The sequence below is a fragment of the Notamacropus eugenii genome, chromosome 2 (genome assembly GCF_028372415.1).
Source record: "Notamacropus eugenii isolate mMacEug1 chromosome 2, mMacEug1.pri_v2, whole genome shotgun sequence".
NCBI lineage: Eukaryota > Metazoa > Chordata > Mammalia > Diprotodontia > Macropodidae > Notamacropus > Notamacropus eugenii.
This window is the reverse complement of record NC_092873.1, coordinates 201,820,288-201,892,376: the sequence shown is the minus strand read 5'-3', so window position 1 is coordinate 201,892,376 and position 72,089 is coordinate 201,820,288. Positions and strand designations below refer to the sequence as shown.

The 72,089-nt window shown below is 36.2% G+C and overlaps 1 long non-coding RNA gene across 2 annotated transcripts; it reads right to left on the bottom strand.

Annotated features, from left to right (window-relative positions):
• Positions 1–15,978: 15,978 nt before the first annotated feature.
• Positions 15,979–64,263, bottom strand: LOC140523789 (uncharacterized). 2 transcript variants are annotated; one of them, XR_011973472.1, is made up of 3 exons: positions 64,214–64,263; positions 16,396–16,546; positions 15,979–16,233 (listed from the first exon to the last, which is right to left on the bottom strand). It is a non-coding gene; the product is annotated as an uncharacterized lncRNA (long non-coding RNA). The 2 variants fall into 2 exon arrangements; XR_011973473.1 differs by lacking the exon at positions 64,214–64,263 and adding an exon at positions 35,408–35,630.
• Positions 64,264–72,089: the final 7,826 nt, after the last annotated feature.

Here is a 72,089-nt window from a genome sequence, read left to right as displayed (position 1 = left end):
ACTCTGCGTAAGACTGGTATCCGCTTATATTTCCGTGATCTATTTTATTAGTATTCATGAGGTCTGAGTTATTTTAATTCACCTTTTATATCTTCCTCTACTCCAAACACCTTGTATATGGATCCCTCAAAAAACTATTAATTATGTCACCTCCAGTGCAGTTCTCCTTCATACATGCATGTCAATCAGTTACAAGGGCCAGAACACTGAAGCAGCGGTAAGGGGAACTCCCAAGAACATAGTTAAAGGTATGGACAACTTTAAAATAGGGTATTGGGACTGGGGAAGTTGGAGTGAGAGAGGGGAGAATAAGGCAGTAGACAGTGGAGTTTTTCATTTTTCACTGCCATTTCTACCTCCTCCATAATCCCTCCTTAGACTGTGATGACAGAGTTGAAACATAGTAGTTCTAGTATTCTTTACAGTCAAAATTTTGTTATAATATCCTATACATATTTTCCCATTTTTCTTCTTTTTGTTTAATCTATTTTCATCCTTATATGTGCTTTATATGATGTTGAATCTCTTGCCAAGCTTTCTTTAATCTGGTTTTATCCTCCATTGCTTCTCTTTGTTTTATGATGTGACAGTGTTCATAACTATCTGTTGTTCACAATTTTACAAATGATTTCATATTTTAATTTGCTTTTGTCTTTGCCTACCACCTCATTTTGCTTGGCAAGCAAACCAGAAGTTTACTCATTAAGGTGCTTTTTGAGATCTTTTTGTTTTTTTCTTGTGCCAATAAATTTACATTGCTTAAGCTTCTATATAAAATGATCCATAAACATTGTCCATGATATCTGTTATCCATTTCCCATTTGTTCATTGTCAATTATTCATTTAAATGGTTCAGTACTAAGCTGTCCAAATGAACACCTTATCTTTTTCTAATTATTAACGTTTTTCCTTGCTTTTTACTAAATTTAATTGGACAGAGGAAAGAACAGAATGAATAAAAATCAAAAAGGGTAGAAAAAATGTGATTGGATCAGTAATAAAGAATCTTGATCTAATTTACTGCTTTGCTCTTAGAAAGATTGTGTCTATGTGTTTTTAATTGCAAGAGCTTGAGGAAAGTAGAGTTTCATTTAGTTAAGTATACATTATTTCTGTAATAAAGAATAGAAACAATTCAAATTCAAATCCATTTATTCAAGTATCACATATTCTGGGCTTATTATGGGCAATTCTTTTTTATAGGTATCGTGTATGTCACAAAGGTAATGATGTGAACCCTGCCCTCCTGGAGCTTATGTCAAGAAGAATAATCATTATATTATTATGATAATTCATGTTTACATAATGATTTAAGGTTTGCAAAGTTCCTACACACTATCTCCATCCTTTGAAGTAGGTAGGCATTGTCAGTTTCATTTTAGAGATAGAGAAAATGAATCTCAGAGTGATGACTCAATTTGCCCAGATCATGGAGCTAAAAAGGACTTGAGGTAACAGTGAAACTGTAACCTTTCGGATTCCAGCTCCAAACTTCTTTGCCTGCACGTTGCTGCCTCTTTAGGTACCAATATTACACACACATATAAACATAAATACATACTTGTAAGCATAAACGTTCACAGCAAAAAACAATAAGATTACTAGAGTATAGAATGCAATGAGAAATTTAAAAAGAAAAATTCATTATGTCCAGAAAGATCCATGAAGATTATTGGGGAAGTGACATTGAATCATGGGTAAGATATCAAAGGGCAAAAGTTATAGATGATTGGGAAGAGCATTCCAAGGGGGGAAATGGAATTTTTAAAAAGCTACAGAAGCAAGAGTATGCAGGAACCTATAATCTGTTCATTGATTGTTGTAGTGTTTGCCCTTAATTCTTGAAGAGGACCATGACATCATGATGAGGACTTGAGTTGCAGGTGACTTTGGTTTGAATGAGGGAAGGCTATGCAAAGTCACCAGCCTCACTTCTCCTCCTGAGCCATCTGGGTCCAGTGGCCTGATATTCATCAGGATGACTGAAGATAGCCCAGGATGCAATGTGGGACCCTGGCCATTTTAGGCTAAAGTTTTATCAGATTCTCACTTTGTGTGAGATACACCCTTTCAATGAATAGGTCTCTTTAAGTAGTTACTTAAGGGAAGGTTCTTTTAATTAAAAAAAAATAAAATAAAACTGGGAAGGGAAGACCCTCAGGGTTCCTGGGTAAAAGAGAAATGGTTACTATTTAGTATTTGCATTCACTCTGTGCTAGATGGACAGGGACCTGTTGTCCCATCTACGAGCTCCAGAGTGAATTGGGCTTAAGGCTTGGTCTTTGAGGAAGAGGAGAGGAGAGAGGAGGGGAAGGAAGTGGAGGGGAGGGGAAAGGAGGGCAGGAAAAGGAGGGGAGGAGAGGGGAGGAGATAATAGGAGAAAGAGCTGCTACTCACTCACAGGTTATGTTTGTCCTTAGTTCTTGAATAGAACCATGACATCAAGATGATGATATAACTTGTTCATTGATTAATACCATTATTAATATATACAGGCTAACTTCTAGTAGACATGTTGCTGCACAAAGAGATGAAACTGAGCTAATTAAAGTCCATCACCAGATACTAAATATGAGGATTTCATTATACTGTACCAGTAAAAAAAAAAAATGAAGACTTCAACCTTGTTGAACTAGACAAAGAAATGTATTATAATCATAGAATTTCACTGAACTAAGAACAATTATCAATTTCTAGTCACAGAAGGTGCCAATGAGATAGAATAAAGATGTAACTTGGAAGTATATAGGGAAACAAAGCTTTTAAAAACTATCTAAAAATGATACTGGAAAACACTCTCCTCCTAAATAGACATAAAATGAATCCACACAGTATATGTTGCCAGCTGTATATGAATCAAATGCAATTCTCAGGGTCATTCACACTGCAGAAGTGGCTAACAATTACACAGAGATCCAGGAGGAAGCCAGTTAATTAAGTTAAAGTCTACATTTTCCATTTTCTGTAAGAAGAAGCAATCTTGCTATCATTCTATACTTCAGAAAAATTCTCATCAAAATTCATATTCTCTTGGACAGTCTTAGCTTTCCTCCAAAACTATCTGATGCTCATTTCTAAGAGCCACAACTTTGTTTCTAGAAAATCCTTCAAAAATTCTCAAATATGTGTGGCCTGGTCCTAGTCATCAAATATTGATTGAATACCCACTATATACCAGAGACTAACCTGGCCATTAGAGCTTCTAGATTGTGTTGACTAACATGGGTTTAACAGAGCATATATATAGTTGACCTTTCTGTTTCTGACCTACCATATGTACCTGCTTCAACTTTGGGATGAAGACGCAGGCTTTTTACTGGCCACTGAGTAACCAGAGCTCATGTCTCAGTGGATATTTAAAAGGGAGTGACAAATCCCTTAGTGTTCTCTTCCCTACCAGCTGTGGATCTATTTGGAACCAGTTCTTCCAAAGTGGGGAAGGGGAAGTGGCAACTTGACCCATCCCCTCCCTAATTACCATGTAGCTGTGAGCCCATGATATCTAAAAGATATGCCTTTTGGTGGTTTGCTCAATGTGTTATGAGTCTTTTGTGTCTATCAGCATTTTGTTTATGTGGTGGGGAGGAGTGAAAATGGGTTTCCCATACTTGATTTGCATTGTATGTTAAGTATCTTTTTATACCCCTGACTATGAAAGAGAATGAGAATATGAGCCAAAATCTAGGTTATAAGTAGTTTTTCCCTGGAACACTGACTGGAGCAGGGTAGGGAAGGAAGAGGGGGGCCAAAATAGCCCGCCCAAAACCATGAGAGAAGGGAGTCTAATGCCTCTCGTTAGAGGGGAGGACAAGTTCTATCAGAACTGAAAGAAATGTGGATCAAGAACATAGGGGTCCCTTATGGTGAGGGGCTCTTAGGCCCAGCATTGTGGTTAATCTTAGACTGCATTGACTAAATAAAGTGACCACATGCTGGTTGTAGCTTGGGCCTACATTATGTATGATGTTGCATTATTCTTCTGAGGTTTTTTTTCCTTTATCTTGACAGAGACAGAGAGATGTATGGATTAAGGAATGGAAGCAGGAAAGGAAGAAAAGATTAAAATATTGAGAATTTGTTAGTACTTATTCTGCACTAGATGCTGGGGGTACAAGGATTAAAGTAAATATATAATATGAATATTATATGGGGTGGGGGAAGAATTTAGGTGGTTTAGTGGATAGAACACTGGGTCTAGAATCAGGAAGATTCGTCTTCCTGAGTTCAAATTTGGCTTCAGCTATGTCACTAACTCTGGGCAAGCCTCTAGCTTGTTTGCCTCAGTTTCTTCATCAGTAAAATGAGTTGAAGGAGTAAATGTCAAACCACTCCAGTGTCTTAGTCAAGAAAACCCCAAATGGGTTTGTGAAAGTCAGACACAACTGAAGTGACTGAAGTATGTATGTGTGTGTGTGTGTGTGTGTGTATGCGCATGTGCTTGCGTGCCTCTGCACACACTTTAAAAGAATCATTTATAATTATGTGGAGGATATGGAGTGGACAGAAGGAAGGAGGGAAGAGGAACTGGTAGGGGCAGAAGGAAAAAAGAGGAGGGAAAAGAGGAGGAAGGAGCTGGGAGGGAGGGGAAGGATAAAGAGGGGGTAGCTGAGATTAATTTCCCAATCTATAAAATTGGGATAATACTTGTACTATCTATTTCACAAGGTTGTTATAAAGAAAATACTACTTTATCAAGGTATATTCCACTATATTCCATTGCTGCCAATAAAACACTATGTAACTATTTATCCTTTGTCTTAAAAGAAGGGCAAAGACCTGTTTTTTGGAAAGGAGACAACAGGTAAATCAAAATATCCCTTGGAAAAACTTTATTTATTCACTTTAAAAAAGATATCTCATTGTCTTTCCCTGTGACTGGTAGCAGTGGTCCAAATCATACAGAAAGTATTCCCTAGTGCATGAGATGGGCCAAATCATGGATTTTTAATGTTTGCTACTCTTCTCATTGTTGATCTTTGAATTGTCCCCTTTAAAAAATTTATTAAAAAGCTCTTTAAAATTTAAAGTGGTCTTAACAGGTCTGCTAATCTAATCAACCATGGGTTCCTGAGCTACAAGACTTTTTCATTGTATCTTTCTCCTCCTACCACAAAAACTGGTCCATGTCCACATTTGATTTAATGAATAACATATAATTACTAAGGAGTCCTATAGTGTGCAATGCATCCAGGAATAATAAATATTTTGCTGACCATGCATTTTCCCATTTCTACCTAATTCAATTTAATTCAACATTTAGTAAGTGACTAAGATAAACAAAACAGTTTGCTAGGAATTAGGGAAAGCAAAGATAAAAAATTATATCATCCATATTTATCAATGGTTCAGATCTCTCCACTAGACTATAAGACACATATGGGTAAGAATTGTATCTAATCTATTCTGTGTTTCTACAACAGTCTCTGGCATAGCTTTGGGTACATGTGAACGGAATTTAATATATACGATGTACAATTTAAGGGACTATTATGCACTGGAAGTAATGCAATCACACAAAGAGAAAGTATTAAACATAGCCCTTGCCTTCAAGGGGGCTTACAATTGACCATGTATGGTGAGAACACTGAATTGGGAGTTAGGACACCAGGTTTCTAGGCCCAGGTCTGCTATTAACTGTGTGATTTTGGGCAAGACACTAACTCTCTGGGGCTAATTTTTCCTCAACTGTCAAATGAAAGGTTTGGATTAGGTGATGTCAAAGATTCCTACCAGCTTTAATATTTTATGATTCTAAATAGATGGTAAGATATCCACAGGTTAAAACATACACACTAAAAATGCAAGGCAGCATGTGATAGTGGTATAATCAATAGTACTTTGTGAGTTTAAAGAGAGAAGATATAGCAGTAAGACTTTCCTCAAACAATGCATTTATATTTCATGAGATGCTTTCTAATTACACTCCCTTGTCTTTATTTTTCTGTTCAGAAGGTTGTGAAGAGTCACAGATTGTCACTAAAGCAGCATGGTCAAGAAAATTTATATCAACATTTCCTGGCATTCAAAAGCTCTAACAGATGGCCCAACTGATCTGCATGTGCATTCATGTGTACTGACATATACGCATAGGAAACCAGCTTTATGAATTAATATACCTATAGGTGGCCTACAAGTGTTGTACCAATTACTTAGCTTCCCATCTTCTTAATAACCTAAGCATATGTTTGCATGCAGAGCCTTTTTGTTTATTTGAAGTGACAGAAGCTTTTTCATAGAGGTTAAAATAAAGGTCTGGCAAGTTTGTGACACTAAAAATTCTAAATTGCTTTGGCAAAGGGTACCAACATATTCCGGTTTTGTTTTGTGGTTTTTTCATTCCCCAAGTATTCCCAATAAAAAGTCTGCATTTTCCTGGCTGATTGTCTCCCAAAGAAAGAGCTCCCTTCCCAAAAACCTGTTTGACATTTCTGCTCATATCTGTTCATCTCCCTAAAGGAGCAGGCTCTGTTTACAGGCATCTCATTCTAGTAGCGTCAGGATGGGATGTGGAAGGAATTAGGAATGAAGAAAATTGATCTGATCTAATTTGATGTAACATAAGCCAAGTGGTTTATCATAAGCAAATTCTTTCAACTGCGGGTTGTTATTGCCCACCAAAAGAAGGCTGTTACAAATGGTTACACAAATGGGGCAATGTACAAGTCTTATAGACATAGACCCTACAATATTAATTTTTGCTATTTATTAAGCTAAATGTCACATAACAAACACATCTGAAGAAGAGGGATAGCTGGCATTTTTTTTCTTGTATTTTAAGGTTCACAAAGGACTATATATATATATATATATATATATATATACATATATATATATATATATATATTATCCCATTCAACTCACAACAACCTCAGATAAGGATAATATATTAATATAATATAATATATAATAGTATAATATTATTATTATTATTCCTATTATGCAGATGAGGAAAATGAAGCTAAAAGAGATTTGCTCAGGGTCAAAGAACTAGTAATTATCAGAGACTAGATATAAACTAAAATCTTCTTAACTCAAAGCCTAGAGATCTATGCTCTGTGCTAATCCTTTGGTCTGTTTCCATTTCTGTTCTTTAACCCCACACAGTTATTTGAGAGTCACACAGTTACTGCAAAAGGCAGGATTTGAATTTAGCTCTTCCTGAGATATCTAAGTATTAACAGTAGATAAAGGGCTGGACCTGGAAACAGGAAAATCTGAGCTCAAATCAAGTCTCAGACATTCTGCATGACCCTGGACAGGTCATTTATCCTGTCTGCCTCACTTTCCTTATTTATAAAGTAGGAATAATAATAGTACCTGCCTCTAAGAGTTGTTTTGAGAATAAAGTGAGATAATGTTTATAAAGCACTTTGTAAAATTTAAAGTGCCATGCAATTGCTAGCTACTATTATTCATAACTCCAAGTCTAATACTACCTACTGTGCCATAAAGTTTGACCCCAAGAAATATTATATTGGGGCCGTAGCTACATTAATGACTTTGTAGAACCTTCCCTATGACACTCAATCAGTCACAACAGGACGTATCCTCCAGTGCCCAGTCACTTACAAGGGAATAAGAAAGATATGAAGCAAAAGTAGTGCCCATGGTGTTTCTGTGGTATTCCCAAAGGAGAAGCGCACACTCGTTGATCAGAGATAAAGAGAAGAATGAGCCTAGTATCCTTCCATATCCCTGGAAACCCCATCGTTGACTAGGGCAGTATTATAGCAACCCAAATTGTTCAGTCATTTTTCAGTCATATCTGGGTCTTTGTGACCCCATTTGGAGGTTTCTTGACAAGGATACTGGAGTGGTTTGCCATTTCTTTCTCCAGCTTACTTTACCAATGAGGGAACTGAGGCAAACAGGGTTAAATGACTTGCCCAAGGTCACACATAGCTAGTAAGTGTCTGAGGCCAGATTTGAACTCAGAAAGATGAGTCTTCTCAATTCACTGTACTCTATTCACTGTACCACCTAGCTGGCCCAAGTAGCATACTAATTAATTAAAAATCACCACCGCAGGTCTGATGCTAAGTCATCCACAGAAATTACCAGAACAAATCATATGTATCGGTGAATGAGATGGTCACTTCCATGGTATGACTTGTAAGGCTTCACTTACCTAACTCTATCCTCCCATGTCTTTTTATGGTTCTGTCTTCTACATGAAATCCTTGTAATTAGATTCAATGTCCTTAGTTAGAAAGTTAAAATATGGAATTATCTCAGCTCATTATTACTTAAATGCACTTATCATTCATTCTCTCCAGCATTTGTGCCATACAAATACCTTTTAGCTCATCTCTCTTGTTTGTAGCCTACCTCCAGTCTCTAATGCCTTTTCCTATAGCCACCCCCAAGTTAAAATACAACTGGTTCCCAGGCATGTCTACTAAATTGCACTATACCTCTTAAGTCAGTTACATAGGATTTTAAAACTGGAAAAGTCTTTAGAGATCATTTAAGCAGTATCGTCGTTTTCCAGCTGAGGTCGAGAGATGCCCAATGACTTCTCCAAAATCACCCAAACTGTAGATAGCAAAGTTAGGATATGAATCCATGACTCACTTCTGAACATGGATCATGCAAATTTTCCATATGTTTTTCTGGTCATGTTTTTCAGCAGAGTCTCAGAGTGGTAACAGCTGACAATAGATGAAACATCTCCAAATGGAAAGGAAAAGATAATCCCCTCAGAATGATAGTAGTTTTAGGGAATCTGACCTCTTGTGGCAGAGAAAATCCTGGTTAAAGACTTTAGAAGAAGGCCAAACCTTAGAGTCCAGAAGAGAGTTACTCCTAGGGGGAACTTCATGAGAACTCAACAAAAGGATAAAAAATGTTAAGGCCTAGGAATCAGAAAATACCCTTTGATCACATGTCTTCTTTAGGTGCTTCACTCCCACTATCCTTTCAGTTCAAGTCCATTCTCCCGAGGGCTGCAGTGTGTGCAAAGGGAAAGAAAGACTTCAGATTGGAGAATTGTCTTATAATTTTAGTTCTTTCTACATCTTATTGTGTTAACCAATTTTACTGGGTGATTAATAATTTGAAAGTACATTGGATAGGGGCTTGTGAATGATAGTATTAGAAATCTCAGAGATATTCAAGGTTATCCCCAGAACCCTGAAAGGAAAACTAGAAAACTTCCTTCTAAACATTAAAGAAGAATTCTCAGGAGTGTAACAAAGATAATATTTTCCTCAGCTAAATCCAGAGGTGTTTTTTTAACCAACAAATAATAAGCACAGTGAAATCTCGTATTCTTTTCACCTTTCAGGCATTGTGTGACTATAAAGATGCAGTTTTCTATAGAATTTATCTTGCAAAGGCCTACCTGTTCTCTTCTGAGACCTTCATCATGGATATCTTGAAAACATATTCACATTTGGTATCTTTCTATCTTTCAAACATCTTGAGAATTTATCCCTTGATTCTTTCAACATTATGTCACCTCTCACATAGACCTTAACTATATGTACTTGATTGGGTTCAAATATTCTTTTTTTCTCTAGTGCTATTGCCACTACCTCATGAAAGCACATCTGAAACTGTGATACGAAATTCCAAATGTAGTAGCTCTAATTCTAATGGTGAACAGAATCTCATATGAAAATTTTTGGAGAAATTTTCTATTTTCTAAACGAGTGTTACCCTTGGCTGCCATTTTACATCATGTCAAAGAGATCAAGTGTTTACTAACTAGACTAGTATAAAGGCCTACTCCTTGTTGTAACTGAATTATGTCAGTTACACTTCCTTATGAAATCATGATGATCATGTCTCAATATCTGTTCTCTTATCCATTTCCCATTTTAAGGGTCAATAATTGGCTTAAATAGATCAGGTACAGTTATTTTTAACTTCATAACAGAAAGTCTTTTCGTTTTTATTCTTATTTAGTATGAATATCAATCCATATGCTAACAAGCTGCTGATCCAAATGTGTACCAATAGCTGAAAATCTTCTCACACTGGTAACTAATTATTTTTCTGTTCAGAAATCAACTTCACTTTTTTTTTAAATGTTATTCAGTGCTAACTATATTCAGTACTTTTCTTTAAGAAAGTATTAATGACATTTCTGTGTAACCCACTATCTGTATCTCCTTTTCTTTTTCTTGAAACATATTTTCCAACATATCTTTGAACTATTTTCCCTATGATAGCTTTGAATTGAAGCCTAAGCATGAAAGTGGGACTAATCAATTTGTGAGTTCCCTTCACTGATTGACATTGCAACCCCTTAACATCTGTTAATCTTATGTAAATCTTTTCAATGTTCTCTTAAAGTTGGCCCCTGTGTTCCATTCATCATGCAGGAAGCCTTCTTCACTTTCTCTTGACATGATAAGGGTACTAGTAGATCTCTGGCTACCCATCTGACATTCCTTGCTCTTGGCATGTATTCAGTCCATCATCTCTTCCTATAATACACTCTTCAATGATGTCATTTACTCCTATTCCTCTTCATTGGTATATGTTACAACCTGTTCATACCCACTACATATACTTTTCCATTATTATTTGTGATATACATCTTTAGTTCTTCAGAAAATGGTGTTCTACATCTTGCTGCTGTAAAAAAAAATCTTGTTTTTACTTATCTACATGTAACAGGGCATGTGAAGATTTGTCCTGCCTGCTTCCTGCAAATTGCATTATTATCTCAGTATTTGGTACTTGGGGAATGACAAAGGCCCCTGGCTGTTTCCAGCTAAAAATGGAAGACTCAGCATTAAAGGACTCAGGTGTTTGGGGATGATGGGAAGGGTCCTTATTGACCATTGAGCTGGAAGCATCAATGACTCGGTGGACTTTTGTAATGAACAACTTCTATTCAGTTGCTTTATTCACTTCTCATCTGCAGATCATGTCAGAACACTTTAATTCTGTCCCTGGAGAAGTAGAGGAAGAGCACTGGTGTCCTTTTTTCTCATTCTAGGAAAAACAAAATGGTGACCTGCTAGAATAGAGCATCTAAAGCAGGAACTCTGCTGGGAAAGATGAGCTTGGGTTTTGTGGCACTGGTTGCCTTTTTTCTTCCCTGAATATAAGTGACTGGATAGTGATTCCAAAATAGATAGGTCTCTCTCGACAGAAACTTTATGAATTCCAGAGATCTGGAAATGTTGCTGAATGGCAACAGGGAAAGTTTCTGCTCTTGGAGAACAACAGTAATAATAGTAAATGTTTATATAGGTTTTTTTTAAGGTTTGCAAAGTACTTTTCTTGTGTTATTGCTTTTGAACTTTACAACGACACTGTAAGATAGGTACTTTTATTACCCTTCCATTTTGCAGATGAAGAAACTCAGGGAGAAGTTAAGTAACTTGTCCAGGATCACATAGCTTATAAGTGTCAAATTCAGGATTTGAACTCAGGTTGTCATGATTCCAAATACAGTTCTCTATGCACTGTACCACCTGAAGAGAATAATAACGATGGTGGTAGTGATGATTAAATAATAATATTTAGCAGGTATGCAATCCTTTAAGTTTTGCAAAGAACTTTACTTATATAATCTGATTTAATCCTTACAACAACCCTATGTGGTAGGTACTATTATTACTCTCATTTTATATTTGAAGTACCTTCAACCAAGAGAGGTTAAGTGAATTACCCAGGGTCATACAACCTAATAGATAACTGAGAAAGCTTTCAAACATGAAACACCTGACATGAAATCTAGCACTTGACCCACTATACCACCTCATGGCCTTAGTCTGTGTTCATTCTTGCCAAAAGTCATCTATCTTCAGGGGGATAGTGAAGAGCAAGGTAAAGTATTAAAATGCCCACAAACTTCTTCATGTTATATGTGTCTTAACCTTATTGAAAAAAAGTGTATTTTTTATTATTATGACTTGTAAAACTATTTTGTCAGTGTACATTTATGAGAGCTTTTGGTATTAGGCCTTTCTTTTGTGAGTAAAAAAACAAATAGCTGTCCTATACCTAATCTCTATTAAACATTAAGCACCATTCTACCAACCACTTTGGGGAGACCCTTGACATAAACCAACCCTAAGCTATATGTGATTTTTCCCAGAGTGTCATGCTAAGATTTGTGACAAGCCTAAGAGCATAAGGAAAGGAGTCTGCCTTTGAGATAGTTGGGCTCCCCTAGAGATAAACCACATGTAGATTACTACATGTGGGTTCAAGCAGATAAATCTCTTAGCACTAGTGCCCAACTCAGACAGAAACAGAAACCCCTAAACCATACACAAGGATACCTGTGGGCCACACGTTGTCCAAGAAAATTATATAATCATATCTCTTATGCTTTGTTGTATTTTTATATTATTGTTGTTGCTAAACATTTCCTAGCTACATTTTAATCTAGTTCAGGCAGCACTTGGGAGTGTTATGGGTTACATGGCATCTACATGCTTCACACCTCTGCCTTAGAAAGAGGAAGGTCACAATGACTCAGTCCCTTGGTTTTGACAATTTGTATGTTGTCAACAAGGGAGCAAAAGGTAGTAGATGGGGGAAGGATGAGCACAAGTTGAAACAAGTGAGATTGTTTGGCAACATTCAACAAGCATTTTTTTAGTGTTTGCTCTGTTCAGAGTACTATGCTGTATGCTCTATGGGGAGCTATAATACTTAAATAAAGCATCACCCTTGTGTCAGTGGAGCTTAGAGCTTGGCAGATATAAAGGGGATATACTGCAAACAAGTACATATATGTGCAATATTAATGATCAGTGTAATGTAGGAGTATGAGATAAAATGCTTTCTTAAGTTCTAGGAAGAAGGTCATTGTTGACTAGTCAACATGAGTATATTTTATTAGCATTAATAATATTAGTAACCAGATAATCCAGTGGCAAGCTAGAATGCCAAATTTGAGAGAGTGGACTCTACTAGGTCTCAGAGTAATAGCTAGGTCGAAATAAAATGATACACCACAAAGATACACATAAAAAGAACAGGACATTAACAAAAATCAGAGAAATAGGAGTTAGTTAAGAGTGTACAAAATTTGATTATGAGAAAGAAAGGTTGTTAAAGGACATAAAATAACTTTTTTTGACAGTGGGGCACAATTTAAAGAAAAGAGATTATAGGAATCCAGGGAGTTAACACTCATTCATCTCTAAAACCCACACCCACAGCTGGGACTATTTTGTACTTTTTCACTTAAATAGAAAATTGACATACCTTCCCAAATGTTCTGAAAAACATAATATAAATGTATTCTGTAATTATTGCATGGTAGAAAATTTAATGTACACAATCTAAACAGAAAGTTAGGTTATCAAAGTGGGATTCAAAAATATCCAGAGAGACTTCATCTCCTTGTCACACTGTTCCCAAAAGAAAAAATAAGTTAACTGCTAGGGTTTTCCCTACTTTCATTTATACTCTATGTATATTGTATAACACAGTTATGTACATTTTGTTTCCATTAGAATATGAGTTCCTTACAGACAGGGATTGTTTTTGCCTTTCCCAGAGCTTAGCATAATGTCTGGTCCACAGTAAATGTTCAACAAACGCTTGTTCATTGACTGGATTACAATGCTGTCAAGGATGACAGTGCGTATGGGCAATAAAATGTGCTTACGAAAAGAGATGCAATCTGAAGCATTGAGATGAGTGTGAGGTGGGGGGAAAATGGGTTTGGGTTCAAATTCAATTGTTTGTTGTTGTTGTTACGTATGTGTGACCTTGGACAAGTGCTTTAAATGCTCGGATCCTCAGTTTTTTTATCTGTAAAATAAGCATTTCAAAAGTCTCCATAAGAAAACTCTCTTGATCCCTCTTTCCTCTTCCCCCACATCATAGACAGTTGCTAGTGCTCTGCCAAAGAAAGTTATTGTGTATACATCTTGTATTTAATTTTCTATGTACCTATTATTCTTCTACCTCAACAGAATGTATGCTGCTTGAGGGCAATGGCTGAGCTGATTTGCCTTGCTATCCCCAGAACAGCATCAAGTGTGTAGCAGACACATAACTACCTGGAATTGAATTGCATTAATGATGCCTGATCCTATCACCCTGAGAAGAGCTACTGTCAGGCACAGTTGTGTGTTGGCATTACTGAATGGCTTTTATTTCCTTTCTTAAACCTTTGTTAAAAGGACTAGCTTCTGTGTAAAGGAATTTGGAAGGATATATTCAAAAATTAATGGGAAATAAAAATTTAAGTCATCACCAAGTATGGTGGTACACACCTATAATCCCTACTACTGGGGAGGTGGATCACTTGAGTTCAGGAATTCTGAGATGCAGTAGACAGAATTAAAGTCAATCGGGTGTTAGCACTCATTCCAGAGCCAATATTGTGAGCCTCTAGAAGCAGGGAACCACCAAGCTGACAAAGGAAAGGCAAATTGGCCCAGGTCAGAAACAGAACAGGTCAAAGTGGGATCAAGCCAATCAGTGACAGAAACAGGCCTATGAGAGGCCAGTACACTTCCAGTCTGGGCAAGATAAGGAAAATCAGTATAAAAACAACAGTATCGATAAAAATTAGATACTTCTAACAAGGAAGAAAAGAAGGAGGGGAAAAAGAAGGAAGGAAGGAAGGAGGGAAGGAAGGAAGGAAAGAAGGAAGGAAGGAGGGAAGGAAGGAAGGAAGGAAGGAAGGAAGGAAGGAAGGAAGGAAGGAAGGAAGGAAGGAAGGAAGGAAGCAAGGAAGCAAGGAAGGAAGGAAGGAAGGAAGGAAGGAAGGAAGGAAGGAAGGAAGGAAGGAAGGAAGGAAGCAAGGAAGCAAGGAAGGAAGGAAGGAAGGAAGGAAGGAAGGAAGGAAGGAAGGAAGGAAGGAAGAAAGAAAGCAAGGAAGGAAGGAAGCAAGGAAGGAAGAGAGAAAAGAAAAAAAGAAAGAAAAGTCATGCGGCATCAGCCTCTACTACCTCTTTGAAATTCACTCCTGGAAGTTTTCTCTAGATGGGCATTGACTCTCCATGTCTAAAAAAGTGTGGCATATGAAAGTCCAAGAGGTCTTATTTTAGCCAACAACACTCAAATTCTAAGCAATCTTTGTGAGTAGAGCTAAATCTAAGAATGAAACATTGAAATTATACTTTACCACTCTGTTTTCTTTCATTTCATTTAAAATCCTATCACGCGAGGGAAAAAATAGAAAAGTTCCCTTCTAAAGTACAGTATAATTGCCTCTGGGAAGGCTCCCTGACTTCCTGCACACTTTCAGTAGCAATTCAATAAATTTTCTGTCTCTGCAAAGGAGAAGAATATTGTAGAATTTCCTTCTAGTCAATAATGAGTATTCACTGGGGATCCAGTTATTTCTTAGACCTCACAGCTTTTGAGCAATTCTAGGATTTTCTTCTTAGCTAGCTACATTTTCCAGGACTTGAATCTTGATCCTAAATATCATATTTCAATTAGTTACAGATATAGTCGTAATTTTTCTGATTTCTAATTTATGTTCAGTCATTTTTCAGTCATATCTGACTTTGTGACTCAATTTGGGGTTTTCTTGGCAAAGATACTGGAGTGGTACACCATTTCCTGCTCCAACTCATATTCCTGATAAGGACACTGAAGCAAACAGGGTTAAGTGTCTTGCCCAGAGTCACATAGTTAGTAAGTGTCTGAGGCAAGATTTGAACTCAGGAAGATGACTCTTCCTGACTCCAGGCCTGGCACTCTATTCACTGTGCCACCTAGCTGCCCAAATTTTTAAGTATCTCTTACTTGAAATGGGGATAAAATCTTATTTTTCAGGCTTTGAAATAGCCTGGAGTATCCAGTTTGTTTCCAAATGCATTTCCTCAATGAAAGAGGGATAAGAAAGGTCCTTTTTGAGCCCAGTGGGGGAAAAAAAGATCATAGTTGAGTTCAAGAGCTAAATTATCACTTTTGCTACATTCAGAGAACCACAAGTATGAATTAGCTTAGAAAAACCTACACTCAGAGCCTTTCCACACTGACCAGACTGCCAAACATGCATCTAAGATAACTTGAAAAAACAGAGCAGGCTGAATCAGCTTTAGATATAGCTTACTCCAAAGAGATTATTTTATTTAAACCAATCATTATCTAGTTATCTTGCCAGACCATCCAATTCATGTTTAGAAAAGCCTCTAACATGATGATTTTTAAAACACCGAAAGCAAGCAAAATAAATCTTTCCATTTTGATAGAGTAGTTTAGTTTTAATTCAGGGGTGAAAAACAGAATCCAGTGTTTGCTCTTCATCTTGACCATGTCTCAACATTCCCGGGCATACTTTTATTCCCTTTCCTGGAAAGAATAATTGAAATGACCACTCAGGAGCTACATAGACAAAGAAATGTATCTGCTCATTTTATAACTTGCTTAATTTTCCTTATATTTTAAAATTATTGATATATTTTATTCTAACACTAACTACATTTCCCAGCTAGTAGGACCAGTACAACATACCCAACAAACTTTAATCCAGCAGCCAGACTTTGTTTGTAGACCTTGAGTGAAACAGAAACCATTCAGTCATCCTGTTGGGTAGCTTCAATCATCAGGAAGTTGTTTGTTTTCCTTTTTAATCTTTGACATGTAAAATCCCATTATGTCTTTCCTAGAAATACAAGAAAATGTAAATTAGGTCACTTTTCCCTCAAATGATAGAAATCATTTTTTGCAAGTGAATAGTACTCTATAATCATCAAATTACAGGATCTGAATTGGAAGGAACCTCTAGTCCAAACAACACCTGAAACAAGATGCCACCCTTAAAATATCCCTGAAAAATAGTTACCCAGCCTCCATTTGAATACCTCTAAGGATGTCTGCAGGCATCCGATTCTGCTTTTGGATAACTTTAATCATCATGAAGTTGCTCCTTATATCTAGTTGAAATCTGGTTCTACAGTTCCTACTCCATCCTAATTATGATCTCTGGAACTATGTTTCTCCTACTACCACCGTCACTAGTAATAAAAACGGGACTTGTCAGGCCCTGCACACTATCTATTGTGCTACCTAGCTTCTCCCCTCTTCCACATGACAACCTGCCAAAGAAGTACTGAAATTTCTTTACCCCTAATTCTCTCAACTGATCTTCACATATCCTGCCCTCTCACAAACCATCCATTCCTCTTTTGAGGCTCATTCTATCCATCTACATCACCCTATCCATATTTTATTATCACTCTCAGAATGCAAATCTTACTCCCTACTGCTTCAAGAACTTCAGTATCTGACTGTCTTCCCCTCCATGCTAACCCCTGCTTTAATGGTGAACTCAGCATTGACATTCATCCATTTCATCAACTCCTATTTCCTCTTTACCACACTTACTCCTGGGGTGGTTACAGCTTAGACCACACTGTCAATCCAAACTTTTCTATCTTTGTAATCAGGACCTCTGAACCTTCCTTTCTCAACAAAATCTACCATTCTTCCATTGCTCTTCTTCTCAAAATTAGTTTTTATCATCATTGATGTCTAGTCCTTTAATAATTATATGACGTGTTTGATTTTTCTCATATCTATTTTTAAATTATTGATATATTTTATTTTAATACTGCCTACATTTACCAGCTAGTCCAACCAGTACAACATATCCAACAAACTTTAAACCAGCAACCAGGCTTTGTTTGTAAACCTTTAGTGAAACAATTATTTCTTTGCCAGTTTAACAATTCTACTCTGGCCTCACATTCCTTACTTCACATTCTCAAACATATAGTTGTTCAATTTAATTATATACTGTCTCTGTCCTTGTATCTTCTCAACCTACCACCTTGCCAACCATCAAACCTGGGACACCACTAACACAAAACTCGTTTAATCCTGCCTATGCCTTCAAATTATAGTCTGACATATCTTCCCTTTTCCCTTCCAGAAAAAATAGTATGCTGTGCATTCACTGTCTCCATTTTCTTATCCTCTGTTTATTTCTCGGTCCTTTGCAACTTGCATTACAACTTTACTACTTAACTAGATTTGTTCTTTCAAGGCTAACTTTAAGAAGAAAGTCATATGTTTATTGACTTCATTCATCAACCAAACCCAGCAACTCTTTAAATGTGTCCAGTAACATGTACGATATTCTAAACCCCTGATCCTCCAGTTCTGCAAGAAGGAAAGAATGGTGCATTTTATCAACTCATCACCACAGACAAGCTTCTTGGTTATAATTACATAGTGTTCATTTTCATTTTTTTCTTGTAGTAATTGTGTATATTGTCTTGCTAGTTCTGCTAACTTCATTCTTCTTCGGTTTCCCGTATATCTCAGAACTTATCCTATCCATCTCTTGGAGCTATGAAAAAGTTGATATGAATAATAGTAGTAGTGCATATAGAAAATTGCTCAAAACTTACTTTTAACTGATAATTTCTATGGCTTTTTTTATCATCCTCATTTTCATTTTCTTAGCTTTTAATAGCATTGACCATCCTCTTGGATAATCAATCACTTCTCCCTCAATTTCTGTGGCATTACTCTATCCTATCTATTGCCTCTTCCTAATGACTCTTTTTTCAGTCTACTTTTCTAACTCATAATCCATTTCCTGTCTGTTAAGCATGGGTGTCCCTTGAGGTTCTGTCTTGCAGAGATTTTTTTTTCTTTCTCTATTTTCATTCTCTATCTCTCTGTCTTTCTCAGTCTCTGTCTCTATCCATCTCTCTATTTCTGTCACTATCTCTGTCTCTCTTTGTATGTCTCTATGTGTCTGTCTCTCTTTATCATCTCACCCACTCTCATGAATTCAAATATCATCTGTATTGAAGATGACTTCCGAATCTATAATCTAGACCTAATTTTTCTTATGGTCTAGTTCTGTGTCTCTATTTGTCAGCTAGAAATAGCTGCATATTAACATTTAGAATTTAAGTCATCCAAACCATAACTAATCATCTTCCTTCCTATGCCTGATCCTCATCCAAACATCTTTATTTTTATTTAGAACCACCATCTTCAGATGCAACTTTGATTTTTTCCTCTCTTTCACAACTCCTATCCAATTAGCTGCCTGTTGATCCTTTCAAAATATTTATAGCATCTATTTCTTTCTCTTTTGTCACAAGGTTGGCTGCCCTAGTTCATTCCCTCATCACCTTTCACCTTGAACTATTTTAAAAGCCTTCTATTTGGTGTCCCTGGGGCAGCTAGGTGATTCAGTCAATAGAGTTCCAGGTCTGGAGTCAGGAAAACTCATCTTTATGAGTTCAAATCTAGCCTCAGAAACTTACTAGCTGAGTGACCCTTGACAAGTCACTTAACCCAATTCACCTCAGTTTCCTCATCTATAAAATGAGCTGGAGAAGGAAATGGCAAACCACTCCAGGATCTTTGCCAAGAAAACTCCAAATGGGGTCACAAAGAGTTGGACATGACAAGACAACTCAGCAACAACAGTTGGCATCCCTGACTCTATTTACTCCCTTATCCAATTCATCTTTCACACAGATGCCAAAATAATCTTCCTATGACACATCTCATGAAATCAAAACCTACAGTGGCTGCTCAGAAACGTATTATGGCTGCCCAATGCCTCAACAACAAAAGGTAAAATCCTTAACATGGCATTCTAGATTTTTTTTTACAGTCTGATTCTGACCTACCTTTCCAGCCTTGTTTCACAATATTCTCTTTCATAAATATACTCTGCATTCCTGCCAAACTGGATTTCTATTTATTCTCCAAATTCAACATACTGTTTTCTGTTCTTTCTTTTTGCCCGATATTTCTCCCATGCCTGAAATACACTCCACTTTTCCTTAAAGGCTGAGCATAGACATCACCTCCAAATAGCTTTCCTTGATTGTACCCCTCCAAGATTGTGAGTACTCTCTTTCTTCTCAAATTACAATTGAATACTAATCTATCCACATTTTCACTCCCCAGAGAAAAAAAGAGCAAATCTAAATTCTATGAGGATTGGACTATTATTTTTCTTTTTCATGTCACAGCCCCTCTTAGAAGCTCATCATAATGATGCCCTTCTAAGCATGAACACTTGATTGACTCAGTCAGATTACAGTCCAAAACTTCATAACTCCTGAGCTCAAGAAATGGACCAGCCTCAGCCTCCCCGAGAAAATGCAGTCACAATTATTGCCTCTTCATTGTGACAATAGTCTCTTTATTATATCACCATGCAAATAACTCTTTAACTATATTGCCAGCCAGGCTTCATGCATTCCATCTGGTTCTCCACCACTTGACCAAATAGTCTTTCCCAACCCCTTTTAATTCAATATCTTCCCTTCATTAATTATTTTTCCTATTTATCTTGTATTTAGTATATGTTAATTTGCATATTGTCTCCCCCATGAGATTGTGAGTTCCTTGAGGGCGGGAATATCTTTTGCCTCTTTTTGTATCACCAAGTGCTTAGTACAGTGCCTGGCGGTAGTACATACTTAGTAAATATTGATTTGTTAGATTTATTGTACCCTGGTCTCCATAACCAATTACCAACAACCTCATAGGATCATAGATTTTCTTCCGTAAGGGTCTTCATTGTTCATCTAGTGTGACCCTGTCATTTTACAGTCTTTTTCCATAATGCCAAGCTATAAAACAGTTTCTATTATATATCTTGTCATTATGGGGAAAAAGCTGGGCCTCGAAGCAAGAAACTGTGCTTCAAATCCCACCTGAGACACTTAACAATAAGCAAGTTACTTGATGTCATGGAACCTGTTTCCCAACTGCGAAAAAGCAATAAATAATACTGATACTCTCAATCATACCAGGTAACCATCAAAAGTACCTGGTAAGTCTTAAACCAGAAAGCCTGGAATTTAAGAATACCACAAAGTACCAAACAAAATTTTGTGTCGGTTGATGTACCTAGTGCAGCTAGTATAAGACATTATAAAAATGTGAATTATTCCTGTCTTCTCACTCTCCCAAGCAGGCTGCTTTGTTAGCTTGTCTCCAGTTTCCCTCATCCTTATTCCTATATACTTGGATATCCTTAACTAGAATAAGAGTTTATTTAGAGATGTTCCCAGCTCCTTAGCCCACATTTAGAGACAAACCGCCCCTCTAACTACATTTATCAGCAGGAATTCAGAGCTTGCTGCCAGGGGCATGCCCACTGGGTTGAGCTGCACCTGCATTGACATGGATTCAAAAATGGCACAGCAGTTGGTCACATCTTCGAATAGGAAGTACAATTACTAATCTCTTATCTCTTTGAAGTATATAGATAGTGTTGCCCACTCACCCAAAACGAGTGTCATCAGTTTTCTCCTCCTTCCACCCATCCTCAGCCCCCACACAGCTGCAGAAATTCTTAGAAGGGGAAAGCACAGCTGGTGGAGAGTAACTCCTCATTTAGGGTCTCTACTGGAGCCTTCTTCTCCTCCCTTCTATCTTAGAGAGGCATGGCTGTGGATAGTAGAGGCTGTCAGTAAGTGGGTTTGCCTTTGTATTTACATCAACCATGTAAATAAACACCAGCACACACAGCCACTTAAATAGCACCACTGCTTAAAAACAAAACTCTTATTCTGGAGAACCATTATGAATTAAGACCTCTCATGACAAGACAACTTCATAAAGCTAATTAAAAACAACAGCTAGAAATAAAACAAGGCATCATCTCACACATTAAGTAGATGAGGCTTTGCTTGTTTTTTGTGCATATAAAAAAACTGTTTCACCCAGAGGGCCATAGAAACTAAGCAATTGCCTTGGACAGGGAAAGTGAATTAGTGTTCTGAAATTAGAACACTCTGAAGGAAATTTCAGGTCTTTGATATAACTGCTTAAGCTAAAGCAGAACCAGTCTTAAAAATGTTCTCAGCCTTAAGGAATTCAAGATGTTTTCATAAATCTTTTTCATCTCATCCTTGTACTTAATTGTTCATAAAAATGGATGATGAGCGATCTACTGTCAGTCACTAAGCAATTACTTTCAAACTCATCTCTCAGTTGGTATATGCTTTCCCTATTTGTGAGGAAAAATCTCTCTCCTAGGATCTGTATTTTCTGTACTCAACCCAGAAGAGATTACATCAGACTTCATAACTATCATTCTTTAAGGGCGAAAAAATTCCACCTTTTTATCATTAGTACTTTCCAAAAAGAAATACTCACCTAACATAGAATTAGATTTTCCTTGTAATTTCAAGTACTTTCAAAAACTCTTTCCTACTCCTGTTGTGTTTTATTTTACTGCCCTTGACCAAAAAGAGTATGAATTTAAAACACTTGTAGAAATATTCTATGAACAATGAACATTTTTTAACTGACATGACATCAAGACAAGTGTAAACTCCTTAAGAAAAGACCCTAGTGTTCCTCAACCAGATAAACAAGGCAGTGAACTTTGCCCAAGTATTCAGTACATTTATTAAGTATTTATTAAATGCTTACTGTGAACAACACACTGTGCTAGCTGAAGGGTATACAAAGATAGAAATGAAGCAGTTCTTACTATCAAGTAGCTTTTACTTTATCAGTAGAGACAATAACTGCATAAATGATTTGTTCTTTGAGAGCAGAGACTGTCATTTGCTTTTTCTTATACTTAGCACTTATCATAGTACTTAACACGTAATGGTTGTTAATAAATACTTACTGACTCACTTGAGTCCCTCCTCAACTGTAATACTCCCTTGAATATTGCAAGGCATAGTGATAGGGGATATGGACTTGATCTGTGATTTTGATGACATAAAAAATTCCTAGTTGAAGAATTCTCTGTGTTGCAAGTTGATACTTTCACTGTAGATTATGGCCTTTGAGTTTTCCAGAGCACTGAGAGGTTAAGTCATTTGCCCAACATGACATAGCCAGTGTCAAAGGTAGTAGTGCCTGAACCCAGGTCTTTCTGGTTTCAAGACTAACTTTCTGTCTATTATGCCACTGTCTCTAATACACATACAAAATAAATACAAGGTAATATGGAAGGAAAGTACTAGCATCTAGGGAGATGGGGGTAGGGGAGAAGCCATGTAGAAAATGACACGTGAGATTAGCTTTAAAAGAAATTAGGGATTTCAATAGCTGGAGATAAAAATGGAATTCATTCCAGGTCTTTGCAAAGACCCAGAGATAGGACTTTGAGCGGCATGTGTGATAATTCTGATTCCATAAAGACAGTGCTAAGAGACCATAAATTCCAGCAAGTTAGAACAGGCTAGAAAGACTTTGAATATGAGCTTGACATCAGATTGCACATCTGTAATCCAAAGACCAGACTAACTAAATTCAGAGGGGTTGATTATCAGAGAGTTGCCTCCCAGTGATGAATTCGTTTGGCTACAATGATGATAATAACTCAGATTTATCTAGCACCTCAAGGATTATGAAAGAAGCACTTTCCCAACAAGAACTCTATGAGGGAATCAGTGCACATATCATCATTCTCATTTTATAGCTAAGAAATCTAAGGTTCAGACTGAAATGTCACACAGCTAATGTCAGTAGATTCAAAGCCAGATCTCATTATTCCACATCCAGTACTCTTTCCACTGTACTATACCATGTCTACTAAGGTAGAGAGGGGTTGTAATGTGTATCAGTAATGGAATCACCCAACCAGTGAAATTAAAAATTTCAAAAATTTCGTTACAGGGGACAGTCAAGATGGTGGAGCAAAAGCAGGGATTTGCTAGAGCTCACCCCCTAAACCCAGCCAAATAACCCATAAAAAAATGACTCTAAACAAATTCTGGAGCTACAGAACCCACAGAACAATGGAGTGAAGCAAATATCCAACCCAAGACAGCCTAGAAGGTCGACAGGAAGCAATTATTGCACTAAGTCGGTAGAGGGTAGTCCAGGGTGGGTCACACTGGCATAGACAGGACCTAAGCAGGCCTAGGTAAAGGGGGGAACTGAATGACTGGCACCTGTGGCAGTTTTCAGATTTCAGAATCCCAAAACACTAAGGACAAATTGGAAGGTGAGGGAAAAAAACCTGTCGGACCTGTGTGACAGAGTAGAGTTGTCCAGTTCCAGCCCTGGGGTGGCAGAGGGGGCAGAGGAGCCCACAGAAGCTGTAGTAGCAGGAGGAGCAGTGGCAGCAGCTGTTTCTGGAACTCTAAGCCCACAGATTGTGGGGGGATCAAGCATGTCACACTACACCCCCACCCAATGGAAACAGAGAACTATCTTGACAAGGACCTCAAAAGTCAAGTAATTGACTCAAAAATGAGTAAAAACAGGAAAAAGAATCAGACCATAAAATCTAATCCTGGTAACAAAAAAGACTAAAACATGCAGATAGAAAACAACAAAGTCAAAGCTCCTCCATTCAAAGCTTCTGAGAAAAATATGAATTGGTCTCAAGCCATGGAAGAGCTCAAAAAGGATTTTGAAAATCAAGTGAGAGAAGCAGAACAAAAATTGGGAAGAGAAATGAGATTGGAGCAAGAAAATAATGAAAAACCAGTCAACTGCTTGCTAAAGGGGAAAAATTGTTGAAGAAAATAACACCTTAAAAATAGACTAACCCAAATGACAAAAGACATCCAAAAAGTCAATGAGGAAAAGAATGAGTTAAAAAGCAGAATTGGCCAGATGGAAAAGGAGGTCCCAAAGCTTACTGAAGAAAATAATTCCTTAAATTTAGAATGGAGAAGATGGAAGCTAATGACTTTATGAAAAGTCAAGAAATTATAAAACAAAGCCAAAAGAATGAAAAAGAAGCATAAAATGTAAAATATCTCATTGGAAAAACAACTGACCTGGAAAATAAATCCAAGAGAGGCAATTTAAAAATTTTTGGACTACCTGAAAGCCATGATCAAAAAAAGAGCCCAGACATCATCTTTCAAGAAATTATCGAGGAAAACTGCCCTGATATTCTAGAACCAGAGGGTAAAATAGGTATTGAAAGAATCCACCAATCACCTCCCAAAAGAGATGCCAAAAGGAAAGCTACTAGGAACATTGTAGTTTAATTCCAGAGCTCCCAGGTCAACAAGAGAATATTACCAGCAGCCAGAAAGAAACAATTTGAGTATTGTGGAAACACAATCAGGATAGCACAAGATTTAGCAGCTTCTACATTAAGAGATCAGAGGGCTTGGAATATGATATTCCAGAGGTCAAAGAAGCTAGAATTAAAACCAAGAATCACCTACTCAACAAAACTGTGTGTAATCCTTCAGGGGAAAAAATTGTCATTCAATGAAATAGAGGACTTTTAAGAATTCTTGATGAAAAGAACAGAGCTGAATAGAAAATTTGATTTTCAAATACCAGAATCAAGAGAAACATGAAAAGGTAAACAGGAAAGAGAAATCATAAGGAACTTATTAAAGTTGGACTGTACACATTCCTACATGGAAAGATAATGTTTGTAACTCTTGAGACTTTTCTCAGTGTGAGAATAGTTGGAGAGATTTTATACATATAGACAGAGGGCACAGGGTGAGCTGAATAGGAAGGGATGATATCTAAAAAAAATCAAGGGAAATATATTGGGAGAAGGAGAAAGGGAGAAATAGAATGTGGTAAATTATTTCTCATATAAAAGAGGCAAGAAAAAACCTTTTTCAATGGAGGGGAAAGAAGGGAGAGGGGGAAGGAGTGAACCTTACTTTCATCAGATTTGGCTTAAGGAGAGAATAACATTCATACTCAATGTGGTATGAATATGTTATTATGTTATTTATTGTTGTTGTTATTTATTGTTACATGAAAGTATAGGGAAAGTGAGTAAGCAGGGGAAGGAGAAATTAGGTGAGATGATAGAAAGGAGGGTATGGGAGGAGAATGGGAGGAGAGGGTAATTAGAAATAGACATTTGTGAGGAGGGACAGGGTCAAAAGAGAGAATAGAATAAATGGGGAGCAGGATAGGATTCAGGGAAATATAGTTATTCTCTCACAATATGACTATTATGGAAGTGTTTTGCATGACCACACATACATAATCTATATCAAATTGTTTGCCTTCTCAGTGGGGGTGGGTGGGGATGGAGGAAGGGAGGAAAGTTGGAACTCAAAGTTCTAAAGCAAATGCTAAAAATTGTTTTTACATCCAGCTGGGAAATAAGACATATAGGCAATGGGGTATATAAATCTATCTTGCCCTTCAAGAATATAGAGGGGAAGGGGATAAGAGAAAATAGGGGTGTGATAGAAGCAAAGGCAAATGGGGGCAGGGGGTAATCAGAATGCACGGTGTCTTGGGGAGTGAAGAGGGGAGAGATGGGAAGAAAATTTGGAACTCATAATCTGGTGGAAGTAAATGTTGAAAACTAAAAATAAATTAATTAATTAATTTTTAAAATGAATTAAAAAACCCAAATAGTAGTATTTACAAATATAGTCAATTAAATTTATATGTAACTTCTGACAGTTTAGATATAGTATTTCATTCAATCTTCACAAAAACTCAGAAGCAAGTATTTCAAATATTACTATATTCATTTCACAGATGAGTAAACTGAAGCTTAGAAAGTTTCCAAGTTTTGCACAAGTTCACAGTTAATAAATATTGCAGCGTTTTCTAGTTGACTAGGCCTCCTTGCAAGTTATTATGTTTGTTTGTTTGTTTTTTCTGGCAGAACTCTATTTCCTCAAGGACGGGTTCCTCATCTTCTAATTTACTTCTGTCTACATCATTCAGTCCCTGAATACTTCAATAGTCTCTTGCATAAGGTCTCTAAAAGCAGCCACAATAGACATATGTCTACACTTGGAATATTGGGCTTAGAAAAAAAGGTAGCTTCTCTTTCTAATGTGGTCCAAATCCTACCTCTAACATTGGCCAGATGTGTGACCTAAGAAAAGTCACTTAAGTTTCTTTGGGTCTTGGTTTACCCATCTATAAACAGGAGATGATAATAGCATCCACATCCTAGGGTTATGAGGATCATTAGAGATAACATATGTACAGTGTCATATCAATGCCAGCTCTGAGAAAGTATAATAGATCTAAAACTAAAAAGGGTAGATAGATAGATAGATAGATAGATAGATAGATAGATAGATAGATAGATAGATAGATAGATAGACAGATAATATAGAGAGACATGTCAATGAAGTTATTAAAGTTTAAAAGTGAACTGGGATATGCTAAATATACAGGCTTTGCAAACCCCAAAGCTTTACTTTTTATTGCTACTGGCTTTGCTGTTGAGAAAGCCTAAAATAATATGATGAAAATTATTTGCATAAATACAAAGTCCACAGTCACAAACTTTGAGTCTATGGAATTTGTGAGCTTATTGGTAATAGGACCCAGGCTTTAAGAAAACAAAATCAAGAGGTAAGCAATCCTTAAAAAATAAAATTGAAAATCAATCCAAGGACCAAAATCTAAAGTTTTGCATCTGCTGCTTTCCAATATTAATTGAAATTAATCAGAGCCTGTTCATTTAACGATTTGCAAGTGTTTGTAGAGTTGCTTTCTTTTTAAAATATAACTTAATCCTCATCAGCTACCAGCAATTTAAATATTCAGAAGAACCCACATCCTCCGCCATGCAGGTTTCATAATGAACTAAAACAAACTTTTCTGAGGATCCTGATTTACTGATTTGCTAATAATCACTGATGAACTTTAACCTAGACTTCTAGGTATCCTTTGGAGAACATGAACATTGGATTACCATTTTCTTTCCACTATGTAAACGTTCATAGAAGCAAAAATCCACTTTGGAAAACCTGAGCAAGTATAGTAATGAAGAATGAATTTACTTAATTGATCAGACTCAATTTCTCCATTCCTTTTCATGTTCACCTGGCCTGTCCCATCATTTGCTAGAGGTTTGATTGTTTCATTACCAAGTTACAATAAGATTGGGATATCTATTTTACATTTCATCTCTAATAGAATATGCTTGCAATAAGCCACGTACAATAAACTACTGTGGGTGGTTATCTAGCAAATTATCCTCAGTACTTTTCAGGAACAGAATGCTTGTTTGTGTCATTATTTCCTTGTTGTTTTCTGGTGGCTTTTGTGTAGCCATAAAGACCAAAGCCTCTTTGATTCCTTAATATGTGGATAAATATTCTTGAAGTAGGGCTGGAAGTAATTCAATTTCTCTGCCATTCTCTTATCTCATTCATCAACTAAGATTTTGAAACCACAACCATCTTGCTATTCTGTAAACCCTAATGGATAGCTCCCATTTGGAAAAATGTATAATAAACTTGAGATTTACTCTTCAGTTCCATGTTGCTACAAATGAAGGAAAATTCACTCACCAGTCTGGATACTAAATGTTTCTATACATGGGGTTAGGCAGCATCAATTTTCCATAGGCTTTATTACGTGGATCCCTTGGAACAAATACAGAATCCTTCCTTCCAAAATTCCAATGCACTGTCTTAAGCTGTTTCCTTCTTAAGAGGGAAGAACACTCACCTATGCAGATATATAGAAAAGCTTTGGATTTGACGTCAAAGGACCTGGATTCAAATTCTAGCTTCACTCTCAATCATTCATTAAATGCCTGCTATATTCTAAGTATTGCAACAATGAACTGTGGATATGAAAAAAATTCAATAATTTCTGCCCTCAAAAAGTTTACATTCTGTTGGGGGAAACAACATAAGCATACACAAAATAAATGCAAGATACTTTGGAGAAGGAAGACACTAGCAACTGGGAAGGTTGAAGAAAGAGTTGACTTAAGAGGTGACACTTGAGCTGAATTTTGAAGGAAATTGGGATTCTGAGGCAAAAATCAGGAGACTCTGTCCTAGGAATAGAGAACAAAGGCATGACAACTGTAGGACATATGTCATGTTTTAAGTACATCAAGGTTGGTTTAACAAGGTTGGTTTCCCACAGAGTGGGAAAAGGGAATAACAGTAAGCCTGAAAAGAAGGGATGAAGCCAGATTGTGATGGGCTTTAAATGCTAAACAGAAGCATTTATATTTGATCCCATATGTAATAGGGAGACAGAGGAGTTTGTTGTGCCAGGAGGTGACACAGTCGGACCTATGCTTTAGAAATACAACTTTTGCAATGATGCCGAGAATAGATCAGAGAGGGGAAAAAAGGAGACAAGACTGGAAGACCACTTTAATTAGTCCAAGCAAGAAGTGGAGAGGGACTGAAATAAGGGGGTGGCCATATGACTAAGAGGAAAAGAACAGAGGTGAGAAATGTTATGGAGGTATAATTGACAAGAGTTGGCAACTAATCAGATACCTGGGAAATGGGGAGAGTTTGGGAACATTCTAGGGTTGTTTTTAGAGTGACGAAGAGGATAGTATGGTTCTTCAACAAAAATAGGGAAAGAAAGAAGAGGAATAGATTTGTGGGGAAAGATAATGAACATAACATTTTAAATTTCAGATGTATTTGGAACATCCAGCTCAAAATATAAATGTGTGTGGGGGTGGAAGAGCAGAAGAAAAATAGCATTCATTAAGCACCTACTATACGCCAAGCACTTTGCTATGTGATTTACACATATTATCTCATCTGATCCTTACTTTTGACAACTCTGTGAAGTAGGTGTTCTCATTTGGGTAATGTGGGACTGGAAGACAGGAGAAAGATCATGGTTAACTATACAGTCATGGGAGCCTTCCTAGGAGAATAGGGATGAATCCATAAAAATTAATCAAAAAATTATTAAATTCTTACTACGTACCAAGTACCATGCTAAAAATTAGAGACACATCAAAAATGGTAAAAATAGTTTCCTTCTCACAAGGAGTCAACATTTTAATGGACCAAACAATATGCACAAATACAGACTAGTTACAAAGACCAAGTATACAAAGTAGATGGGAAGTCATCCCATAGGGATAATTCAAAGTGGAAGGCATTAGCATGGAGAGGGATGGGAAAGGTCATCTGAAAAAGGTGAGATTTGATTTGAGTAGTGAAGAAAGCCAAGGAAACAAGGATGTGGAGTGAGGGGGAAAAGCATTCAAAGAATATAGAACAGCCAATGCAAACACATGGAAAGAAAAGACAAAAGTGTCCTTTCCAAGGAAGGGCAAATAGACCAGTATGGTTGCCATCTACTATCAACCAGCAGACCAGGTTGAATGGAGATAAAGGGGAGAGGGGAGTAACACATAAAAAGACAGGAAAGACAGGAAAAGGCCAGATTACAAAGGACTTTAAATAGTAATCAGAGGTTTTCATTTTATCTTAGAGGAAACAGGGAGCAACTAAAGTTTATTCACCGTGGTGGAACATGAGTCATCATTACAGCAGCTCAGTGGAGGGCATTGCAGTTGGGAGATGTTTAAAGTGAGGAGACTTGTGATAATGTATAAGAGAAGTGCCTTGGAGAAAGATTGTGGAGTTTGCATAGACATTCTATTACTGGGTCTGGTTGGCTAAATACACCATGAAGATGAGGCTCTTTAACTGACAGCAAAGGCATTGAAAAAGTCCTATTGGCTTCAACCACAATCTCTGCCTCATTAGATTCTAGGCGATTTCAGTAATTCCTTAGCTCTTGGGTACACTGAAGAGAGTAGTCTCCAATTTTGAGAGAGTAAGCCACAGAAATTCAGGAGTTGGGATCCAGGCTGTGTTTTACTGGCAGTGCAGCAGCAATGTCAATGGGGCAAGAAACAAGCTTTACAAGCAACCTTCAGGACTCCTGTCTAGGGCAAGACTTTATCCAGAGGTCATAAAGCATCTGTGCCTGAATTCAGTGGGACCAATATTATAATAGGAACTAAACTAAGTTTTGAGCCTACTCCCCTAGAGATAAAAGTGATATAGGGGAGATTATGCTCCTGAGATGTTGGGGGAAATGTTTATATATTTGTTCTTGCTATATTCTTTTGTATAAGCTACCCAATAATAAGAGGATAAATGAACATGGAAGTAAAAGGAACACAGGTAGTTGGGACCCAAGCTGATGGCAAAGGAAAGAAACAGCTACAAACCCTTTGTGGTACTCTAGTATCTTAAGGGGCAGATGAAACTGACCTGGCACTGAGAGGATAAGGTCAGACCATACATTTGCTATAATAATTCAAGGGAAAGATGATGAGGGTCTGAACTAGGGTGCAAAGGATTTTGTGAGAGATATTAGGAAGATAGAAAGCAGGTTTGGAAGTGGACTAGATATGTGAGACTGAAGAATTGAGGGTGACACTAAGGCTATCAGAGAAAATGGTAGCGCAATAATTGGAAAGTTTAGAAGAGGGAAGAGTTGGGAGGGGGAATAAAATTTTGGTTTTGGACATAAATGTGAAATGCCTATGAGACATCCAGTTCAAGATATCTTAAAAGGCAGTTGGTGATACAGGTCTGTAGCCCAAGAGAGGGTAAAGGCTAGATTTACAGATCTAGATGTTCTCTGCACAGGATTCATTTTCCATAGAGTTCATTAGAACACACTATATATATGTATATGTATATATATATGTATATGTATATGTATATATATATACATATACATATACATATATATATAGTATACCCATAATTAGGAGGTGGGTCATGGACAATGGTAAACCAAAAAAGACTGAGAAGTAATCAGATAGCAAAGAGACAAATCTTACTCCTTACATTATCTTGGGCAAGTCAGTTTATGTCAGTAGACCTCAGTTTCTTCATCTATAAAATTAGGGGGATAATTTATAAAGTCTTTTCTAGTTATGATATTAGGAATCTAAAAAACCCTCTTATCAGCATCTCCAAAGAGTCCCCCTAGACTTTAAAAAAGGCAAAGAGCAAATTCAAGAATTCACCACTTCATTTCTACTCAGCTCTAATATTTATTAACTCTGACCATGGACAAGTTCACTATACCTGTTTGAGCTTTAGTTTCCTTATCTGTAAAAGGAAGATACCTTTACTATCTGCCTCAGAGGATTATCTTAACAAAAAATGTCAGAGAAAAGTGAATGCTGTCATTTGAGTCCTTCCAACATGGCAAGTGAAGGCACCCAGCCCACTAGGGGTTTATCTTATGCTTGCCTTTACATCACCCTATTTGTTCACCCAACAGCAGCCTCCAACCCAAAGACTATACTCTTCATTTGCCTCCATTTCAATTTAGTCAGAGGCCTCTCCTTTCATCTAATACCTGTCTAGCCTTTTTCATATCAGATTTGAAAAGCCTGTTCTCACCAACTAGTCTTCATCATGTCTTTCTGTTTGCTTGCTAACATATCAGTCTGTTTACCTTAATGGTTAGGTGCTTTCTACAGAATCTGCAACAGACTAGAATCAGTTACTAACTTAGCTTCTGGAGATAAGTTATAACTTTGAGAACAGTGATTTGATTTCCCTCAACATGCAACCTGGAGAGTTATTTATTGAGAAATCCATTAATTTCTGCTATCTATTTTACTATCATAAGAAATCTATGTAACTATATCCCATCATGTGGAGACTCTGAAACAATGCTAGTTTTCTATATTCCTTGCTTAAGCTCTTATCTCTCTCTACTTGGAACAACCAGCAATTTTCAAATTCTGTACAAAGACCTTATTCATTTAGAATTTCCTCTTTTCCCTCCATCATACTTTAAAATATATTTACAAATAAAAAGCTTCAAAAGGCTAAGTATTTGATGGAAAGCTTCACTTTTATCCACAGCTGCAATTTAAAATGGCAGCCTTGGGCTGCTCTTTTCCCCCTTAGTTTAAATTCATGTAATTCAATTTCAATCTAATATGTATTAAGTATCTAACACATATGATACACAATGTTAGGTACTACGACCTATATATAAAATGAAGATACAATGAAGAAAGAGTACACTTCCTAACTTCAAGGAGCAGCTAATGTGACATAAAAATATTCACATTCAGATTTTCTTTAGTTTACATAATGCAACTGACCTATTGGAGGAGAGTATCTCATGGAGGTCTAACCCTCAAGATTTCAAAGGTTCAACCGATGAAACATACGTATTTTCCTTTCTAAAAAAGCAATGCCATCTATTACTACATCAGAAACAGGCAAGTATGCATACAAAAAGAAGAGACCTTTCAATGCCATAGTGTTCTCAAAGCCCTAGGCAAAATTGCAAAGTAGTTGGTTTATCTTTGTACTCTTTCATCATTTCCTCTCTTCTGAACTATCCTGATTTTGCCCTCTGCCAGTCAGTAGTCAACACGAATGTGTTAAGTGCTTGCTGTGCGTTAGGCACTGTGTTAAGCACAGTGGGATACAAAGTATAAAAAGAAAGGCAAAAACATAGTCTCTACCCACAAGGGGTTCATAGTCATTGAGAGACAACAAGCAAGTGACTTTATGTCACCTCACTTGGAAATGTTCTTTCCTAAAAGTGACTCCAAATTCCACAATCACCTCACCTCATCTTACCCTCCAACTCCAATCAAAACTTCTCTTCCCTGAGGGAAAAAAATAACCCATCCCCACTGAGAATACCCTAGGCCTCCATCATCTCTCATCTGTCCTCTTTGCCTCTAGCCTCTGCCTCCTTTTGCTCCCTCTCACATGCTAGTATTAGAGCTTATTCTTGTGAAAATCTCCTTTGCACATTTCCTCTCCCCATTTCTCCTGTTTCCTCTGGCCACACCCAGAGAGTGATACCAAAGACTAAAGTGGTCAGGGTCTATGTCCAAGAGACCATTATGAAGGAGCTGCACTGTTGGCATGATGTTTGGTTCTACGTGTGACTATCTTGATAGTGAAGAGACAGAAGTAAGTGATGCTTAAGGGCTATGGCAAAGTAACAAGTCAGCAGAGACTAGAAGTAGGCAGCATAGCCAAAATTCAAAAATAAAAGGTTACAATGAGGCAGTGCTCTGACTCAAAAAGGGGAAGGGGATAGCTTTGTCTAATTTAGGTAAGACTCTGAGAAGTAAGGCATCCAAACAGGCTTGTGCATTTACACATGCTTCTAAATGACTCAACAAAGGAATTGCAACAAATATATGGCCCCCCCCAAAATACATGATTTTTTTTCTTTGTCGTCCTTTGGTACTTACATACGCAGCATGTGGAAGTGTAGGTTCAGACACTGTTACAGGAGAAAGGATTTGCTTTCGAAAATGTGGGAGTGTTGTCTTCAGTTATTATTCACCATAATTACTAGTTCAATTCTTCCACTAATAGCCATTGACCAATATACCTAACCAGTCAGTTACATAGCTTGATAGAATACATGAGGCACATTTTTTCAGCACAGTGCCCTCCTCCTGGTATCATTGTCTACTATGGGCTTTATTGCCATTCAATTTGGTACCAAAAGAAACTTATTGGCACTTTTCTCAAGGTGGCTGACTTTCAAACTAGTACAATGATCAGTATGTCTATAAAACCTTAAGAATTCCAATTGCACTGATACTTATAACACTTAGAAGAGAATTAGACTAAAGAGAAAATCTTAGAGAATGTATTTAATAAATCTCATGCACTATGTCTCATGTCTGTGGCTGCCCAACGGTTACATGCTGACAAAGCTAATAGACTTATTTCATATGATTAATATCTAATTGATCTCCTGTCATCAAATCTCCTTTCTCCCATCCATTCCTCACACATTAACCTGCTAGTCTCTCTGCCTCATTTTACCCCATTCCAGTTCACCCTTCACTTAGCTGTCAAATTGATTTTACTAAAAGGCAGATCTGATCATATTATCCTCCAATCTGCCCCCCATTCAATAAAATTCAGTTCTTCCTTTATACTTCCAGGATAAAATACAAAATCTTCTAGCTTTTTAAACCCTTCATAACCTGGTCCCTTCCTACCTTCCCAGTTTTCATACACTTTGTTCCCCTTCACATATTCTAAGATCACGTAACACCTTGCTCTTCCTTGCAGAAGACATCTCCCAATGCCATTACCAATTCCATTCATTTTCAGTAGGTGCCCCTCATGCCTGAAATTTCCTCTTCCTTCGTTTTTGCCTCCTAGATTCTGTTCAGACTTGGCTAAAATTGCACCTTTTGCAAAAGGCCTTTTCCAGTCCTCCCTTAATCTTATTTGCTTGCCTCAGAAACTATTCCTGATTTGTCCCATATATACCCTATTTGTACATACTTATTAGTATGTTATCTCCCCCATTCGACTATGAGCTTCTTGAGAGCAGAAATTGTCTTTTGCTTTTCTTTGTACCCTAATCACTCACCGAAGTGTCTAGCGTAGATGCTTAATATATGTATATTTACTGATTCCCAAAGTTATTTTCTATGTCACTCTATAAACTCTAATCATTGAATATTATCATTCATGTCAGATGAAAACTCCTCTATCATCTAAGGCCATTCTCAACCTTGTTCTGACCTACCTTTTCAGCTTTATCATATATTCTTCTCCTTCATGAACTCATGGTCTAGACAAACAAGCTTTCTTTCATACACAACACTCTTTCTTCTCTTTCCATGCATTTTGACTCCATGCATTATCCCCTGTACTTGAATCTCATTCTTTCCATGTTTCTGGCTCTAAGAATTTAGAGTATCCTTCAAAGTTCAACTGAAGTGTCAGTTTCTTTTTTTAACCTTTTTTAAAATTTTAGACAGATACCAAAACTTAAACATATAATAAGAAAAGAAAACCAAACATATAAAGCTAAATATAAAATAAAAGAAAAAACATACCAAATGCACAGCAGATTGTAGGAGAGGATTCAAAATATATAGCAATAACTTTCCATTTCAAGAAAGTCTATATATTATGTTGAAAGCTGTCCATCTTTAATTTGCTTCCTTGTTGGTTTTCTTCTGTCCAATGCTGTACACTTTTTACTTTGTCTTCTTTTCCCCTTCTTCTCCTCTCCCTGCTAAACATCGGCTTCTACACTAGGTCTTTCCTGTTGTTCCAGCTACTAGGGGCAAAAATTATTTTCTATTTATAAATACTTGCATGTATACATACATAAATACATAATGAATATGTATATGCATATATGTGAATATATATTCCAATAGAATATAAGTTCCTGAAGATCAAGAACCATATTCTTACATGCCCAGTACCTGCCAGAGCTGGTGCTTACTAAATGTTTGCTGACATTTATTATTTAATATGGTTGTTCACTATTTATATGAAAAAAACTTTCCATTCACTTTCCATTGGCAATAAAGTAAAAACTCTTAAGCACACATCGGGTACATCATTTCCAACTTAACTGTTATCAGCATTGGTGCTATAAATGGTTGGTTCTTTTTTCTTTTGCCTCCAGGTTATGCAGTTATTTGCACAATTTAAAGTTTAGTTTATTTTACTTTATTTTCAGATACTGTTTAGGATAAAGGTGATAAATACCTCATGATTACCTCTTTATAACTCTCTCTAAAGAATAAACATCTCAATTTGTTCTTAGTTTCTCCAGTCTCACCTACAAAAAGGTGGGCATTGAATTATTATAACCGAGAAAATCAATCTTTGATTTATTGCTTCATGGGTGCATCTTCCTAATGTATTGAAGTAACTAAAATGGCCAAGAAAATGGTAGAAAAAAATTAATATCAATACTGTTAATGCAACAGAAGCTATAATCTTGCCCTTATACAAAAGAATTGTTGCTCAGATTTACTCTAGTTCAGTTGATTCTGGTTAACAAACCTTAGAAAAGACATGGGGATAAGAAAACTCTAAATATTGCCACTTCTAGGAAAGACACTGAGTAAAGACAACAAGTAAACAACAGCAACCACTTTATCAAAAAGTACCATTCCCTCAATGTGCCCCTCTGTCCATGACTCCACAAACACAGCTTTATCCCAATTTTAAGGGAACAAGAGACACAAAAGAAAGACCTAACAGGTAGGATAGGGATTACCATCATTGGCTTGTCAGTAAATCGGTCAAGTCAGAGAGCTTAAATGTGGGAATATGAAGTCTCAGAGGCTTGGATGCTTATGTTCATGCCTCTATCCCATTCTCTATAACCTAGAGGTTATAGGAAAAGAAGTAAAGGAGTTTGCAAGTCTACCCTATTGGCAGGAGTTAAACTGTACCCCAGAAAGGTTAGTAGAAGTAACCGAAATGACCCCTAGCACAAAGATGACCTTAACAAGAAGAACAAGAAAGAATGATCCCAGTAAGAGATTGATAGACACGACTAGATGAGATATTTGATGCAAGGGTCCATTTATTCTGAAAAGCCAACGCTGGGGAAAAGAATGTTTTAGTGTGGCTACAAAAGCAGTCATTTCTAACTATATTGTCAATCTTGCTGCAATCAAACAGACCTGAGGGAAAATGCCTATGCTTTTGTAGAAATGAGTCAACTCTTCCTTATACTTGGGAATATCAGTTTACAAGCCATTCTGAAAGAAATGATATATGGACAAAGAATCTTTAAAAGAGACCATACTCTTAACATAACCAGGGTGAGAGGGCAATTAAGTTTAAGGCCAGAAGGCAGCAATAACTTCTAGCATCTCCAGCAATACTCCAAGGATCTCTTTCACATTAAAGTAATAGAACAAAAAAGGAAAGAAAACTAAAACCCTTAGTGTTTTATATATACATACACATACACATACACATATACATACATACATAAATATGTGTGTATACATATTTATATGTGTGTACAAACACACACATATATGTATGTATATAGACGTGTGTGTATACACAAACACACACACATATATGATAGAGCTAAGACCCTTGAAATGATAGGGCACGAGAGATTCAGGTGCTACTGTTCATGACAGAACAATGTCACTTTTTCTTGGATTACAAGTCCCATTTTCATGTCTCTTTAGAAAATTGTTACGTATCAGGGCAAAGCAAATGCCTGACAGGTGGTGAAATAATGGTTCTGTGTCACAAGGTCAGTAATAGTTACATCTTTGATAATGCCTTACAAATCTTTTCCAATTTTCTTGGATATGTCAGAAATCACAGGACTCTTAAGAGTCAAGGGTTGGGGAAAATAAATAGTGAAGAGCAAATAAAATGACCAAGGATATTAGGAGGTTTACCTGAGAGAATAGGCTTAAAAATGTAAGGGTTTTTACACTGGAAAAGCAAAGGATGAGATTTAAAATTATAAATTTATGAAGTACATGAATAGAATAGACACAGAATTGTTCACCAAATTATGAAGCATAAAAACTATGGTAACACCACTAGACTTGAAAGAAAGAAGTTTGAGGATGTATAAAAAGAAGTATTGTTCACATACTGGGTAAACATAATAATTAATTATTCCTGAGAAGTGGGAAAGGCTAAAAATATAAGTAACCTTCAAAAAAAGTTTAGATAAATTTGTAGATGAAAGACCCTTAATTGGCTGTCACACATGGTAATTAGCAAGTGGAAAGCACTTTCATGGACAGAAAGCTCAAGCAAGCAAGCAAGACTTTATTAATCACTTACTCTGTGCCAGTCACTGTTCTAAGTGCTGGAGATACAAAGCAAAAGCAAAAAAATGAAAACAATCTCTACCCTCAAGGACCTTATGTTCTAAAGAGGAAGGGGGAAATCAACATATATAAATTAGAAATCACGGAATTGGGAGACGGCATAGCAAGAAGAAGGTCAATTTATATAAACCATAGATCATATGAAAGGTAGTGATGTTAAAATATGAGGAAAGTTAGACCAGATTTTAAAGGGTCTCAAAAGATAAAACAAAGTTTATATCTGATCCTAATGAGAAGTCAATAGTTTATTGAGTAAGGAAGTGTCACGGTCAGGCCTGCACTTTTAAGAAATAAACACTCTTGCAGGTAGGTAGAAGATAGATGGGAGTGGGGAGAGATGAGGTAGAAAACTCAATTAAGAGGCCATTGAAATGGTCCAAAAAGAAGTGATGAGGACCTGGACTAAGAAGGTGGTTGTGTGAGCAGTGAGAAAGAGACAGATTCAAGTTGATGAGGTACCAATGGTACAATTTGGCAATTGACTGGTTAAGTGGTAGTAATGGAAAGGAAAATTCTGAGTTTATGAATCTGGAAGATTGGAAATATGACAAAAATAGGGAAGTTTAGAACAGAGGTGGGTTTGTGGGTGTTGAAAATGAGTACATTTTCCGACATTGGGATTTTGGACCAAATTATCCAGTTGTCAGATGGTGTTGTGAGAGTGGAGTTCTGGAGAAAAATCAGGACCAGATTTATAGGTTGGCACAAAGGAAGCCAATGAGGCAACCAAGGGAGAGAATAATGTAGAGAGAAAAGGAAAAATGATATAAAACAGTATAATATGGATTATCAACCATAAGAAGCAGCATTAATATAGAAAAAGAAGGCTGATCTCTATTCTACACAGGACAGTCCTTCAAATATCTAAGACAATTATCATGGCCTATGGTCCTCCTTTAATTTTTTTCCTTAAGGCTAAATATATCTACTTCCTTCGTTGCAGTCCTGGTTTCTAGTCCTTTCAGTCATCTGGTCACTCTCCTAAAGACACTACAATTTGTTAATTTCTTTCCTAAAATGTGGTTTCCAGAAGTGAACATAGCACTTCAGATGTGGCCTGACCAGAGAAAAACAGTAGAATTAGTCTTTTTTTTCTAGTGCTTATGCCTCTCTTACCATAACCTAATTTCACCTTAACTTTTTTGACTGCAACTTAGGTTGAATTTATAACACACTAAAATTCCTGTAATTTTTTTTCAAATCAAGTTTTATCTAGTTTTTACAATTTATTTCTTTCTAACCTAAGTGCAGCATATATTTTTCCACTTAGGAAAATCAGTCCGTTGTTATAGCCTGTCTGGTTAATCCTGGCTCTCTATCACCTGAAAATTTGTCTAGAAGAAGTTAAGTGATAGAGGGAAGAGAGTATTGGACTGGAGGTCTGGAGGACCTGAGTTCAAATCATTACTAACTGTGTGACCCTGAGGAAATCACTTAATCACTGGTTGCGTAACTTTCCTCCTCTATTTTTTCAATTTTTTTTAACATCTTTATTTGAAGTTTTGAGTTCTAAATTCCATCCTTCCCTCATTCCCTTCCCTCTCCACTCCCTGCAATGGAAGGTAATCAGATATAGGTTATACATGTACAATTATATAAAATATTTCCATATTAGCCATTTTGTACAAAAAGGCTAGAATAAAAGAAAAAATGGAAGAAAGTGAAAATTAGCATGCTTCGGTCAGTATTCAATCAATATAAGTTCTTCCTCTGGAGGCAGAGAATAAACTTCAAAATATTCATTGAGATTGTCTTGGATCATTACATTTCTGAGAACAGCTAAGTCATTCACAGTTTTTCATCTTACAATGTAGCTGTTACTGTGTACAAGATTCTCTTGGTACTGTTCGCCTCACTATGCATCAGTTCATGTAAATTTTGTAAGATTTTTCTGAAATCATCATGCTTCTCATTTCTTATAGCATAAAAATATTCCATTACAATCATATACCAGAGCTTGTTTAACCATTACCCAATTAATGGGCATCTCTTTTATGTCCAATTCTTAGCCACCACAAAAAGAGCTGCTATAAATAATTTTGTACAAATAGGTCTTTTCCCCTTTTTTTGGATCTCTTTGGAATACATACATCACACTGGCATTGCTGGATGGGAGGTTATGCACAGTTTTATAGCCCTTTGAACATAGTTCCAAATTGTTCTCCAGAATGGTTAAATCAGTTCACAACTCCTTTAATAGTCCCATTTTTTCTACATCCCTTTCAGCATCCAACATTTTTCATTTTTGTCATATTAGTCACTCTAATAGGTGTGAGGTGGTACCTCAGAGTTATTCTAATTTACATTTCTCTAATCAATGGTGATTTAAAGCATTTTTCATATGACTATAAGTAGCTTTGATTTCTTTGCCTGAAGACTGCCTATTCAAATCCTTTAACAACTTATCAGTTGGGCAATCACTTGTGTTTTTGTAAATTTGATTCAGTTCTCCATATATTTGAAAAATGAGGCTTTATCAGAGATCCCTGTTGCAAAAAAAAATTATTTCCCTTCTAATTCTGGTTGCTCAGGTTTTGTTTATACAAAAACTTTTCAATTTTACATAATCAAAATTATCTATATTTTGTAATGCTCTCTACATCTTCTTTTTGGTCTTAAATTCATTCCTTATCCAGAAATCTGACAGATAAACTATTCCATGCTCTCTTAATTTGCTTATGGTATCACCCTTTATGTATAAATTGTGTATCTATGTTAACCTTAAATTGGTATATGGTGTGAGATGTTGGTCTATTTCTAATTTCTGCCATACTATTTTCTAGTTTTCCCAGCAGTTTTTGTCAAATAATGAGTTCTTGTTTCAAAAGCTTGTTTCTTTGAGTTTATCATATACTAGGTTACTATGATCATTTATTGTAATATAATTTGTACCTAATTTATGTGACTGATTCACCACTATATTTTTTTAGCCAGTCTCAGATTGTTTTGATAATTACTACTTTAAAAAGTTTCAAATCTGGTACAGCTAGATCATCTTCTTTCATATTTTTTCATTAATGCCCTTGTTATCCTTCAGTTTTTGTTCTTCCAGATGAATTTTGTTACTATTTTTCTAGCTCTATAAAATAATTTTTTGATAGTTTGATTGGTTTGGCACTGAATAAATAGATTAATTTAGGTAGAATTATCATTTTGATTATATTTCCTCACCTACCCATGAGCAATTAATATTTTTCCAATTGTTTAGATCTGGCTTCATTTGTGTAAAAGTATTTTATAGGTGTGTTCATACCTGCACAACTTGTAAACTTCTTAAGGCCACAGATAGGTTAGACTAGAAACAAACTGACAATCGTTGGTTGTCATGGTCACATGACAAACAGGAATGGCAACCCTGCATTGTTCACTGGCTACTTGATATCCTTTGGTGGGTCACATACAGCCCCCGCCCCGGGCTCTAAGTTGTGCAGATCTGATTGAGTTCTTGGATTTGTCTTGGCAGGTAAACTCTCAAGTATTTTATACTGTCAACAGTTATTTTACCAGGAATTTCTCTTTCTATTTCTTGCTGTTGGATTTTGTGGGTAAAATTTATGGAAATGCTGATGATTTATGTGGGTTTATTTTGTATCCAACAACTTTGCTAAAGTTGTTAATAACTTCAAGTAGTTTTTTAGTTGATTCCCTAAAGTATTCCAAGTATACTATTGTATTATCAGCAAAGAGTGATAGTTTTGTTTCCCCATTGCCTATTCTAATTCCTTCCATCTCTTTTTCTTCTCTTATTGCTATAGCTAATGTTTCTAGTACAATGTTAAGTAATAGAGGCTTGTTTCATCCATGATTGTATTTGGAAGGTTTGTAGATCATTCTTATTACAGATAATGTTTGATGATGGCTTTACATAAATGTTACATATCATTTTAAGGTAATCTCCATTTATTCCTATGCCCGCTAGTATTTCTAATAGGAATGGGTGTTGTATTTTGTCAAAAGCTTTTTTTTTTTTTTTTTTTTTTGGCATGTATTGAGATAATCATCTGATTTCTGTTGGTTTTGTTATTGATGTGGCTCATCATGCTGATAGTTTTCCTGAACCAGACCTGCATTCCTGGTAAAAATCCTGCCTGGTCATAGTATATGATCTTTGTGATATATTGCTATAATCTCGTTGCTAGCATTTTATTTAAATTTTTGCATGAATATTCTTTAGAGAAATTTGTCTATTATTTTCCTTCTCTATTTTGGCTTTTCTTGGTTTGGGTATAAAGACAATATTGTATCATAAAAGCAACTTGGTAGGAATCCTTCTTTACCTCTTTTTCCAAATAATTTATATAGTATTGGGATTAATTGTTCCTTAAATGTTTGGCAGAATTTGCTTGTGAATCCACCTGGTCCTGGGGATTTTTTGTTAGGAAATTCATTGATAACTTGTTCAATTTCTTTTGCTAAGGTTGGGCTTTTTAAAGTATTTTATTTCTTCTTCTGTTAATTTGGGTAATTAATATTTTTGTAGATATTTATCCATTTCATTTAGATTGGAATATAATTGGGCAAAACAGGTCTTAACAATTGTCTTAAGTTTCTCTTCATTGGTGATGAATTCATCCTTTTCATTTTTGATGCTATTTACTAGGTTTTCTTCCTTTTCTCTTTTTAAATAAAATTAACCAATGGTTTATCTATTTTATTGCTTTTTTCATAAAACCAGCTTTCAGTTTTATGTATTAGTTCAATGGTTTTTTTACTTCCAATTTTATTCATCTCTCCTTTGATTTTCAGGATTTCCAATTTGGTATTTAATTGGGGATTTTAATTTTTTCTTTTTCTGGTTTTTTTTTTTTTAATACTTAGATATGCCCAATTCATTGATCTGCTTTTTCTCTATTTTACTGATGTGAGCAATTAGAGATATAAGTTTTCCTCTACATATCACTTTGGCTGCATCCACTAAATTTTGGTATGGTATCTCGTTATTTTCTTTAATTAATTCTCAGTTGTTTCTATGATTAGTTCTTTGACTCACTTGTTTTTAAGATTAGGTTATTTAATTTCTGATTAATTTTTAATCTCTCCATTGTCCATTATTAAATATAATTTTTATTGCACTATAATCTGAAAAGGATGTGTTTACTATTTCTGATTTTCTGCATTTGGCTGTGAGATTTTTATGTGCTAATACATAGTCAATATTTGTGTAGGTGCCATGTATTTCTGAAAAAAAAGGAATATTCATTTCTATTCCCATTCAATTTTCTCCAGAGATTTATCATATCTAATTTTTCCAGAATTTTATTCACCTCTTTAACTTCTTTCTTGTTAACATTTTGGTTAGATTTATCTAATTTTGAGAGGGGAAAGTTGAGGTCCCCCACTAGCATAGTTTTATTATCTATTTCCTCCTGTAATATATTCTTCTTCAAAAATTTAGATGCTATACCATTTGGTGCATATATGTTTAGTATTGACATGACTTCATTGTCTATGACAGTTCTCAGCAAAATATAGTTTCCTTCTTTATCTCTTTTAATTAGATCTATTTTTGCTTTTGCTTTCTCTGAGATCATGAATTGCTATCCTTACTTTCTTTGCTTCAGCTGAAGCTTAATAGATTCTTCTGCAGCCCTTTACCTTTACTGTGTGAATCTCTCCATTCAAATGTGTTTCTAATAAACAACATATTGTAAGATTCTAGTCTTAAATTCATTTTGCTATCCACTTCTGCTTTATAGGTGAGTTCACCCCATTCACATTTGTAGCTATGATAATTAACTATATGTTTTCTTCCATGCTAATTTTGTTTGTTTCCCCCACTTCTACACTGAATCTTTTCCTCTTCACAAGTGTTTTACTTCTGATCACCTCCTTCCTTAATATATCCTCCCTTTTATCAGTCCCCCCCTTTCTATTATCCTCTTCCCATTTTACTTTCTTATAGGGTAAGATAGACTTCTATGCCCAACTGAATGGGTATGTTAACCCTTTGAGCCAATTTTGATGAGAGTAAGGTTTAAGCTTTTCCTTCCATGTCCCCCATCTTCCCCCCATCATAACAGTTCTTTCATGCCTCTTTATGTGGAATAATTTACCCTCATTCAATTTCCTCCCTCCTTTTCCCAGCACAATTTTCTTACCCCCCCCCCTTTTATTTTGTTTTGGGGATCTCAGCTTATCAAAGTTGCCTTATATCCACAACCTCTGTCTATATATATTCCTCATGGCTCTTCTAATAATAACATTGTTAAGAATTAAAAATATTTTCTTGCCGTATAGAAATAAAAACAGTTAAACATTATTGAATTTCTTATGGTTTTCTCTTTTTTTTTTCTTTTTTTACCTTTTTGTTTCCCTTGAGTCTTGTATTTGATGGTCAAATTTTCCATTCAGCTCTGGTCTTTTAATTAGAAATGCTTTAAAGTCCTCTATTTCATTAAATATCTATTTTTTCTGTGAAATATTATATTCAGTTTTGCTGGATGGGTGATTATCAGTTGTAATCCTAACTACTATTTGATATATCATATTCCAAGCCCTCTAGTTCTTTAGTGTCAGAGTCTTTCTGGTACCTGGCCCTGGAGGAGGGATATTGTTGTTGGTCTGTTCCAGGGGTAGGGCCCTGCTGCTGGGTTGCTATGGAAACAGTATCTTTCTGCTGAGAGACCCCAGGGGCAGGGTCTTGCTGTGGACTTGCCTCTGGACAAGACTTCACTACTAGTTAGCAATGGGGTCAAGGACTAGCTGGTGGCTTTTGCTGGGGGAGGGGTCGCTGTGGTGGAGCCTTGCTGTACTGCCCAGACTGCTCAGTTAACTAGGAACCTGATGGTTTGTAGGAGGGCAAGGTCTTCCTGGTAGACTGCTTCAGTTTTGGAGCCTTGCTGCAAGAGCCTCGTGTGAGGCTAGATGCTGCTGCTATTCTTGGACTTTACTCCCCCAGAAAGAACTTTCTTTTTGTGCTGGTGAGCTGCTACCTGCTTTGAGATAAATTCTGAGGAGTGTTCTACTTGTGTGAAGGGGAATTTTGGAGGGCTTCAGAGGATTCCTTCCTCACTCTAACATCTTGGCACTGGAAGTCCTTTCTGTATTTATTAAATAGGGATAGTAATACACCAACTGTACAAGGTTATTATAAGGAAAAAATGAGATCATATTCATGAAGTGCTTTGTAAACCTTAAAAGTTCTTTACAAATGTCAGTTATTGTTATCATCATCATTTAAGTCACTGATAAAAATGTTCAACATAACATGGCAACTAAGGGGAAAGCTTCATGGAGCATTTGGAATTTGAACTGAGCATCAAGGTTTGAGTAGGATATGGATATAAGGGGAAGACATTCCATACTCAAGAGAAAATATTAAGGCATGGAGGTATGAATAAGCATGGTTAATTACTATGTCAGTGAGGAAACCAGCCTGACTAGAATACATGATGTATATTGGATAGCAGTGGGAAATAGGTAGGGTGGGACAAAATTATAAAAGACCTTGAAAGTCAAGAACAGTAAGAGGTTAGACTGGATGAATGAGAAAATAAAGAACCTCCTTTTTACAGTCTTTCCTAATCCCTCTGATGAGAAAAAAGGTTTCTAACTACTTTGTTTGAACTCATCTTTGTTTAACTTTTATTATAGCAACTGAACTTGCCAATAGCTTAGTAATGTACAAGGCACTGTTCTAGGTATTAGGGATAGAAAGAAAAAAAGACATTCTCTGCTCCTTATGAACTTGTCTTTAATGAGGAAGATACAATATGTACACAGATATCAATATCTCTCTCTATCCCTCTATAGCTATATCTATATCTACATCCATATCTATCTACATATATATATACACACATATACGCATGTATGTGTGTGCATGTGTATAAATATATGTGTGTGTGTATATGTATATATGTGTGTATGTGTGTACACACACACACATCAGTGTGGATGGGTTAGAGTTAGGAAGGCAGAAAAAGATAAAGATGGTTATCATCATCAGGGGGCAGGAGAAACCTTTGCTCTTCAAGATCATAGAGGTGGAATATTTTTAGGTGACTAAGGTTTAGCCACAAAGTTTAACCACTCCTATGGGTGAATGAGGTAGAGTGGCAATAGAGAACATGGGAGTTTGGAATATTGATGAACTTCTAATACAAGTTTTTTAAAGTGTCATCTATTTGAATGTTGAAGTCACCAAAGATAGATTCACCAAAGGGTTGGACTAGAGAATAAAATTGTCATCTAGACATTGAACTCCTTGGAAAAAAGAGAGAGCAAACAAAATATCATATGATGGAAATAAAGATCTGGATAGCCTGATATAGAGTGAATCTCAAAGGAAAAAAATGCTGATTGATACCAATGAAAGAAAGTGTTAAAGTGTCAGTGGGGAACAAGACACATGCCCTCTCTTCTTGACTTACTGTTTTGGGGAAGAATGGGAAAATCAACCCAGTAAAGGGTAGAATAATGTGTCTTCTAGAGAAGCCAGGTTGTTATGAAGGAAAGATGAAAAGATTGTGAGGGGAAGATGCTTGGATGAAAGGGAACTTCTTAATGATAGAATGAGATTTCTACAAGGCACAGTAAAAGGAAAATCATTGCAAACCTGAGAAAAGAAAACCTGAGGTTAGGGAAAGGTTAAGCTGAGCTGAATATAGATGAAAATGTAAGAAGTAGAAAGGGGGAAAAAATTTTCACCTTAGTAGATAATAACTGAATTAGAGATTACAGATACTCAATGAACTGAGCAAGGGAGAAGATCCTTGATAATGATGGTAAGTAAAGTTGTATCATGAAGAAAGATTCACTATGTGACAGAAAATAGATGGAACTGTGACTACATTCTTATATCTCCATCACAATTCTGTGTGTGTGTGTGTGTGTGTGTGTGTAGTTTATTTATTTTTAGTTTTCAACATTCACTTCCATAAGTTGATTTTTAAATTTTCCCTTCCCCAAGATGGTGTACAATCTGATATAAACTCTCTCTCTCTCTCTCTCTCTCTATATATATATATATAGATATATATATAGATATATATCTATATATATATATATAAAACATATTTTCACATTAGTCATGATGTAAATAATTAATTGGAGGAACCACAAGAAAGAAGAAACAAAACAAAATAACAAAAGAAAAAGAGAACAAATAGTGTGCTTCTATCTGTATTCAGATTCCAAAGTTCTTTCTCTGCATGTATATAGCATTTTCGATCATGATCTTTTGGAATTGTCTTAAATCCTTGCGTTGCTGATAAGAGATAAGTCTATAACAGTCAGTCATCACACAATGTGATTGCTACTATGTACAGTGTTCTCCTGGTTCTGCTCACTTCATTCAGCCTCAGTTCATGTAAGTCTTTCCAGGTTTTTCTGAAGTCTGCCTGCTCATCATTTCTCATAACACAAGAGTGTCCCATTCCATTCATATACCACCATTTGTTCAGCTGTTCCTCAATTGATGGATGTCCCCTCAATTTCCAATTCTTGGCCACCACAAAAAGAGCTACAATAAATATTTTTGTACCTATGAGTCCTTTTCCTGTTTTTATGATCTCTTTGGGATACAGACCTAGAAGTGGTATTGTTGAGTCAAAGGATATATAGAGTTTTACAGCCCGTTGGGCATAGTTTCAAATTGCTATCTGGAATGGTTGGATCAGTTCACAACTCCACCAACAATGTATAGTGTTCTAATTTTCCCATATCTTCTACAACATTTATCATTTTCCTGTTCTGTCATGTTAACCAATCTGACAGCTATGTGATACCTCAAAGTTGTTTTGATTTGAATTTCTCTAATCACTAGTGATTTAGAGCATTTTTCTCATATGACTATAAATAGCTTTAATTTCTTCCTCTGAAAACAGCCTGTTCATATCCTTTGAACATTTATCAGTTGGGGCATAATTTGTATTCTTATAAATTTGACTCAGGTCTCTACATATTTTAGAAATAAGGCCTTCATCAGAGCTACTGGCTGTAGTAATTGTTTTCTAGCTTTCTGCTTCCTTTCTAATCTTGATTGCATTGGCTTTGTGCAAAAACTTTTCAATTTAATGTGATCAAAATTATTCTTTTTTAATTGCATGATGTTCTCTATCTCTTATTTGGTCATAAATTCTCCCCTTCTCCATAAATCTGACAGGTAAACTATTCCTTACTCTCATAGTCTGCTTATATATCTATATATCTTATATATCTTTAGATCTAAGTCACGTACTCATATTGACTTTATCTTGGCATAGGGGCGTAAGATGTTGGTCTATGCCTAGTTTCTGCCATACTATTTTCCAGTTTTCCCTGTCATTTTGGTCAAATAGTGAGTTCTTATCCCAGAAGCGGGGATATTTGGGTCTATCAAATAGTAGATTACTGTAGTCATTTACTACTGTGTCCTGTATACCTAACCTATTTCACTGATCCAGGACCAAGTGGTTTTGATGATTGCTACTTTATAATACAATTTAACATTTGGCACAGTTAGGCCACCTTCCCTAGTATTTCTTTCCATTAATTTCCTTGACATTCTGGACCTTTTGTACTTCCAGATGAATTTTGTTTTTGTTTTTCCTAGCTCTATAAAATTTTTTTGGTAGCTTGATTGGTATGACACTGAATGAGTAAATTAATTTAGGTAGAATTGTTGTTTTTATTATTTAGCTCAGCCTAACTATGAGCAACTGACATTTTTCCATTTATTTAGATCTGATTTTATTTGTGTGAAAAGTGTTTTGTAATTGTGTTCTTATAGTTCTTGGGTTTGTTTTGGCAGGTACACTCCCAAGTATTTTATAATGTCTACAGTAACTTTAAATGGAATTTCTCTTTCTTTCTCTTGCTGTTGGACTTTGTTAGTAATATATAGAAATGCCAATGACTTTTGTGAGTTTGTTTTCTGTACTGCAACTTTGCTAAAGTTGTTCATTATTTCAAGTAATTTTGTACTTAATTCTCTAGGATTCTCTAAATATACCATCATACCATCTGCAAAGAGTTATAACCTTCATTAATTCCTTCAATTTACTTTTCTGCTCTTACTGCTAAAGCTAATATTTTTAGTACAATATTGAATAGCAGCAGTGAAAATGAACACCCTTGTTTCACCCCTGATCTAATTGGAAATGCACTAGCTCATCCCCATTAAATACAATGCTTGCTGATAGTTTTAGATAAATGCCACCTATCATTTCAAGGAAAACTCCATTTACTCTTATGCTCTCTAGTGTTTTTAATAGGAATGGGTATTGTTTATCAAATACTTTTTCTGCATTTGTTGTGATAATCATATGATTTCTGTTAGTTTTCTTGCACATACAGTCAATTATACTGATAGTTTTCCTAATATTAAACCAGCCCTGTATTCCTCATAAAAGTCCTACCTGATCATAGTGTCTTATCCTCAAGATTAGTTGTTGTAATCCCTTTGCTAATGTTTTATTTAAAATTTTTGCATCTATATTCATTAGTGAAATTGTTCTATAATTTGCATTCTCTATTTTGACTCTTCTCAAGTTAGATGTCAACATTATACTTGTATCATAAAAATAATTTGGTAAACGCCTTCTTTGCCTATTTCCCCAAATAGTCTATATAGTATCAGAACTATCTGCTCTTTACATGTTTAATAGAATTCACTTGTAAATCCATCTAGCTCCAGACATATTTTTCCGAAATTCATTGATGACTTGTTCAATTTCTTTTTCTGAAATGGGGTTTTTTAAGTACTTTATTTTCTATTATTCTGGGTAATTTATATTTTTGGAAATATGTGTCCATTTCACTAAGATTGTTAATTTTATTGGCACACATTTGGGCAGAATAGCTCCTAATTATTGTTTTGATTTCTTCTTCCTTAGGGGTGAATTTACCCTTCATTTTTGACAGACAATTTGGTTTTCTTCTTTTTTAAAAAAAATTAAATCAGCCAAATATTTATCTATTTTATTTTTTTCATAAAACCAGTTTAGTTTTATTTATTAGTTCAATAGTTTTCTTAAGTTCAGTTTTATTAATCTCTCCTTGGATTTTCAGAATTTCTAATTTGGTATTTAATTGGAGATTTTTCTAGCTTTTTTAGTGGTATGTCCAATTCATTGATCTCCTCTTTCTATATTTTATTCATGCAAGCATTGGAGACATAACCTTCCCCTAAGAACCCTTTTCACTGCATCACATAAGTTTTACTGTGTTGTCTTATTATTGTCATTCTCTTGGATGAAGTTATTGATTATTTCTATGATTTGTTGTTTGACCCACTCATTCTTTAGGATTAGATTATTAAGTTTCAATTAAATTTTAGTCTATCTTTCCATGGCCCTTTATTACATGTAATTTTTATTCCATCATGATCTGAAAAGGATGCATTTAATATTTCTGCCTTTCTGCATTGGATTGTGAGTTTTTTAATGCTCTAATGTCAATTTTTTGCGTAGAAGCCATGTACCATCAAGATAAAGGTATATTCCCTTCTTACATATTCTATTTCCTCCAGAGGTCAACCATATCTCAATTTTCTAAAATTCTATTCATATCTTGAACTTCTTTCTTTTTTATTTTGTGGTTAGATTTATCTAGTTCTGAAAGGGGGAGGTTGAGGTGCCCCACTAGTATAGTTTTGTTGTCTATTTCTTCCTATAACTCCTTTAATTTCTCCTCTAAGAATTTGGAAGATATACCACTTGGTGCGTAAATGTTTAGTGATGATATTAGTTCATTGTTTATGTTACTTTTAGCAGGATGTAGTTTCCTCCCTTATCTCTTTTAATTAGATCTCTTTTTGCTCTTGCTTTGTTTGAGATCAAGATTGCTACCCCTGCTTTTGTTTTACTTTAGCTGAAGCATAATATATATTACTCCAGTCTTTTCCTCTTGCTCTGTGTGTATTTCTCTGCTTCAAACATATTGTAGGGTTGTGGTTTTCAATCTACTCTACTATCTGCTTTCATTTTATGAGAGATTTCATCCCATTCACATTCACAGTTATGATTACTATCTATATCTTTCTCTCCAGTATACTTCCCCCTCTCTCTGCTTTTCTCTCTCCTTTCTCTCTTTCACTCCTCACCACAGTTTTGCTTTTGACCAAAGCCTCCCTCCATCTTCCTTCTCTTCTGTTAGGCCTCTTCCTTTTCTTTCTCCTTTCCTCTCCTATTTCTTATAGGATAAATTAGATTTCATTACCTAACTGTGTTTTTCCCTCTTTGAGCCAAATCTGATGAAAGGTTCAAACAATATTCATATCCCTGCCTTCTTTCCCTCTATTGTAATAGTGTTTGTGCCTTTTTATGTGATGTAATTTACCCTTGTCTGCCTTCTCCTTCCTCTTCTCCCAATACAATTCCTTTCCATCACTTCATTACATTTTTTTCCATCACCTCAAAGACATCTTACACCCATGCCCTCTGTCTATGTGTATCTCCCTTAAATGTCATAATGATACAGTTCTCAAGAGTTACAAATGTAATCTTCCCTTGTAGGGATGTAAATAATTTACCCTTTTTAATAACATGTTGCTGTGGGTTTTTTTTTTCCTGTTTAGCTTTTTTATGCTTCTCTTGAGTCTTGTATTTGAAGATCAAATTTTCTGTTGAGTTCTCATCTTTTCTTCACAAAGGTATGGAAGTCCCCTATTTAGTTAAATATCTCATCTCCTCACCCGAAAGATTGTTCTCAATTTCACTGGGTAGTTGATCCTTAGTTGTCATTGAGGGTCCTTTGCTTTATAATTTATATAATATATATATTATATTTCATGCCCTCAAATCTTTTAATGTAGAAGCTTCAAGGTCCTATGTAATCCTGACTGTGGTTATATGCTATTTAAATTGCTTCTTTCTAGCTATTTGCAGTATTTTCTCTTTGAACTGAGTAATTTTGGAATTTGACTACAATACTCCTTGCCATTTTCAATTTGGGCTCTCTCTCAGGTAAATGGTAGATTCATTTAATGACTATTTTGCCCTCTGACTCTCAGATCTCAGGGCAATTTTTCTTGGTGATTTCTTGAAAGATGTTGTACACACTCTTTTTTTCATCATGGCTTTCAGTTAGACTAATTATTTTTTTTAATTGTCTCTCCTGGATCTATTCTCCAGTTGTTTTATCAATGACATATTTTACGTTTTATTCTATTTTTTCATTCATTTGTATAGTAATAAAAGTATATTGCAACTAAGTATATGCTTATCATTTGTTGAAGAATGACTGAACAGATTTTCATACATATATGTAGTGCACAAATACAAAAAAATACAAGGAGATAGGGAAAGATTTATAAGAAGTGGGGTAAGGTAAAGCAAGCATAACCTGTGAAAGGAAAAAAAATCGATAATCAGTGCCTGGAGTGTTTTGTTCTATATTGCCTTGATAATCTTCTATCATCTATAATCATTAGGATAAGAAGTAACTGTGTGATTTATAGTAAGAACATAATCCTGGGTAAAAGTCTGTGTAAATGATATTCTGCAGTTTTAGATAAATACTTGTGTTAACCTTAGGAAAACACTACCATTATTAAAGTATGTAATCATAATAATCTTTATATTAAAATATACTAAGCTGCTCTACGTTCATGCTTGTAATCAGGTGCCCTGATGGTGTCAAAAATGTTTGTGCTGTGACAAGCTAAGTGATGCAAAAGGGCAAATCTTCTTAAAAAAAAAAAAAGACAGTTCTGCTAATTGAGCCATATCTAGCCCTATTACACCAAACATGAATCAAAAGAACTACAAATAACTGTGAATCCTATAGCTTAAAGTCTCAGACCATACTGGGAGGACTGTAGACCCCACCTTAATAAAGGTTGGTTTCTTTGCCCAGAGAGGTTTCCCAGTTTCTTTTTGCTTTTATTTTTAATGTTCTACAGTCACTGCTATAAAATGTAGATTTTTCCCCCCTACCTACTCACCACCACCCTGCTCCCTCCCTAAGACAGCATACAATTTTATATAGGGTCTACACATACTTTCCTATTGAATACATTTCCATTATAGTCATGCTATGTAGACGAACTAAAATAAATGGAAGAAATCACATAACAAATCAAAACATAATACACACACACACACATACACACACACACAAAATGATCTGCTGCATTCTGCAAATGAATTCCATAGTTCTTTCTCTGAGTGTGGAAGGCATTTTCCCTTAAAAGACCATTGGGAATTTTTTTTTTTAAGTTCTTGTGTTGTTACAAGGTTCCAAGTTTGCCAGAAAAACTCTTGCACACTGTGGTCCTTGCTGTGCAAGGACCTGGTTCTGCTCCTTTCACTCAGCATCAGATCATATAAGTCCTTCCAGGTCTCTCTGAACTCTTCTTGTTCCTCATTTCTTATGGTGCAATAGTATTCCATTACATTCATATACCCCAATTTATTCAGCCATTCCCCAGTTGATGGGCATACCCTTGATTTCCAGTTCTTGGCCACTACAAAGAGTGCTGCTATAAATATTTTTGTACATGTGGGACCCTATCCCATTTTTATTATCTCTTGGGGATACAGTCCTAGAAGCGATATTGCTGGGTCAAAGGGTATGCACATTTTTGTGGCCCTTTGGGCCTAGTTCCAAACCTCTCTCCAGAATGGTTGGATGAGCTCACAGCTCCACCAACAATGAATTAGTGTTCCAACTCTCCCACATCCTCATTTATCATTTTCCTGTTCTGTCATGTTTGCCAATCTAATAAGTGTGATGTGGTACCTCAGAGTTGTTTTGATTTGCATCTCTCTAATAAAAAGTGATTTAGAACATTTTTTCATATGATTATAGATATCTTTAATTTCTTCCTCTGAAAATTACCTGTTCATATCCTCTGACCATTTATCAATTGGGGAATGACTTGTATTGTTGTATATTTGACTCAGTTCTCTATATATTCTAGAAACGAGGCCTTTATCCCCAAGATTAGCTGTAAAAATTCTTTCCCAAATTACTACATCCCTCTGAATTTTGGTTGCATTGGGTTTGGTTGTGCAAAAACTTTTCAGTGTGATGTAATCAAAATTATCCTTCTTGCATTTCATAATGTTTTCTATCTTTTTTTTAGTCAAAAATTCTTCCTTTCTCCATAAATCTGATAAATACACCATTCCTTGCTCCTCCAGTTTGTCCATGGCATCAATCTTTATACCTAGATCGTGTACCCATTTGGACTTTATTCTTGTGTACTGTGTTAGGCATGGGTCTATGCCTAGTTTTCACCACACTGTTATCCAGTTTTCCCAGCAATTTTTATTGAACAGTGAGTTCTTATCCCAGAAACTGGGGTCCTTGGGTTTATCAAACAGGAGGTTGCTATATTCCTTGCTTACTATTTCTTGAGTGTCTAGTCTATGAGTGTCTACCCTTCTGTTTCTTGGCCAGTACTAAGTGATTTTGATAATTGCTGCTTTATAATACAATTTGAGATCTTGTAGTGCTAGGCCACCTTCTCTAGCATTTCTTTTCGTCAGACCCTTTGATATTCTGGACCTTTTGTTCTTCCAGATTAATTTTGATATTATTTTACCCAGCTCTAGAAAATAATTATCTGATAATTTAATTGGTGTGGCACTAAATAAGTAAATTAATTTAGGTAGAATTGTCATTTTTATTATATTAGCTCAGCCTACCCGTGAGCAACTAATGTTTTTCCACTTACTTAGATCTGACTTTATTTGTGCAAAAAGTGTCTTATAATTGTGTTCATATAGTACCTGGGTTTGTTTTGGCAAGTAAACTCCCAAGTATTTTATAGTGTCTACCTTAGCTTTAAATGGGATTTCTCTTTCTATCTCTTGCTGTTGGACTTTGTTGTTAATTTATAGGAATGCAGAAGATTTGTGCAGGTTTACTTTGTAACCTGCAACTTGTAACCTGCAACTTTGCTGAAGTTGTTTATTATTTCAAGCAGTTTTTTACTTGAATCTCTGGGATTCTCTAAGTATATCATCATATCATCTGCAAAGAGTGATAACTTAGTTTCTTCTTTGCCTATTCTTATTCCTTCAATTTCTTTATCTTGTCTAATTGCTACAGCTAACATTTCTAGTACAATATTGAATAATAGCAGTGATAATGGACATCCTTGTTTCACCCCTGATCTGATTGGAAATGCATCTAGCTTATCTCCATTGCATATAATGCTTGCTGAAGGTTTTAGGTAGATACTGCTTATTATTTTATGGAAAGTTCCCTTTATTCCTATGTTCTCCAGTGTTTTTAATAAGAATGGGTGTTGTATTTTGTCGAAAGCTTTTTCTGCATCTTTTGAGATAATCGTGGTTTTTGTTAGTTTTTTTGTTGATATGATCGATAATACTAATAGTTTTCCTAATATTGAACCAGCCTTGCATTCCTGGTATGAATCCTACCTGATCATAATGAATTATTCTTGTGATAAGATGCTGTATTCGTTTTGCTAAAAACTTATTTAAAATTTTTGCATCTATATTCATCAGAGAAATTGGTCTATAATTTTTTTTGCCTGCTTTGTCTCTTCCTGGTTTAGGTATCAAAATCATATTTGTATCATAGAAAGACTTTGGGAGGACTCTTTCTTCCCCAATTTTCAAAAATAGACTATATAGTATTGGAACTAACTGTTCTTTAAATGTTTGATAGAATTCACTTGTAAATCCATCTGGCCCTGGAGATTTTTTCCTAGGCAGTTCATCGATGGCTTCTTCAATTTCTCTTTCTGAGATGGGGTTGTTTAAGTATTCAACTTCCTCTTCTGTTAATCTGGGCAATTTGTATTTTTTAAAATATTTATCCATCTCATTTAGATTATCAAATTTGTGGCCATAAAGTTGGGCAAAGTAATTTCTAATTATTGTTTTAATTTCCTCCTCATTGGAGGTGAGTTCACCCCTTTCATTTTTGATATTAGTAATTTAATTTTCTTCTTTTTTTTAATCAAATTGACCAAAGGTTTATCAATTTTATTAGTTTTTTCATAAAACTAACTATTGGTTTTATTTATCAATTCAATAGTTTTCTTAATTTCAATTTTATTAATCTCTCCTTTGGTTTTCAGTATTTCTAATTTGGTATTTACTTGGGGATTTGCAATTTGTTCTTTTTCTAGCTTTTTCAGCTACATGTCCAAGTCATTGATCTCCTCTTTCTCTATTTTATTTATGTAGGCATGCAAAGATATAAAACTTCCCCTAAGAACTGCTTTTGCAGTATCCCATAAGATTTGGTAGGTTGTCTCATTATTGTCATTCTCGTGAATGAAGTTGTTGATTGTTTCTATGATTTCTTCTTTAACCCACTCCTTCTTTAGGATTAGATTATTTAGTTTCCAATTGATTTTTGGTTTATCTTTCCATGGCCTTTTATTACATATAATTTTTATTGCATTGTGATCTGAGAAGCATACATTGATTATCTCTGCCTTTCTGCACTAGATTGTGAGGTTTTTATGTCCTAGTACCTGGTCAGTTTTTGTATATGTGCCATGTACTGCTGAGAAAAAGGTATATTCCTTTCTATTTCCATTCAATTTTCTCCAGAAATCTATCATATCTACCTTATCTAGAGTATTATTCACCTCCTTAATTTCTTTCTTGTTTATTTTGAGGTTAGACTTATCAAGTTCAGAGAAGGGGAGGTTGAGGTCCCTCACTAATATAGTTTTACTGTCTACTTCTCCCTGTAACTCCCTTAAATTCTCCTCTAAGAATCTAGATGTTATACCACTTGGAGCATATATGTTTAGTAATGATATTGCTTCATTGCCTATGGTGCCATTTAGCAGGATATAGTTTCCATCCTTATTTCTTTTGATTAGATCTATTTCTGCTTTTGCTTTGTCTGAGATTAGGATTGCTACTCCTGCTTTTCTTACATCAGCTGAAACACAATATATTCTGCTCCAATCTTTGACCTTTATCATGTGTGTATCCCCCTGTTTCAGATGTGTTTCTTGTAAGCAACATATTGTTGGATTATAGCTTTTAATCCATTGTGCTATCCATCTCCATTTTATGGGAGAGTTCATTCCATTCACATTCACAGTTATGATTACAGTCTGAGTATTTCCGCCATCCTCTTTCCCACCATTTGTGCTTTTAGCTCTGTCTCCCTTCCCCTCCTCAATAGTTTTCACTTTTCACCACCACCTTCTACAGCCTGCCCTTCCTTCTTTTAGCCCCCCTCCCTTTTACTCCCCCTTACTCTTACTGCTTCTTCCCTCCCTTTTATCTTTCCTCCCCTTTCTTCCCCCTTCCCCTCCTACTACCTATGGAGCTAGTTAGGATTATATACTTAAATTTATTGTTCCCTCCTTGAACCAAATCAGATGAGAGTACCTCGCAAACAATGCTCATCTCCCTCCCCTCTTTCCCTCTACTATAATTTTGTACTTCTTCCTGTGATGTATTTTACCATATTCTGCTTCCTTCTTTTCACACCTCCTGTTCCAATCCCTTCACATACTTAAATCATATTTTTAACATGACATCATTTACTTTATACCTGTTCCCTCTATGTATATCCCTTTTATATTTCATAGTAGATGCACAATTCTCAAGATTAGTAGGTATCATCTTCTGTTATAGGGTGGTAAACAGTTTGCCCAAATTGAGTAACAAGGTTTTTTTGTTTTGTTTTTTTCCTCCCTTCCCCCCCCCCCCATTTACCTTTTTATGTCTCTCTTGAGACCTTTGTTTGAAGAACAAATTTTCTATTAAGTGCTGGCATTTTTGTCAGGAAGGTCTGGAAATCCCTTACTTCGTTGAATGACCATCTCCTTGCCTGAAATGTTATGCTGAACTTTGCTAAGTAGTTGATTCTTGGTTGTAGTCCCAACTCCTTTGCCTTGTGGAATATTGGATTCCAATTCCTTCAGTCTTTTAATGTAGAAGTTGCAAGGTCCTGTGTGATTCTAACTGTAGCTCCTCTATATTTGAATGGTTTCTTTCTGGCTGCCTGTAGTATTTTCTCTTTCACTTGATAGTTCTGGAATTTGGCAACAATATTTCTTGGGGTTTTGAGTTTGGGATCCCTCTTGGGAGGTGAATGGTAGATTCTTTTGATGAGTATTTAACCCTCTGGATCTAGCACTTCTGGGCAGTTTTCCTTGATGATTTCCTGGAAGATGCTGTCCAGATTCGTTTTTTCATCATGGATTTCTGGCACAATGAAATTTTCTCTCCTGGATATATTTTTCAGGTCAATTGTTTTTCCAGTTAGATATTTTACATTTTCTTCTATCTTTTCATTCTTTAGATTTTGTTTGACTAAGTCTGGCTGTCTCATAAAGTCATAAGTTTCTACTTGCCCAATTCTAATCTTTATCAAATTGCTTTCTTCAGTTAACTTTTGCATCTCCTTTTCCATCTGTCCAATTGTTCCTTTTAAGGAGTTATTTTCTCCAGTTAATTTTTGTACTTCCTTTTCCACTTGTTTAATTTTCCTTTTCAAAGAGATGTTCTCATCAGTGAATTCTTTTTTTATAGTTTTAAAATCATTGGTCAGTTTTTCTTCTGTTTCCTTCTTCAGCTGTTCCAGGAGAGCTGTTAGTGCATGCGAGCAGTTCATAGACCCTTCTGAATTTTGAGATGGAAGTACAATCTCACTACTGACCTCTTTGGTATTTGTGTTTTGGTCCTTGTCCCCATAGAAAGATTCTATGGTTTTTTTTCTCCCTTCTTTTGCTTTTTCTTGTTCATGATGTTGAGTGTGTGTTGAGGCTTCTGGTTCTCTCAGTTAGAAGCTGCAGAACTTGGTGTTGAGCTAACATGTGAAAAAGCTAAGAGCAGGCTTTTGTTTTGTGTTTCCTGGATCAGCTCTAGGGTTAGCTTGTTAAGCATGGGGGTGTGGTGGTCTAGTCAAGGGAGATAGCCTCAGCTGAACTGAGGCAAAGGCAAGCTCAGGAGATGGTGATCACAGCTGCCCTATTGTCTTCCCATTTCCCCTGGAGTGCTGAGGCAAGCCTAGATCCTAGTGTGAGTTTCCAACCCTCCTTGGGCTCCTCTCCTGGTGCTGAGGCTCCCCAGGGTCCTTAATGCAAGTTTCCTCCACCCTGGGGCCCCTTTCCTTCCAGTTTGTCTCCACCACAGTAGGAGGAATTCTCCTTAACTATTTTCCTAGCCTCAGGTGTTATGAGACTATTTGCCCTCTCTGCTGTCACTGATCCAGGATTTTTCTGGGGAAATATTTTATGGTTCTTTCAAGGTCATCAAGGGGGGAGGGGAGAGCATTTACTGATTATTCCACCATCCTGGCTCCCAGAAGTTCAAGTAGGTGACTTACAGACGTTTAATCCTCAGGCTGAAAATCTCAGGAGCTGCTGCGCTGATATCTGGCGCTCAGCAGCTGTCACTGCCTCTACTCTGCTGGTCTCTCACCCTGGGTTGGCAGTCTGCTGGTTCTACCTGCTGCTGTCTCTGGTTTCCCGGGGCCCTCCCATTCTGCTGCACTGGACATCCTGCAGAACAGATCCTTCTCATGGACCTTCCAGTCTGTCCTGGGCTTTGAATCTGCCACAGTCTGTCTCCTATTGGATTCTGCACCTCCAAAATTTAGTCAGATTCTCTTTTTAGAGGTATCTGAAGGAGTTTATCTAGGAGCTTAGGAGAGTCGTTGTTCTCACTCCACCATCTTGGCTCTACCCACCCCCACCCCCCAGTTTCTTTTTTATGCCAGGAAAATGATACATATAACAACTATAACAATAAAATTAGAAAGTATGAAAATAACAAAATCAAAACTGAATGCTGTGTAAATATAATGACTAAACTTATCCCTGAAATGGAGGTCTGAGAATGCACCTACTTCTCTTCTTTGAACCACAAATGTACAGCAATGAATAGTGTGACACTTGATTGATGTTGAACAATCCCATCAAAATATTTTCTTTTTTTTTATGTTGGATGACACTCTTTTTAGGGAAAGAGAAGATAAAGAAATGAGAAATTAAGGTGATATTTTAAAAGATATTATTATTAAATATTGCTTTTGCCAAGAAGGGATAGAATGAGTTTATTATAAAATATCTGCTACATAGCATACTTCTGTAAGTCACATTTTATCATACAATAGGTCTGCAAATTGAGAAACTTCTTTTTTGTAAAATAAAAAAAAAATGTATAATACCTTTAAGTTCCATTATTTCTAAGTACTTTGCCAGGAGATAAGCAGTGAATCTCTGTATGGAGAAAATGATGGCACATGTAATCATTGGCAGATAGAGATTGGTTTTGGAAGAGTTCAAATCTGTTGTTTGTTCTGTTTGTTTTTTTGGCAAGACTTTGAAAATAAATATTTCATGGTAAAATATTTGCATTTTTCCAATAATTGACTCTAGAAGTCTTCAAATATATTTGCAGTGTATTGCATATATTTTCTCATATCTTCTTTTTCAGATGCATGCCTTATTCTTCCTGTGACTTGCTTCATTAATCCAAAGATTAAACTAAATATGTAGATGTTGAAACCAAGAAAGTGATTCTTTCAAATACTCAAAAGCCCAAATAGATCTGTGAATGCTTCAATTTTGAAATTCTCTGCAATGATAAGTTAATCAAGCAGCAGATATTAATTTAGGCTGTACAATTTGCCAGATCCTTTGTGAGGTATTAAGGCTACAAAAAACAAAAATGAAATAGTCTATGACTTCAAAAAAATTACATACTGAAAGGAGATGAAAATATACATAAATACATGCCAAGAAAAAATACATGCCATATTTGCTATACGGTATACATACCATATATATATATAGTCCATAAATAAATATATACCAAATATATGCAAAATAAATACATAACAATTTGGGAAGGAGGGATACTAGGAGGAGGTGAGGCAATCCAAAAAGGCTGCCTGTAGGAAGTGGTACTTGAGCAATGTTTTAAAACAAACAAGAAATTCTAAGAGGCAAAGGTGAGGGGAGAATGCTTTCCTGGAATGGAGGATGGCTGATGAAAAGGCACAGAGATAAAAGGAGTGTCTTCTGTGAAAAACAGCATAAAGGCCATTTTAGTTGGAACTTAACATACAGGAAAGGAAGTAAAGTATAAGAAACATGGAAAGGTGGGTTGGAATTAGGTTGTTAAGGGCTTTAACTGCCAAACAGAGCAGTCTATATTTGATCCAGGAGTAGAGAAGTGACATGGTCAGACCCACTCACATTTGGGAAAATTGCATTGGCAACTATCTGGAGGATGGACTGGGGAGGGGAGAAATTTGAAGCAGTGAGACCAATTCAAAGAGTGTTGCAGTAGCCTAGGTGAGAGGTGCCAAGGGTCTGAACTAGGATATAGAGTGAATGCAAAGAAAGGGATAAATGTGAGAGATATGGGAGGAAGAGAAAATAATTTTTGGCAAGTGATTGGATATGGGGGATGAGTAAGATTAAGAAATCGAAAAGATGGTAACAACCTTAACAATAATAGGGAAAACATTTAGCTATAGCATAGAAACATAATATTTAGACCTAGAAAGAAGTTTTCAAGCAATCAGGTTCAAGGGTTCTTAGCCTTTTTTGTGCTATGGACTCCTAAGGCAATCTAGTAAAGCCTATGGATCCCTTTCTGAATAAGGTTTTTAAAAACACAAAATACATAGGCTTATAAAGGAAACCAAAAGTTAGTAAGAAGAAGATACACATTAAAAACAAATTCCAATCCAAGTTCATAGCCCCACTGACATCTGCCCACAGACTTCAGGTTAGGAAACCCTGATCTATTCCAACTCCATTTTACAGAAAAAACAACTGATACCCTGAGAATCTAAAGTGCCCTACCCAAGATTTCTTCAAACATAAGAACACTTTTTTTTAACATCCAACTTAGAGATATTAGAGGACAAAACCAAAAAATAGGAAAGGCCTGTCCTAACTTGCCAGCACATTGCCCACAGAAAGGTGCCCTGGATCTTACATCAGGCAGAAGACCTGGGTTTGAATCCAATAAGTCATTTACTAGCTTCAGGATCAAGGCATGTTACTTACTCTCTTCTAAGTCTCACTTTCCCCATTTGTAGTTTGGGGGGCAGGGGGAGAGGGTGTGTTAGAGGGTGGAGAAACTAAGTTTTCCTTATAATCTCCCCTCACTGTAAATCTAGGAAGACTGCAAAAAGTTGTGTCTCAAAAAAAAAAAGTAAAGTAAAAAAAAATCATCTTCTTTTGATTATCCTGTTTGGGTTTTTGAAATTTGCATGAAAATATTCTAAGTCAAATATAATTTATAAATATATCTCAAATATTGGTCAAGTTATATCTTACAATGATAAAGATCTTTAAACTATACGAACCAATTAACATAATTTAATGTGGAAAGTAACCTTTTAGCACGTACTTTTTTTTCTTAATTTAGGAACTGATCCATTAAAAAATGAATTGCTATTAATTTCTTCCCAAAGCTCCAGAGTGAATTCAAATGCAAACCAAACGGTCCTCTGGGAGGTGGAAAGATGAGAGATATGTTGAGAAATATGAAGCAAAATATAAAGCAAAAAAAAAAAAGCAAAATATGGCAGTAATTTTTTTTGAAAAAATCAACTTTATCCCAAACCCACAAAGAGATATGTAGAGTCTTGCACTAATTTTTGTGATTTCCTCTTTTAAGAGGAAGAGTTTTAAAAGAGGTATCCCCAGAGAGCATTTATAATAAATCTTCACTAACTTTCTTTTAAGCAGGAAAGAAAAATCCATTTAAGATGGTGCTTTAAGGCAAAAATGTTACCTGACTTCAGATTCAAACTTTTCATTTATTAGGGAAGATGTAAAAGTCTCTAGGGGTGTTGATGCAGCCTGTTCTGAGAAGTGAAAATGGAGAAGTTACTTCAGGGCAAATGAGTTTCAACTGTCTGGCAGCAGGAGACAATAATTTTAAGTCTCTGCTATGACAGATATCTCTCCCAAGGTAAATACAGCTATCTTGTGCCACTGAGGCAGCCCATTGATTTCTCAGATGAAACTCATCCACTAGGGACTGCTTGCTGCCTAAGAAGCCAGAATCACAAACAATAATATGGTTGACTACTTTGTCTTTATTTTTTTTATCATCATCATAGTCATCATCTCTTCCTCTTCCACCTCAGTTCTAGTGTCATCTACTCAACATTACTTTGTACACAATTTGTATTTAATTTTCCATATACACATTATTTTATTAAAATAAAATGTAAGCTTCTTAAGGATAGGAATGTTTTGATTTTGTTTTTGTATCCTAGTGGCTATCACAATGTCTAATTCATAGTAAGAGCTTAACACTGGCATATTAGAAGTTCAGTGAACACAGTAGTTTATGCTACTGTGTTCATTCATTTAGATAGTCAACAAACATCTATTAAGGGCTTATTATGTGCCAAGGATTCTGCTAAGGGTAGGAAATACAAAGAAAGGCAAAAACAGTCACTGACCTCGAGGAACTTACATTCTAATAGAGGAAATGACATGTAAATACATCTTGTACTACAAAATATATACAGAGATGATGGAAGGTAATCTGAAAGGAAAGGGTATTAGCAAATGGAAGGGTTAGATAAAGGGCTAGAAAAAGCCACCTCTGAAAGGTGGCTTCTGAGCTGAGCCTTGAAAGAATCCAGGGAAAGTAAGGCATGAAGGTAAAAGGGAGAAGTGTTTCATGCATGGGAATAGCCAGTGGCATGGAGATGGGAAATAAACTACTGTGTTCACTGAACTGCTAATATGCCAGTGCTTTAGGATTTAACTCTAGCTTCATTCATTCATTCATTCATTCATTCATTCATTCATTCATTTATATTATTTGGCATTACTTTGCTCTCACTATTTAATAACAAAATAATACAATAATAAAACAATAACAAAATCTCATCAAAAATCCTTATATGCCTTGGGTACTTGATAGTTTTTTCTTCAAATCATATATATGTGCATATATACAACATATTATGCACTCTTTAAAAGCAACACATTTAATTTTCCTAAAACCAATTTGCGTTTGCTTCATTGACATTAATCAAAACATACCATTGGCCACTCAGTATTTTTTTAAAGCTCCATTACGTATGTGCACATAAACCACTTACTTTTATGTTTAAACTGGTAACTGAAATAGTTATATTCAAAAGTAATTGATCACTTACCTCTGTAAATTGGCAGAATAGTCCAAATCCTCTACTTAGGAAATTCCCACTGCAAAGAAAGCACATTGCAAATAAACGTGAATGTCACACAATCTGTGCATGGGATTCTTGAGTTCAACAAACATGCTTCCAACAAAGTATAACTTAACAACTCTCCTGGTGGAAGCATAAGTAAAATAAGGTTACACCTGCACCCTCACTTTCTAGGGTCCTTTCTGAGATGCAGGACACAGTTGAATAAACAAAGCCCTGACATGGGAACCACTTCTGTAAGGAAACATGGCAGACTTCACCTGCAGTATTGGGGGTGCACTTCTTTTTATCTTCTATCCTTTCTTTCTCAAGAAAGGAACAGATAACAAAGCTCTCATTGATAGAATCTTTTACTTTATTATTCAGATAACATTTTCCTTGTAAACTCCATGTAATTCCTTTAAATATTATTTGCTTGCAAATTCACTTTGAAATTCTTGTTCTGACATCTTCTCTTGAACAGAGTAAAAACAAAACCTTCCAATATTTCACTTTTGTATTCTTGCATTTTTTCCTTTTGCTTAATTATTAGGTGTCCTTCGTATCTCATCACTGTTTTACAATGTGTTGCAACTGAGAAACCTCTAGTAAATGTGCTGTCTTGTGCATTGTAACCGAATTGGGCAAGAAGCACTTGGGGCTATACTGATGCTTCACATACACCTTCCAGTAACTTCCCTACTACCATCCTACATTGCAAATTGATACTCTTGCCTCTCATTACCTTCAAATCTTCCTTCATAAAAATAACTAACATTTACCTAGTGCTTCATGATTTACAAAATACTCTCCTCACATCAACCCTGGGGATAGTGTAAGTGTAACTATCTCACAGATGAGGAAATCGAGGCTTGGGGATTAAATGATTTTCCCATAATCACACAGCTAGCTAGCTAGGATGAGGCAGTATTTAAACCCAAGGCGCTCCTGTCACTATGTCCAGCACTGGCACAATACTGTCTCTTTTTAGATATTCTCAACTACTTAACTTCAATGATATTGAGAACCTACATATATAGCTTTATACCCTAAGATAAATCAGATAGTTTTAAATGGAGATAGGGAGAATAGGAGGGAGACTAGTAGTAAGGTTATGTTGTGCACCTGTTTCTACATGCTTCATGGCATTTTCCCACTTTTTTTGCAACTTGCAACAGTAACATTTAATTCATTTAATTTCACTTGGTTTTGTTATAACAGAAATACAGCTTCAGTTGGAAGGAATCTATAAAAATCTATAAAAAGTAAAATGCAACAACAGGGAAACTGTCTCTTCAAGCAATATCAGTTTATTAACAGTGATGCATAGAGCTGTTAAAGTGAGCCAATCTGACCCCCTTAGTCAGGTTGGAAACTGACAAGAAGGGGAAAACCTTTTAAATGGAGATGAAAGAAAGGAGTTCTGGGTTGTTGGGGAATGTCATAATTGGTTACAGCAGGAAAGATAAGTTGTCCTTCAGATGTGGATGATCTTGCCCCTCTAACAATTAAGGAATGTTAATTACTTTATTGGATTCATCTACTCCTTGTAACCTTGGCTAGGAGACCATGGTTTGATCCCCACAAAGCCTATCCTACTTTCACAAATAGGCATAAGAGTAGAATTGTCTTTGGGGTGTGGGGAGCAAGAAGAGGGAGCTCATGCTTAAGTTGGCAGGTTGTTTATAGCTATAAACAGAAGTCTCAGGTTAAACTGGTTAGCAAGCAAATGTCCCAGGGGCTGGTTTCAGCAGTGATCACATTATTTCCTTTCAACCATGCCTTTAAGCCAATTCTAAGTGGGAGAAACTATGTTTTTGAGCTGCGTAAGTTCAGGCAGATGCTAACCATTATAAAAATCAATATGGCATAAAATCAATTACATTGTAAAATCAATATAGTAGAAACCAGAGGATATATTCATTTCTATCTTTACACAGTCTAAAGACATCTGGTCTAACTCATAACTAAACAAGAATTCTTCTGTCCACAATATCCCCAGCAAGTGCTCATCTAGACTTTGAAGAACCTCATAATGGTGAAAGCTATCATCTTCCAAGACAAACCTTTCTATTTTTTGGATTGTTCTAGATTTTAGAAAAATATTCCCCTTAAGACTGAGTCTGAATCAACCTCTGCAATTTCCACCAATGTCTCTTAGTTCTGCCTTCTGGGGCCAAGCAAAACAAGTGCAATCTATCCTCCATATGACAGCCCTTCAAGTACTTTAAAAGATCTATCATTCATCTCACCCATAGCCTCTCATCTGCAGGCAAAAAACATCACCAACTCTTTCAACCAATCCTCACATGATGTGAAACTGATACTATATGCCATCCTACCTGTTGTCTTCTGAATATTCTTCAGCTTGCTAACACCAAACTGCACAGAGCAAATCCCCTTAATAAAAGGATTTGTTTTGTAAAACTTGAGCTCAGTCAAAGGCCTCACCCAAGGACCTAAAAGGCTATATGTGGCCTTGAGGCTATCAGTTCCCCACCAGTGGCTCTAGAGTCAGTCTCAGAGTCAGGGAAACCAGGGTTAAAGTTCTGCCTCTGATGCATACTGTCTATATGACTCTGGACAAATCACTTAGGTAATCCTCTAAGATTATAAATTGCAAAGAAGGCAACAACCTGGTAGAGAGATTTTCATTATGTGGGAGCTCTCTACATCAATGAAATCACAGATTTTTTTCCCTATTCTCTTATCTACCTCTGCAGATAGTGCCTTTTTATTTTTTTTATTTTAATTTATTTATTTAACTTTTAACATTCATTTTCACAAAATTTTGGGTTCCAAATTTTCTCCCCATTTCTCCCCTCCCCCCAGCCCAAAATGCCGAGCATTCTAATTGCCCCATCACTGATCTGCCCTCTCTTCTAACATCCCTCCCAACCCTTGTCCCCATCTTCTCTTTTGTCCTGTAGGGTCAGATAACTTTCTATACCCCATTACCTCTTATTTTCTAGTAGTAAGAACAATATTCGACAGTTGTTCCTAAAATTTTGACTTCCAACTTCTTTTCATCCCTCCCTCCCCACCCATTCCCTTTGGGAAGCAAGCAATTCAATATAGGCCATATCTGTGTAGTTCTGCAAATGACTTCCATAATAGTCATGTTGTGTAAGAGTAACTATATTTCCCTCCATCTTATCGTGCCCCCACTGCTTCTATTCTCTCTTTTGATCCTGTCCCTCCCCAAGAGTGTTGACTTCAAATTGCTCCCTCCTCCCACTGCCCTCCCTTCCATCACCCCCCCACCCTGCTTATCCCCTTCTCCCCCACTTTCCTGTATTGTAAGAGAGGTTTTCATACCAAAATGAGTGTGCATTTTATTCCTTCCTTTAGTCTAATGTGATGAGAGTAAACTTCATGTTTTTCTCTCACCTCCCCTCTTTTACCCTCCACTGAAAAGTCTTTTTCTTGCCTCTTTTATGAGAGATAATTTGCCCCATTCCATTTCTTCCTTTCTCCTCCCAATATATTTCTCTCTCACTGCTTAATTTCATTTTTTTAAGATATGATCCCATCCTATTCAATTCACTCTGTGCTCTCTGTCTGTGTGCATGTGTGTATGTGTGTATGTGTGTGTAATCCCACCAACTACCCAAAAACTGAAAAGTTTCAAGTGTTACAAATATTGTCTTTCCATGTAGGAATGTAAACAGTTCAACTTTAGTAAGTCCCTTATGACTTCTCTTTGCTGTTTACCTTTTCATGCTTCTCTTCATTCTTGTGTTTGAAGGTCAAATTTTCTTTTCAGCTCTGGTCTTTTCATCAAGAATGCTTGAAAGTCCCCAATTTCATTGAAAGACCATTTTTTCCCCTAAAGTATTATACTCAGTTTTGCTAGGTAGGTGATTCTTAGTTTTAGTCCTAGTTAATAACATATTCCATGCCCTTCAATCCCTTAATGTAGAAGCTGCTAGATCTTGTGTTATCCTGATTGTATTTCCACAATACTTGAATTGTTTCTTTCTGGCTGCCTGAAATATTTTCTCCTTGACCTGGGAACTCTGGAATTTGGCCAAAATGTTTCTAGGAGTTTCTCTTTTTGAATCTCTTTCAGGAAGTGATCGGTGGATTCCTTGAATACTTATTTTGCCCTCTGATTCTAGAATCTCAGGGCAGTTTTCCTTGATAATTTCATGAAAGATGATGTCTAGGCTCTTTTTTTGATCATGGCTTTCAGGTAGTCCTACAACTTTTAAATTGTCTCTCCTGGATCTATTTTCCAGGTCAGTTGTTTTTCCAATGAGATATTTCACATTATCTTCCATTTTTTCATTCCTTTGGTTTTGTTTTGTGATTTCTTGGTTTCTCATAAAGTCATTAGCCTCCATCTGTTCCATTCTAATTTTTAAAGAGCTATTTTCTTCAGAGAGCTTTTGAACCTCCTTTTCCATTTGGCTAATTCTGCTTTTTAAAGCATTCTTCTCCTCATTGGATTTTTGACCCTCTTTTGCCAATTGAGTTAGCCTATTTTTCAAGGTGTTATTTTCTTCAGCATTTTTTTAGGGTCTCCTTTAGCAAGATGTTGACCTGCTTTTCATGCTTTTTTTGCATCTCTCTCATTTCTCTTCCCAGTTTTTCCTCCACCTCTCTAACTTGATTTTCAAAATCCTTTTTGAGCTCTTCCATGGCCTGAGCCCATTGAATATTTATTTTGGATGTTTGGGATACAGAAGCCTTGACTTTTATGTCTTTCCCTGATGGTAAGCATTGTTCTTCCTCATCTGAAAGGATGGGAGGAGGTGTCTGTTCACCAAGAAAGTAATCTTTTATAGTCTTATTTTTTTTTCCCTTTTTTGGACATTTTCCCAACCAGTTACTTGACTTTTGTGTCCTTTGTCAAGAGTAGGGTATACTCTGGGAATCTGTGAGATCTCAGTTCCTCCAAGGTGGCACAATCAAGCATGTACTGGTCTGGATGCAGAGAGGGACTGTTATGACCAGAATTTTAGCAGTTGCCTCTCCACAGCCACCTGGCCACCAGTTCCCAAGTCAGCACTGGGGGCTGATTTTCAGATAAGCTGGATGGGCAGGGCCACCATTCAGTTTGAAACAAAGACCAGCTAGACCAGGGCCTCTACACAGAGCTGAGGTAAGACTCAGCTCTTCAGTGCCCCCAGGGGTTTTAACACTCCAAAAATGGAGCTTCCCTATGGGCTGCTGTGCAGGCTCTGTGGCTGCTGCCTGCTGCCAGAGCTATGAGAAGACCCTTCTCCCTTCCTGACCAGCTGATTAAACCCTGTCACTGATCTTTGGCACCTGTGGGCCAAGGGATCTGAGGTTCCGCTCCTGCAACTGGAGATTCCCCCCTCCCTACCAGGTGTCCTCCCCCAGAGTCTCGTCATGTCGCATTGCACCACGCTGCTTGGCCAAGGCTGGGCTGGGCTCCATGCTCGGCTCTGTGTCCAGGGCAACTGATGTTTCCATGGGCCTTTTAGGTCACCATGGGCTGGAAATCTGCTGCACTCTGTTCTTCTCCATTTCTGCTGCTCCAAAATTTGTTGAGAGTCCCTCTCTACAGGTATTTTATGGGCTGTGGGGAGGACCCTGTGTAAGTGTGTCTTTCTAGTCCGCCATCTTGGCTCCGCCCCCCTGCAGATAGTGCCTTAATGCCTCAAATTAAACAAGGATGCTTTCCATGGATCTGCCACCCTTTCCTTAATCAGGCAGAGCTACTTTCCTGAAAATGTCAGGCTCAAGTCCTAAACCCATTTCCTGCCTATAAAGAAAATATAAGAAAATGTAAATAGGCTCTCTTCCTGGATCAGGTACATCTAGATGGGTGCTAGTCAGTAGTTCATACAATCAAATGGTGTGTGCAGCAGATCTCCTAATGGTGGTTTATTTACTATCCAAGGGCTGATTACTTTTCCCCTCATGTTAAGTATCAAAGCACAGAGCAGGGTTTGTTAGGTCTTTTTATTTATTTATTTTTTAAACAATCTAGCTCACTGCAGTGTGACAGTGAAATAAACACTGGTCTCCAAGCAGATGACCTGAGTGCAAATCTCAGCCTTGGTGCTTACCACCCATATGACCTTGTATGAATAACAACCTTTTTGAAGTTTATTTTTCCAATCTGTAAAATGGTGTTGAACTAGTTACCCTCTAAAATTACTTTCATTTCTACTCCTTTAAGTCCCTAAAAAGGAAGGTGAAAATGTATGGGGGGAAAGAAAATTTAAGCAGAAGAACAAGCTTATGCAAAATCAAGAAGAAATCATGCAGACCAATTAAAATAGGTTCAAAGGCATAGAGAATGTAAAGCCAAAATAATAAATACATAACAAATTGGAAAAATGAATAATCCAAATGTCCATCCAAGGGGTATAGTATAAGCAGAGTAATACACTGAATTCTCAGTTCTGAATAAATATTAATTACTTCAATAGCAGGTGATTTGAGGAATCTAGCATGTGCACAACATCAGAGAATAAAACTTGTCAGGCATGACGCCCAAACATCTGGCTTCCCCAAGTGAGGTATTCGCTAAGGTACTTTCAATACCCATATGATAGTGATGTTTAAATAAAGCCAGAAACTGATACAAAAAATCATGCCATTGGATGAAAACAAGAGGCCCTTAAATAGAAATATATGTACCCCCTTCCTAAACAACTGATACTAAGCAGGTGGTGCTTTTATCCTGATGGTCATTATAAACTACAAGCATGGCACACTTAGAAAGAGGAACTGCGTATCAGCTTACTAGATGAAGACACTAATAAGAAAAGGCTTTACAATAATAAAGATCTACTCTTAAAAAAATTATGGCTATAAATTCTCAGAATTGTAGCATTTATGAACAGACATGTCAGTATTGTGGTTATTTTTATTCCCGTAAAGTAATCCAAAGGGAAATTCCATTGTCATCATAAACAAGTATTTATCGAGAATAAACAGCACATTTTTGAAGTTTAGTTACACTCAAAGAATTAGCAATCTAATGAGTAAACAAATGTAGAATTCAAATTTGTATGCATAGGGATCATAATAGCTAAATTTTAACAGTAACACTAAAGCTGAAAATCCATGGACTACACAAAGTTCTGTATTTATCAAGGAATGTTTCTTGGGAGAAATGGACATTGAGTTTCATCATAAAAGATGAAAGACATTCTTTGGCTAACAGCAAACCCCCCCCCAAAAAAACCTTCCCTCTCAATAATGTCTAAGATTCCTCCTAATCTACTGGCCTTTATTCTGTTATTACAAATTCATTTATTTCTCCTTCTCCACCATCCATACAAAAAAAAAAACAAACAAAAATAAAAACAAAAAACAACTCACTTGATTGAGCCATACCACTGACCCATCATCCTTTATTTTTCCTCCCCTTCTCAGGTAAACTCCTTTAAAAAACTGTCTTAACACTAGGTACTTCTCTTTGATTCTAAACTCCTTTATGTGACTTATGAACTCATCATTCAACTGAAACTACTTTTCCCAAAATTATCAACAACTTCTTAATTGACAAATCTGATGGCTTTTTTTCTCCATCTTCATCCTTCCTGACTTCTTTGAAAGCTTTGATATTGTCAATCATTCTCTTTTACGTCAATGCACACTAATCATCAATGTCTTCCAAATGTCTTTTCTGGGCCCTCTTCTTTCCTTGCTTTGAGGTATCTTACTTGGTGATCTTATCAGCTCCAGGGAATTCAATTATTATCTCTATGCAGATGATTCTCAGACCTATATTTTCAGCCCTAATATCTTATCTGAGTTTTGGACTTACATCACCGATTGCAATGGACATCTCAAACAGAACATGTCCCAAACAGAATTCATCTTTCCCCACAAATCTTCCCCTCTTTCAAACTTTCTATTACTATTAAGGACACTACCA